Source organism: Cibotium barometz, chromosome 34 (assembly GCF_041138505.1).
Source record: "Cibotium barometz isolate CiBa-2024 chromosome 34, ASM4113850v1, whole genome shotgun sequence".
Lineage (NCBI taxonomy): Eukaryota > Viridiplantae > Streptophyta > Polypodiopsida > Cyatheales > Cibotiaceae > Cibotium > Cibotium barometz.
The window spans coordinates 51145350-51217438 of NC_141079.1; the positions used below are offsets into that span (position 1 = coordinate 51145350).

The 72089-nt window shown below is 43.3% G+C and overlaps 1 protein-coding gene across 1 annotated transcript; it reads left to right on the forward strand.

Annotated features, from left to right (window-relative positions):
- Window positions 1-18774: 18774 nt before the first annotated feature.
- LOC147619157 (putative mitochondrial import inner membrane translocase subunit TIM21) lies at window positions 18775-58204 on the forward strand. Its single transcript, XM_086774557.1, has 6 exons — window positions 18775-18902; window positions 19319-19546; window positions 33831-34015; window positions 34112-34160; window positions 34250-34369; window positions 57709-58204. The coding sequence occupies exons 1-6, from the start codon at window positions 18900-18902 to the stop codon at window positions 57865-57867; spliced, it is 744 nt and encodes a 247-aa protein (XP_086630683.1). The 5' UTR covers window positions 18775-18899; the 3' UTR covers window positions 57868-58204.
- Window positions 58205-72089: the final 13885 nt, after the last annotated feature.

The window sequence follows — 72089 nt, forward strand, 5'->3', positions numbered from 1 at the left end:
AGTGCCTCAGCAAGCCATCCCTTCTACGAGGCGACCAAAACTTTGAGGCGGCCATCTTTCTTTTCTTCACGCCTTCGCCACCTTCTAGATGTTGCACGCTGGCAACTACAAAGGCTTCCACTTGGCTCTTTATAAGGTGGCCACATGTATTATTTTTTTTAAATTTTTTCTCAAGCCTCAATAATGGCCACCATCCCTCCATTACCTTGCTTTCCGGGTGAACATGCCGCGTCCACGACCTTCCAATACAAGAGCTGCCCACAAGCTCGTAATCATTAGCATCATCACTTACCAAACAAGACAATTGCAGTCGGTGCCCTGCTTTTGGTAACCACCCACACACCACACTGTTGCCATAAAAACTCCCAAATCTTCCGCATCTGCTCCCAAAGAAAACACGTGCATATACAAGCTTACTACAAAACCACTCGCTCTGTACATTTGCCAGGGCATTCAGGGCAAAGTTTATTCGTAAACCACGCACACCATATGTACACAGACCCAAACCACCTTTCAGATTTTTACCTGCAACTAGAACGCTACCACCTGTTCACTCAGGGGCCTGTTCACATAACAAAATAAAATCTTCGAGGCAGATCAGCAAGATCAACCAACAGATTAAAAGGGTCATGGACTCATCCGTTGAGGACCAACAAGGTCAATGAACCACATCCACACCCGAATTCAGAAAACAACTCTTACTCCTTGTTCCAATATCTTCCCCGACGTACTTGTGGGTATCTTCGGCGACCCAGAGCCCGAGCACCGTATGGTCAGCACCCTCTAGGATCCTTCGCAGGTCACCTAGCACTTCACTCATAGGCCGCTTCCTTGGTCCCTCATCCACCACTGTACCGGAAGCTCACCATTTTAATCAAACCGAGGCTGGTCAAGACCTCGGCCGATCTTGCTACGCGAGACGTCCTCCATTGATTCTCCGTTTAGCAGTTGCAACTTTATCAGTTAGGTCTCCACGACCTTAATCACAAGACGGTCAATATGCTTCCCTAGCATTCTTGACATAAAACAGTCATTTACAAATAGGTCACAAATAGGTCACAAATACAGTTTCTATAATGAACTCCCGTCTTTCCACATTATCCCTCATCTCAGTCCACATTATTTATTCCACATTCCATTCATATGTGTACTCATTCTCATCCAATCACATCATTTTCCATCTCATCACATCAGATTCATTCACATCAGATATCATTTATTCACATCCCAATTCATATGTGTACTCATTCTCATCCATTCACTCATATCAACGCCACATCATTTCACATACACATTCGCATTCATTATTCCACATACACATCCACTTCCACATCCGCATTCATACATACACATCCATATCCACGTCCATACATCCACATCCACATTCATACATCCACATCCACATCCACATCCGCATTCATACATACACATCCATATCCACGTCCATACATCCACATCCGCATTCATACATACACATCCATATCCACGTCCATACATCCACATCCACATTCATACATCCACATCCACATCCATACATCCATTTTCACATCCACATCCACATCCACACATCCATTTCCACATCCACATCCACATCCATACATCCATTTTCACATCCACATTCATACATCCATATCCACATCCACATTCATACCTCCACATCCACATCTACATTCACATTCATACATCACATCCACATCTACATTCTTACATCCACACATCCATTTCCACATCCACATTCATACATCTACACCCACATCCACATCATCCATTCATCCATCTACATCAACCCACATCATTCACACATCAAACCACATCATCCATTCACATCTGATTCACATGCCATCATTCATTCACATCCCTTATCATTCATTCATACCATGATTCACATGACATCACATTCCTTCACATCCTATACCATTCATTCACATCCTAATTCACAAGACATCACATCCATTCATCCATTTTCATTTATCTGATTCATATCACTTCCATCCATCCATTTACATCTTCCTATCACATCTCATCACATCTATTTAAAGAATGTAAGAGAATTCTAATTTTTGGATATAAAGATTCTTTACGTATCTAATTAGGCATAAAGACAACTTTAGTAAGAATAACACTTTTATAAAAATCCTTTTTTGGCATCTATTTAGGCATAAATTCAATTTTAAGGAAAATAACACTTTCGAATTAAAAATAAACCTTTTATGCATTTTACTATGCATAAATTCCATTTTAATGAGAATAACACTTTCAAAATAAAAATAAACCTTTTATGCATTTTACTATGCATAAATTCCATTTTAATGAGAATAACACTTTCAAAATAAAAATAAATCTTTTATGCATCTATCTATGCATAAATTCAATTTCAATGAAAATAATACTTTCAAAATGAAAATAAATCTTTTATGCATCTTTCTATGCATAAAATCAAAATTGATGAAAATAACTCTTTTGAATTAAAAATAAAATTCCTTATGCATTTATTTATGCATAAAAGCAAAATTGATGAGAATAACACTTTTGGATTAAAATAAATTCTTTATGCATCTTTCCATGCATAAATCTAATTTAGTAGGAATTACACTTTTAGAATGAAAGAATTTCTCTTATGCATCTTCCCATGCATAAAAACTAAATCCAATGAAAAATAACTCTTTTAAAATAAAAACTTTCATTTATGCATCTATTTATGCATAAATTCAATTCTGATGAAAGTCACACTTTTACAATAAAATAATTTCTTTTATGCATCTAATGTATGCATAAAATTCATTTATGATGAAAATCACACTTTTAAATATAAAAAAATCTTTTATGCATATGTTTATGCATACAATCATTTATGATGAAAATCACTCTTTTAATATAAAAGAATTTCTTTTATGCATTCCTTTATGCATAAAATTATTTATGATGAATATAACACTTTTATAATCAAATTAACAATTTCAATATGCTTCCTTCTATGCATAGAATTTAATTATAAAGAAAGTAACACTTTTTTAATAAAATATTTTTAGTATGCATTTTTCTATACCTAGGATGAAAAATAACACTTTAAGAATATATATACGATGGGAATTACTCTTTTTGAATTAAAAAAAGTAAAACTTATTTTACACAATTTTAGAAAATTTTGCCATAACCTCCTTTGTATGGCTGACCATTTTTTAATTTTTACTCTCTAAAATTAATTAGAATTTCACCAAGAGTATTTAAATCATTCTATGAAACATTATAAAAAACTTGATTTTATCCATTAATCATTCATCTAGGATAAAGAATGGTTGGATTTACTAAAGAAGAGAGGGGAATGCCTTTTTTCAATGAGGCATAACATCATAATCATTTTAGAGAAGATAAAAATCATAAAAAACTATAAAATGAAATAGAAAAGAGAAGAATCTCCAACTTACAAAGGAATTTGAGAGCTTTCCTTTGGCTTGATGGTTTGAGGGATCTAATCTTGTTTGAATCAAGAGTGGCCACCAATCTTTAGAAGAGGGAAGGTCAAAAACTAATGAATTATGAGTAAATTCATAGTTTTTGGCTCTTGGGAGAAGCAGGGTAACAGTGCAAAAACACTATTAAGCTTCAACAAAGGGGGAGGCTTCTATTTATAGAAAAAAGTGAGCCTCTAACCAAGCAAATTGATTCTAGAATTTTTCGGATCAGTTTGGTCAATTTTTGACCATTTTTAGGTCAGTTTAGCTCACTTTTTGGATCTAGTTGAAACAGGAGAGAGGAGAGATAAAAATATCTCATTATTTGGGAGTTTAAAACTCTCCCACACATGTGAAATAGGTGCCTCCTTCATGAGGGGAATTCCCCCATACTGAGGTGTCAAAAATGCATTATTTCTTCTAAATATCTCTCTTTTTTAACTAATAACCTTGTCCTTAGTCAACTCTTCATCTTATATGTGAGTATTTACTCATTTTTGGAGGGATTTTCTTTATTTCTTCCATTTATCTCCTCCCTACATTTGGATGAATCTTATTGGTCCATAGGAACCTAAAATTTCAAAAAAATCTTGACCCCTAGGATAAGGCCTCTTGAACAGATTATACTTGATTTCTAATGCACCTTCTGAAAAATCTTTTTGAACTTCTGTTTCGGGGGAACTTATTTAAATACAAAGAGATATTTTTCCATCCAAAAATATTTAATATCTAAATAATCTCTCTCTAGGCCAAAACAGGTATAAACAAGATCTTTTTATATTTCTGAAGAGGGATTTGACTACAAGGGAAGATAGTGGACATCCTGAGAGGCTGGGGAGGAATCTTACATAGATGGGAATGTAACTGACTACTAGTTCAGAGTCTTACCTTTGGGAGTTTTTGACGGAATCCTTGGAATGGATTGGCTCCACAAAAATCCAGCTGATATTCACTGTCACAATGGAACCATTTCCTTCCATGACCTTCACGGGAACAAAGTTTAAGGAATTGGAATTTCTGGATCCCCAGATCTGCAATTAGTAAAAGCTTCTAGGTTACTGAAAGGGCTTAGAAAGAAGCAGCTCATTTATGTTGTCAAAATGAATCTAGTAGACACAAAGTTAAAGGCTAAAGAACCAGAATGGTTAAGTGAGTATGATGATTTATTCCCAACAGAGCTAACTGACAAAGTTAAAGGCTAAAGAACCAGAATGGTTAAGTGAGTATGATGATTTATTCCCAACAGATGCCTCCGATTCGGGATTAGATAGAATTAACCCTCAGAGCTCAGCCAGTAGCCCAGCGCACGTACAAAATACCAGTCCCTGAAGCCATTGAATTCAAGGAACAGCTTAGGCAGCTGTTGTTAGAACAAGGGTTTGTAAGACCCAGTGTTTCACCTTGGGGAGTGCCAGTTCTCTTTCAGAAAAAGAAGGATGGAACGTTAAGACTCTGTGTGGATTACAGAGGTCTCAATCAATTGAGAGTTAAGAATAAGTGTCCTATCCCCAGAATTGATGAGCTTCTGAACAGGCTAAATGGAGCCCAGATCTTCACAAAGATAGATCTCAAATCAGGGTATTACTAGATCAAGATTAATAGTCAAGATATCCCCGAAGACAGCCATCAATACTCGCTATGGGCACTATGAATTTACTGTCATACATGCCATTTGGATTGACAAATGCCCTAGCTACATTCAATCGCCTAATGCAGGACATTCTCAGAGAATACTTGGATGATTTTGTTCTTATTTTCTTTGATGATATTCTGATTTACTCAAAGAATGCAGCTGACCATGAAGCTCACGTCTCCCTAAAGTTCTTGAGATTCTAAGGAAGCACCAACTCTTTTGCAAAAAAGAGCAAATGCACTTTCTCATGTTGAATACTTGGGCTTTCTGGTATCCAAAGATGGAATTTCTCTAGATTCCGCAAAAGTCCAAGCAGTCATAGATTGGCCTAAACCAAAGACAGTGAAAGAAGTTAGGGGATTCTTGTGATTAACTGGTTGGTATAGAATTTGTTGAAATATACAAGTGAATAGGGTGTGTGCGGGAACAAGCCCTTGGTTAGAGGCTGTAAAAGAGAAGATATAAATGTGAAAGAACCTGTGAAAAGGTGAGAAGAATCTACTGGGAGAGAATAAAGGGTAGCATGAGAAGATTTAGGAAGTGTGGAGATATTCTGGGAAAAGTGAAGAGGTGGAGAGAATCAGGGAAAAGAGGTGGAGTGAATCATGGAGAAATCAGTGGGACTAGATGCTTGATGTAAACTCTATAAATTGAGGCATAGCCCTAGTGAGAATTTGCTGGTTTTTGAGTATCCATGCCTACATTAATCTATTTGTTAATTACCCCTAATTACATCTTAATTATTTGCTAATCACTTTATTAATGATGTTGATTCTAGTGTTTGATCCACCATAGCTCATCACAATGCTCAAATTTCAACATGGTATCAGAGCCATGCCTAGAATCCATCAGGTTTATGAGCCCATTATTTAATTAATCAAGATTAGTAGATAATTAAGAAATAATCTAATTTTTAGTTAGTTTTCAACTCATCTCTGTATCCCCAGCCAGTGGGAGGAGTCCATTCTCCTTGCACAGTCAAAATTAGCCCTAGTGCTTCTAACCATAGCTAGCCATCTCAAGGCTCTTCAAGCCCATCAACTCCACGCAGCAAACCGCCGAGACGGATGCAGCCGAATTTATGAATTTAGCAGGCACCGTTTTTCTGAAGGAGATTGGAGATTCCTTCTTGCTCAAATCAAATGTCTCTAATTCCTCCTAGCCCAAGGCGTTTTCAAGCATGCTCTACAAGCTGGTGAAGACAGAATTCAATTTCATCAAGTCTACAGTGAGATCCAAGCTCTTCATCAAATGACTTTGGTAAAACAGAGATTAAGCGTTCAATATTTGGTCAAATCTTGTGTTTCTTTGCTTAATTCTCTACTAGACTCATTGCTATTGATGCCTTTGAAAGCATTTGAGCTCATTTGAAGTCTAAGGCACCAGATCTGGACTCCCTGCATACTCTGTTTTCTGCACACAAAACAGAGCATTAATTTGCTAAATCAATGATTAATCAGTGCTAATCACTATCAGAATGTCCTGCATTAGGCGATTGAATGTAGCTGGGACATTTGTCAATCCAAACGGCATGACAGTAAATTTAAAGTGCCCATAGCGAGTATTGATGGGCTGTCTTCGGGATATCTTGATTATTAATCTTGATCTGGTAATACCCTGATTTGAGATGTATCTTTGTGAAGATCTGGGCTCCATTTAGCCTGTCCTAGAAGCTCATCAATTTTGGGGATAGGATACTTATTCACAGCTGATTGAGACCTCTGTAATCCACATAGAGTCTTAACGTTCCATCCTTTTTCTGAAAGAGAACTAGCGCTCCCCAAGGTGTAATACTAGGTCTTACAAGCCCTTGTTCTAACAGCTGCCTAAGCTGTTCCTTGAGTTCAATGGCTTCAAGGACTTGCATTTTGTACATGCGTTGGGCTACTTGGTTGAGCTCCGCGGGGGGGGGGGGGGGGGTCAATTCTATCTCATGATCTACTTCCCGAATCGGAGGCATCTCAGTTAGCTCTGCTGGGAATAAATCATCATACTCACTTAACCATTCTGGTTCTTTAGCCTTTGTGTCTACTGGATTCATTTTGACAACATAAATGAGCTGCTTCTTTCTAAGCCCTTTCAGTAACCTAGAAGCTTTTACTAATTGCAGATCTGGGGATCCGAAAATTCTAGTTCCTTGAACTTTGTTCCCATGAAGGTGACGGAAGGAAATGGTTCCATTGTGACAGTGAATGTCAGCTTGATTTTTGTGGAGCCAATCCATTCCAAGGATTCCGTTAAAAACTCCCAAAGGTAAGACTCTGAACTAGTAGTCAGTTACATTCCCATCTAGATTAAACTCAATACGATCTGTCTCATGGTGGTGAGTGAAAAGAATCTTCCCACTGGCCAATTCAACTTGCATAGGTTTCCCTGATTTCTGTTCTAAGACTAGCTTACACAAGCATCCTGGGGAAATAAATGAATGAGTACTGCCTGAATCAATCAAAAGCTTAAATGGCTTACCCTTATACTCAGTTGGAGCATGGATGACAGAGAATTGACGATTTGGCCCTTGGTTTTCAATCGCGGCATAAATCTAACCCCTTTCCTCTTCCACGACTTCTACTATCGTAATTGCTATGGCTGCTGCTACAAATTGGGGCAGAACTCTTTCTCTTTGGTTACCCCAGTTCTGGGAGGGAGTTCTGAGATTACTCTGAAAAGAGGCTGATGGTTGAGCTGGAGTCCTCATGGGATTGCCCTGATTTTGGCAAGATGGACCCTGATTTGACTGATACGAAGGGGTTGGTCTCTGCACTCTAGGTCTTGACTTCCTTATCCTCTTGACATGGCAGGAGTCAGTCTTTAAGCTAGTGACCAAAACCCTGACACCCAAAACACCTGTTCTCACTTCTAAGCTCATCCCTCTGAATCCTTGAAAGAGGTGGGGCTCCAGAGAAAGTGTTCTGAGGGAAGGGTCTTCCTTCACTTCTGAATTTCCCAACATCTTGATTCAGATTAGGGCCTTGCGGCCTCTTTGGGGGTGGAAAGTTTGAAGCACTTCCCGGGGTTTGGAACCTTTTAAAGTTTGAGGGTGCAGGCTTCGGCGGGATCTTAACAAAAAATTCTTTGGCAAAGTCCTTTGCCATTCTGACAGCTTCTGCCGCCGCCACCGCCATTGAGACTGGTTTGGCATTTTTCACTAAAGTGTCCAATGGCTCGTTCATCCCTCGAATGAATCTGGCCATCAGTTACTCTTCATCCAAAAGTGGAGAATATTTGAGGAGAAGGGAAAATATCTAATGGTATTCTTCAATCATCCAGCTATCCTGCTTCAGTTCCAAGAACTCATTCATTTTGGTTTCCAGGAAGCCCGAAGGACAGAATCTCTTCCTGAGGTAAGCTTTAGATCTGACCAGGTCTAGGTATTTCGGTCGAGACGGTTTGTCTCGCAATGGTTCCTCCATGCGACCATGGCCATTTCCACAATTTTCAATCTAGCGAGAGCCATTGTGCTCTTCTCGTTATAACCGGTTACATCAATCTGGCGAGAGCCATCGTGCTCTTCTCGTTATAACCGGTTACATCAATCTGGCGAGAGCCATCGTGCTCTTCTCGTTATAACCGGTTACATCAATCTGGCGAGAGCCATCGTGCTCTTCTCGTTATAACCGGTTACATCAAAATACTCTTCCATTGCCTCGATCCATTTTTCCACTACTTCTCCTAACTGTTCCCCTTCACCCTTGAAGGGACCAAGTTGGGATCGGTGCAGGCTTTACGAACGTCCGGATCTAACTCTTCATCATCGCGGGTAAGAGGATCCGACTGCCTCAATGGCGGCCTAATCAGAGACAAAAAAGGTCTATATCTTGAGGATTATGGCCAAATGGATGACAAAAAAGGTCTATATCTTGAGGATTATGGCCAAATGGATGACAAGACCAAAACAAGTGGCACAAGAACATTTATCCTTAAAGCCTATGGCCATGTCATTATACGGTCTCAAAGGTCTAACTGAGATATCCAAAAAGGATTTTAAAAAAAGTTTCCGAATTGTCTAAATATGATGGTCTTATAGACCAAAAAATGCACAAAGACTAACTTGCGGCTCAAGGCCTATGGTCACATGGTCATAACAATTTCTAAAAAACCCTAAACATGTCAATAAATTGAGTCCTATGGCATCCATGTGGCAACTACATGATGTCAATGGCCGATTATGTCTACTTCCACATGCCCACTAGGGTCACTTGAAGTTGATGTTGGCTCCAATATCAACAAAGAGGTCAAACCATGTCCAAATGGCCATTGGGTCCCAAATAGTTGAACAAACGTCAATTGCATTAGGACTTTGGCACATGGACATAGGGGTCCCTAAAACTATGTTCTTTACCTAATGCAACCATTGGCTTACTTTTGGCACAATCATACCCATATCCCTAACAATGTTGTAATGCCTATGGCCACATGGTCATAAGATCCCCAAAACTTGCATATTAAAATGCAATGAACAAGAACTACAAACCTCTCGACTCCATGTGAATCTCATGTATAATGATATGGTTTTGTCTTCAACTATTCTAGCTTATATCAATGAGCTATGTGGTGGGCCTAAAACCTAAATCATGTATGTTCATCCGAATGAGATATGTGATGGGCCGCCCTAGACCTTGCCTATAAATTCATCATCAAGATACCATATGGCCATGTGGCCATAGGGTATCCTCTCACCTACATAGCACCCTTTTTCCTCTTTACATTTCTAGAATCCCAATGTAAAGGCTTATGAACATTCATCCAATAGATACTCTTTTATTATCACCACAACTACATTGAGGTGCTTATAACCAAGAAACCATAAGGTTCCATCTAGTCCAGAGTAATCAAGTGAGCGGATAGCCTCTTCCCTACTAACCCTATGACCAATTAAGGTTATGGTTTTAAATTCGCAAGCTGCCTTGCTCAAAATCTTTCTTGACTTCACTTCAAATGATCATACTTTTGTCAATATACATTGAAAATGAAAAATATAAGGTGTTTTAATTAAAAAAATGACACCTTATGGCTCCTCGGTCATAGATCTCTTGTAATCATGCCCTATAGGCCTTGTACTACTAAAGTCTGAATAGACATCCTATGGCCCCTTGATCACAAGCCTTACCCTCCTTCTTTACTTAATAAGTCCATATGAATAGACACCTTGTGGCCCCTTAAAGCAGGCCTTAACCTCATTCTCTACTTGACAAGTTCATGTGAATAGCCACCCTATGGACCTTGGTAATATGCCAAGCTCTCATTATTTACTAGTCTATGTTAATAGACACCCTATGGCCTCCCGGCGGTCATAGGCCTTGCCCTCATGCTTTACTTGAAATTCCTTGTGAATAGGTACCCTATGGTCCCTCGGTCATAGGCCTTTTACTCATTCTTTACTTGACAAGTCCGGGCCATGTGAATAGCCACCCTATAGCCTATATGGCTTATTATCAAGGCTAAATACACACCTTGTGGCCCCTTGGTCAGACCCCTTAGTCGCAAGCCTTAACCTCATTCTCTAATTAACCAGTTTATAGACACCCTATGGCCTCCTGGTCATAGGCCTTACTCTCATGACAAGTCCTTGTGAATAGGCACCCTCAGTCATAGGCCTTATTCTCATTCTTTACTTGACAAGCCCACGTGAATAGACACCCTATGGCCTTTTGGTCACTTGTCTTACCCTCATTATTTACTTGACAAGTCCAAGTGAACATACACCCTATGTCCCCTTGTTCACAAGGCTTACCCTCATTCTTTACTTGACAAGCCCATGTGATCAAGTTTGAATACTCACCTTATGCCCCTTTGTAATCAAGTTCTGGAGGCCTTATAAATAAGTTTGAATAGACATCATATGGTCCCTCAGTCGTAGTCCTTACCATCATGCTTTACTCAACAAGTCCATTTAAATAGACACCCTATGGACCCTCCGTCATAGGCCTTCTTGTACTCATTATTTATTTGATAAGTCCATTTGAATAGACACCCTATGGCCCCTCGATCATAGGCCTCTTGTAGTCAAGTCCTATAGGCCTTATAATGAAGTCTAAATAGACACCCTATGGCCCCTTGTTCGCATGCCTTAACCTCAGTCTCTACTTGACAAGTCTATCCGAATAGCCACTCTATGGCCCTCGGTCATAGGCTTTGCACTCATAGGCACCTAGTAACCAATTCGTGTAGGTCTTATAAAATAGTTTGAATAGATGACTTATGGCTCCATTGATCATAGGCCTTTCCCTCATGCTTTACTTGACAAGTCGGTGTGATAGGCACCTTACAGTCCCTCGCGGTCATAGGCTTTATCCTCACAAGTCCATGTGGGGATGTTGGACATCTTGAGAGGCTGGGGAGGAATCTTACAATATCATGATAACAAGGCCTCTCTTTTTTAAGAGGAATCTTACAATATCATGATAGCAAGGCCTCTCTTTTTTAAGAGGGATGTAGATAATAGAGCAATGCCTTCTACAAGATGCTTATGACCGGGTGACATAGGGTCTCTTGGAACACCCATCTATCTAGTATGAGGGAAAAAGTCTGATGGGAATGCCTTTATTTTAGCAAGGGGGTGTAATCTTGAAAGGAAGTCCTTCCACAAGAGGCCCATGACCAAGATGCCTTAGGATCTCTTCAACTAACATGTGAGCAAGGCCACAAATGAAGATGATAGTGAGGGCGATGCAAAAGAGGCCTATGGTGGTTGAGGGGCCATAGGGTCAGCTGAAACATACATCTATATATAGGAAGAGGGAACTACCTTTATTTTTGCAAGAGGGGTGCAATATTCTTAGCAAGTCCTTCTAGAAGAGGGATGTAGAAGATAGCAAGACCATGTACAAGAGGCCTATGACTAGGGGGCCATAGGGTTAGTTGAAACACACATCTCTTAGTACCATAAAGTCAAGACCAATCTTTTGTAAGATAGTGTAGATGATAGCACAGTCTTTCACAAGATGCTTATGATCGAGGGGCCTTAGGGTCACCCTAGCATGAGGGAAAGGCCTTCCTTTTATAAGAGGGGTGTAGAAACGAAGGCCTTCCTTTTATAAGAGGGGTGTAGAAACGAAGGCCCTTCACAAGAGGGCCATGACCCTGGGGGCATGGGGTCCCTTTCAACACACATCTCCTCTACGCTTAATAGATTCGTGCCTATCACTAGGAGACTACTCTCTTTAGAATAAGGCAAGGCCGCATACTATATTTTAATAAAATATCCGCTAGACCTCCCTTGTGTTGTAAGAGGGGTGTAGACAATAGCAAAACCATGTACAAGAGACCTATGACCGGGTGGCCATAGGGTTAGTTGAAACACACATCTCTCACTACCATAAGGACGAGACCTATCTTTTGTAAGATGGTGTAGATGATAGCTAGGTCTTTCACAAGATGCTTAGGGCCGTCCCAGCATGAGGAGAAGTCCTTCCTTGTGTAAGAGGGGTGTAGAATTTATAATAAGGCCCTTCACAAGAGGGCCATGTTCAGAGTAAGGCAAGGCCACATACTATATTTCAATTAAAAAAATGCTAGACCTTCTTGTGGTACAAGAGGGATGTAGAAAATAGCAAGACCATGTACAATAGGCCTATGTGACCAGGGGACCATAGGGTGAGTAGGCACACACATCTCTCAGTACCATAAAGACACAACTTATCTTTTGTAAGATGGTGTAGATGATAGCAAGGTCTTTCAGAAGAAGATGCTTATGAACGACCGGGGGGCCTTAGGGTATTTCTAGCATGAGGGTAAGGTCTTCCTTTTAGAAGGGTGTAGAATTGATATTAATACCCTTCACAAGAGGCCCATGACCCAGAGGGCATAGGGTGTCTTTCAACATAGATCTCCTCTACTCTCATTGGATTTGTGCCTATCACTAGGAGAGTACTCTCTTTAGAATAAGGCAAGGACACATACTATATTTTAATAAAAGAGGTGCTAGACCTCTCTTTTGCTGCTAGAGGGGTGTAGATGATAGCAAGACTATGTACAAAAGGCTTATGACTGGGGGGCCATAGGGTTAGTCGAAACATACAACTCTATAGGAAGCTCGGGGGGGATCAGTCACAAATATGCAAGCATAGCAGGTGGGTTCAACAGAAGGGGTTTTTTAAATCCCCTTTTTACACATTTTTTTTACATACGGAAGGCACCATTTAAAGGGGGTATTTATAGATTGAATAGAAAAAGGGTGTGTTTTATTCATGAAAAATTTACAGACAAGGGGTTTTTAAATTAGGCCTTGAACGCACGTGATATAGAGAGTTTACATATAGTGAACCCCCACCAGAGCTAGGAAGAGGGAATTACAATTCTTTTTTGGAAGAGAGGTGTAATATTGATAGTATCTCCTTCCACAAGAGGCCTATGACCAATAGGCATAGGGTCTCTTCTTCCACTAACACACATGCAAAGCTTCACTTTGGCAAGAGGGTAGCAAGGCCTGCCCGTAAGAGGCCTATTAAACGAGCGAGCATAAGGTCCCTTAAAACACACCCTTCTAGAATGTGAAAAAGGCCTTTCTTTGTCAAGAGGGTGTGGGTTTGATAGTTAGGAGTATGGTCCAGCAATGCATACAATAATGGTGTCTTAATAATATCTGGTGCTAAGAGAGGTCATTTGTATCTTCTCAAGAATATCACCATATCCCTAAATACTAGAAATTTTAAAAGAGTCTATTTCGGAGAAGTCATTGTTTGAAGATAAATCTATGTGAAAATTTCAAAATCTCCTCAGTGATAAATACATTCCCAAAATGTAATTTTAATTACAACAAGATAATTAAAACAATATACAAAAATGATAATCACTTTATTCACTTAGAGATACAAATACATAGAAAAGTGACATCAAAGAGTAATCATAATCTTTCTAACATTCTTGTGGAGTGTACAATGCCACTGGAATTCATAGCTGGCAAAACAACTCTTCCCCATTTGGAATGTCACATAAGGTTTCAACAATTACATAACCATACTCCACTGAATCCACATTGTTGTCTTGTGTATTCCAAGATGGTAAATCAATGACAAGTGTAAAACATACATTTGGGCTTATTGTCATGCCTTGACAACTGTTTATATAATCCGCCACATTTCCATCTTGTACATCACCAAGAATATATACGAGGTCTTCCTCACAATCCACTTTTGGGTCCTCTAAGAATGAGTACTTTGAAGCCTGTGAATAAAGATTGCATAATTCTTTCTAAATATTAAAAGTATATTTATGTCCTCCATAGAAGAGAATAGTTACACCACTCGTCGCAAGAGGTGTGCATAAATAGCCCAAGATCTGCTCCTTGTATTATTGAGAGATGGAAGACCATAAATGCTACACTATTGATCTCAAACATCTCATCGATTGGAATTGGGAAGATGGGTGTTCCTAAGGGATCATGCTTTCTCACATATAGTGCAACATAAGAGTCAAATGGACTTCTTTTATTCCCTAAGTCTGCAATACAAAATATAAGTGTAATTAGCAAAAAAACTACCTCTATATATAATGCACAAGAAGCCACATGATCAAGGTTGTATAGAATTCTTATAGAGATGTCTATACATGCGTTTATCATGCTTGAAGGCCTTTAAATGAGAGTGCATAAGAATTTGCATAAGAGGATTTATCACTAGTAAATCCATCTCCATGCATGCTATCATAAATTCTGGCCATTTGGCTAGAATTTAGTTAGTCACCACTTAGGCATATGACTGAGGGGCCATAGGGGTATCCTTAAAAATTATATTCTTTGGGTTGTAATAACAAAAAAGGATTTAAGAATGAGGTCAATGTCTACGCGACCATAGAACACTCTCCCCCTTGTTGGGAAGATTCCACAAAGCTGGTGGATATGATGGTGACATATCTTTTAGCATTAAGCAATCGTAGTAGGGAGGAACTATAAGGGTCTCTCTCAAAAAATAATTCTTCTGGTCTAAATGGATACCCACATTTCAAAAAAGAATAAATCTCACTAGGATAAGACCCCTAGGCTCATGCAGAACATATTTGTCTATTCACAAAGCCTCTGTTTTGTAAAAGGCATTTTGACTTTGATTGCAAGGGCTTTCACATAGACATACCATCAAGAGTCCATACGTTTTCTTTCTATGAAAAACTCATATAGTCTCAATAGGTCAATGCATTTGTTAAAAGATTGGAACTCTCTTTTTTGCAACTATAACTGTGAGCCTATGATTAAGAGGCCACTGGGTTCCTTTCTATGCACATCCCCTATAGTTTCAATAGGCTAGTGCATTTCAAGGGTTAGAAATATTTTTGCAAATTATCACGACAAGCCTATACTGAGCGGCCCCATAGGGTGTCTATATGCAAGGATTGTATAAATATCAGAGCAATATTTTATTACTGGAGATATTAAAACTTGATCACAAGACCACATACTTCACAATAAAGAATCCAACACAAGGATTTTATGCAAGAGGTATTTTTATTGTGCTTGCAAGGTCTTTCACATAGGCATACCATCATGAGACCATTTTATGCATTTCATAAAAGAATAGAACTCTGTTTTGGAACTAACCCTAAGCCTATGACCAAGAGGCCATAGGGTTCCTTTCTATGCACATCTCTTATAGTTTCGATAGGCTAGTGCATTTCAAAGGTTAGAAATATTTTTGCGGATTATCATCTTAATCCTATGACCGAGTGGCCATAGGGTGTCTATATACAAGGATTGTATAAATGTTAGAGTAAGAAAGATTTCATTTTTGGAGCTCTTAAAAGTTGATCACAAGACCACATACTTCACATTAAAGAATCCAACACAATGATTTTATGAAGCCTTTAAAATAACACAAACATAAAAATATAATAAAACCAATTTCATCATTCTAAATTAAAAACCCAATGTCATAGATCAAGCTACATCAAAAGAAATTACCTCTCAAGCCTCTTTATGAATACGAGTCTCAATCTTGTATCCTAATTATGCTTGAGTCTTAATCTTAGTTAGCATAATCGTTTCATCACCATGTGTGTAATTAGGCTGCAGCCACCTTAGGTTAGGTCACACTAATTCACTTTAGGGTTTAGGATTAGGAAGCACACCATAGCCAAGCTTGAGGTGCCATGTCTGATTTCTAACATGGAAAAGAGGATTGTTTGAAGGATGAAGTGAAGAGGCCTCACATAAAGGACTTCTACTTTACATTTATCTTCCATGCCACCTCGCCAAGCTGCCTACCACTTGGGTTACCCAAAGCTTATCACCAATATGCCCTTCATCTCGATGTGGATTGGTCCTAAACCTTACTACTTAACCACATATGCCAACTTCCTAATGCATCTTGGATTGTGCACAACTCTTCACGCTTGCACCGACTTAGGTGACGTGAGGATGCGGTCACCATTAGGAAAGGGGGTATGTTAACCACTTCATAGGTTAACATAGTTTCACCCGCCCGACCTATCACAAGGTGCTTTTCCATCTTACCCGCTCAAATGGGCACTTATCTTTTGTAAGACACTGTTAGAACATATAAAGAGGTCTTATCATGAGCTTAATGCCAAATAGATAAAGTCTAAGGACTTTATGTACATACTTGCTTAAGACTAGTAATAATGGCTATACCATTTTTTACTTTGGTCAGCCTAGTTTAAAAACTAGTCACTTATATAGAAAGCAATTTTGACACTAAGAAATACACAATCATTCCCTTGCATTAGAATACGTGTGAGCTCTTGTCTTCTATACTCTTGATTACTTGTATGCTATTGGATTGAATCAGATTCATGCATGCTAGATGGATGATTGGTTGAATCGGTTTGGTTATAGGATTCCCTCTTGCATTAGCTTCTTCTTCTCCCCTTGTCTTTTGTAGAGAGTACCACTGTGAAGGATAATCTCTATTTTCTTCCATCTAGGCGAAGAGATATCTTCTCCATTGGTAAAGGAGGATTCCGGTGAGATAACAAAGTGAGAATGTGACACATAAGCTAGCCACATCCACATCGGGGACAAAGGAGCATTCTAGTGTGACAACGGAGTGAGGACATGATGGACAAGCTAGTGTATCCACATGGGGGAGTTGCATTGTGGCTCTAAGGCAAGGCCCAAAGACACGTGATTTAATAAGGCTAAAAAGTAAACCCTTGAGTATGAACACCAAGCTAACCTGATAATCATGCATTTGGATTTTTGCAACATAAAGGTAAAAATGCCACATAGTAACCGACAAAGGTATACGTAGACAACACATGCAACTAACAACCATCCAAAGTGTAGCAAATTATAAATGGGTTGTAAAAAATCCCATGAAAAACATTAGCCCTTGTAGCTTGAATCCCTTGTAATCACTTTTGTCCCCTACTATTTCCTATTACAAAATATAGGTCATCATCATCGTGTGAATTCTTTTCCTTGTCAAGCCCCTATAATCACTTATGCCCCCTATTATTTTCTATTGCAAGAAAATTCAAGGGTTTTAAATTATCTATGTGGCTAGATATTATACTTAAATTTGTAGAAGATACAATGATAGCATGTACAATCAAGGTGCCTCTCATTGCACAAAGAAGCACCCACAATTTCCTTCTTTAACCTTGTGCACATAACACTCTCAGATGCAATAAAGAAGCACCCACAATTTCCTTTCTTTAGCCTACACACATAACACTCTTAGATGCAATAAACATGTTCTCTCTGTTAGTATCTTTCCTCTCTGCCTCCCCCCCCCTCTCTCTCTCTCCCCCCAACCCCAAAAGAAGTAACACTTTCTCTCTCCCTAAAAACTGCAAATGGCAAAAACGTTTGTCCCAAAACAATTCCCAACCTGTCATAGAGCCAAAAAGTGTGTGTGTGTGTGTGTGATGAGACGGGGAGGTAGGACGTAGAGGGGACAAAGAGATAAATGCACCCCGCATTCACCTTCGCTATCTTCCATCATTTACACCTTAACCCCAAGCTAGCCCTTATTTCTACCTGCATATACTTACTACCAGTGAATCATAGTCTTCTTTCTATATAGAGAGAGATTTTAGTTTTTTAAAAGTGAAACGAGAAATATCGTAAAATAATGTGTGTGTGTGTGTGTGTGTGTGAGAGAGAGAGAGAGAGAGAGAGAGAGAGAGAGAGAGAGAGAGAGAGAGTTTGCAAAAGGTTTGGTGGGGATTTTGCACACGAGTTAAACCCTAGTCCCTTCTGTCTCACTTGTGCTTGGGTTCGGTTCCCTTTTGCACACGAGTTAAAGCCTTGTCCCTTCTATCTCACTTGCGGTTCAGTCCCCTTTTGCACATGAGTAAAAGCCTAGTCCCTTCCATCTCACTTCCGTTTGGGTCAATGCATCATGACAGCAAAAAAAAGCTAAAAAGAGTTTCGAGATAAGATGTCCTTAAAAGGAACGACAATCTTTGACCACTTAGATATCATGTACTCTTTTTTAAAACATTTCACATGTATTTGCCCTCGGCATATTCACTAGATATCATCCAAACTTTCGTACAACATTTCATATGCATTTGTTGCTGGCGATACCATACCCGTCTCAGGACCAAAAACTAAAAAATGATCCAAGAAGATCTGAGAAACAATATCATCGCTTTCAATCCACGATCAAAATGTGTTGGCAAGACCACTAGGATGGTGGTCGAGCCATGTACATATGCCCGCTCACAAATTGGTCCACCGTCCATAACATCCTTGTAAGTTGACCGCTCCCACGCTGCATAACCTAGTATGGGAAAAAGAAAGCAAAACTAATCAGTCGCTCGCTGGTGTGAATCGTGATCGCACTGTTAATCTGCACTCGCAAGTCCTACCTTCAAAGGGTTTCGAGAGAAATTGCGCCTGCACATGGTTGCAGCTCAACATGGTATGTATAGAACTCCGCCCGGCTCTCCCTCCTCCTCTCCTCATCAGCTCTTTCTTTTTACGTTGTGTAGTTCCTGTCTCGTGTCCTGTGTGTGTGTGTGTGGGGGGGGGGGGGGCTGGGTCGGTGGGTGGGGTTGTCCGCTAGGCCACTAGAAATTAGCAGAGCCATCTTTCTCATTGGCAGAGAGTCTTGTAGACCACCACACTTGACAAGCTATGGTGTGACACTATTGGGAATATCAGTCTTTCTTAACAGCAATGTGTATATGTATGTGCATTGTCTCACCTCCTTTGCACTTTGTATGATAGTGTGAAAAAGTTTGTCTAGGACAACAAAAGTAACTCAACTGTCTTAGAGCAGGTTCAGACTTGTTTTTTTAAAATAAAACAACTGAATTTTCCCTGGGCTGAAATCAGGGAAGAGGGATACGACGACTGTGCTACTATGTATTTCAAGCAAGCTACAGGTCATCAAGTCATCCTCATTCCAGTGTAGCTGCAAAAAACACAATAAAGTATGCACATGTGCATCCATTGAAGGGCCAGATGGCTAAGTATTGGTTGGTTCGGAGTGAGAGGGAATCACTTGACTCTCCAAAGTTCCTTTCAACACAACCTTCCACCAGCCGGCGAGCAAAACAAGAGGTTTGAAATGACCTCTTAGTGTCTTGTTTTTTTATATATTTTGAAAGTAATTGAAGCTTTTTTTTAGGGCAAGTTAAAGTGGTGATTATTTGTCTCTCTTTGTTGAAGTTTGATTGGGTGTGCCCTTTAATACCATGTGGGTGAGTGTACCCTGCTGCTTAAAGATGTGAGGGAAGTGTATCATGGTGGTTCACGTTCCAAAATGCAAACATTGAGATAGTCATGTCTCTCACAATGTACATATAATGGGCAATCATATTGGCCCTTATCAAGTATACAGTCTCGATTGCATGTGGGATTCATGATGTGAACTTTTCTCAATGGAGCCTGCACTTCGCTTTAATGATGACCTATTGGACCATGAGGAGCACCCTCAATCTGATGGGGTGCGTATTGAGGTTGAGGAGGTTGAAGGGGGAGTGGAGAAATCTTACTTGAGGAGCAAATGACCAAACTCCGGGCCAACTAACAGGCTGATATTCAGCAGTTGTGGGACCAGGTGATACTCGTGCAGAGGGCTTGGATCAGCCCCTACTCTAGGTATGGTTATTGTTGTGCCTTCTTTCACGCCAGATGCTTTTATGGGCGAGAATGAGAGAACACTGGAGGTTGTAGACTCCCAGCTCAACCAATGGAATGTGCACGTCGAGTTTCACCCTTTCCTAGATGCTTGGAAGATTGAGACTGTGAGGGGTCTCCCGAAAGGGAAAAAGCTCTTACTCGTCAGAGAGAACTCAGGGATAAACCCACTACTTGGGCAGATTTTGAGGCGCAGTTTCATGATGATCATTGGAATATACACGATGCTTTGCATGTGAGTCTCCTTCGTAAGTATGTAGGGCCAGAGCCCAGTGAACCGGTCATTGAGGATCCACCGGACGTGGATGAGCTTGAGGAGATTTTGTAGCCAGAACAGATTGTGTATCACAAGGAACGCAAGCTTGCTGCAGGCAAAGTTGTCAGGCGTCATCTTGTGAAGTTTAAGAAATCTCTTCCCATTGATGCTAAATGGGTAGATGAAGAGTTCTTTAGAGATTGCCCGCATTTGCTTTATACATATTTGGATGCTTTTCAGTTGCGAACAACTTTTTAGAAGCCGGAGGGGATGTCACCATTTGGCCAACCAATTGGTCCACCCGTGCTTTCTCATTATGTATGTACATTGGACTGGCGTCCATGGCAATTGCATATGTCGAGGATTGATGCCACTCATGTGATATTGTGGACTTGGCTTTCCGTTGGGACTTGTGCTTGTGTGTACATGCTCGGAAATGCGTGGGCCTTGGAGGATTGGTATTCGATTGGGTCTTGTACCTTGTGTACTTGCTTGGAGCATGTCTATTTTGGTATAGTCTCATGAACGGGCATTGTCCATACCAATGCTGCATTGCATAGCACCTTTATGTGCTTGCTTGCAATTAAAATTGAATGCTATTTTTCAATTTTAATTGCAAAGAAAATAGCATTTAATTTTAATCGACTCCACCCACTTGAGTGGGCCCCGGGTGTGTACGAAAAAAATAAATAAATTGAATGCTATTTTCATGCTTGCCTGACCAATGTGTAGTTTTGGGTAAGGAGACGTCCGCCCGTGAATCGTGTATGTGAAACTGTCTGTTGACATAGTTATGTGGCATGTGACAGGTGGTAAGTATTGGTCAAAAACCTAGCCTTAGGAATTAGCACTAATTTATAAGTGAGTGTGTATACACTTCATTAAGTTTTGGGTGACCAAAACTCACTTATAAGTTATGACCAGCCCTGTGTTCGCACACATTGATGTCCCGAGGTGGACAAAATCCAATGCCCACCGCCCAGACCTTATCCCCTTTGTACAAAGGGAGCAACCAGCCATGTTTCCGTTCTAGCTTGCACCACAAGGTACTTGTTCTCTCTACCTGACACCTAGAGTGGACAATTCACCAACTGTCTTCCCTCTCTCTCTAGAGGTAGGCGCCCCCTTCATGAGGCCTTTTTTGGCTATATTTTCTGCACTTTCTCCTTTCCAACTTCATGCTAGTGCATTTTCCAAGCTTCCAAGAGTGTTTCCAAGTGGTGTTCACTCTCCCATACACTCCTAATGATTGAAATTCAGCAAAACAGCTCTTAAATTTGCTGTTATTTCTGGTCTTTTTGCTAAAAACCCTAATTTCAACCTTCCTTTCTCAAGTTGAATGATAGGGGAAGCTTTCCCAGGGTTCCCTTCATCCTCTTGAAGACTTTTGTCGCGAAGGATCGCGACAGATTGAAGATTTCATCACTCCAAACGCTTCCATCGCAAAGACTTCCGTTGTCATCGACTCTACTTGCAATTGGTAAGCTTTGATGCTTAAATATTGAAGCAAGTAGTAGGAGGGAGGAGCATGACTTTATGTTTACATACCCTGTGTAGTGTTCTCTTGTCTTACGTACTCTCTTGCAGATTGTTGCTACCATGTGTTGGTGGAACAATAGAGAGCAGATGGTAGACAACATGGAGAGGGTAGTGTGAGTTGCAAGTCTACACCGACAACCACATTGTTTGCAATACTATGCATTGGTATGGAAATCTGGACATAAATGCCCATGACACTATGTACTTGGTTCTCCCAAGATCAATATACTTTATTTGAGGGAGGGGCCGGCCGTTCCGGCTCATTGTGCGTCTCTTGTCAATTTAGCAAATTACTTCTTGTATTGAGCATGTTGTCCAAGTTACACTTGGGTCCATCGCCTCGAGTTTTGAGGATGCGCGAGCTTCTTTTCATTGCCTTGCACAATCTCCCACAAACCCTTGTGGATGAACGAGATCCACATATTTAGCTTCCAATGGGCATAGTTGGTTCTGTCCAACTTGTCCTCCTTGTTCATAAGGGGGGGGGTCGGTGGGGGGGGGGGGGGGGGGGGCGGGGGCGGGGCATATCCACAGCAATAGCAAACCTCTGCAAGCAAGCCTTTGTGCCACCGATGATCTTAGCACTCCACCAATCTCCAAAACTTCTCGAACAAACTCCAACGCCACGGAAGGGACGGACGGATGAGCCCCCTCTGAGAATTGAGGTAGAGTGGGACTGGACTGCAGCAAACAAGCTCACAAATCTTGCCGGAAAATACCCACAAAGCAGGCAGAACCGCCAAAGAAGAGGTAGGTTGTTAATGCCACTAGTTGGGAGCGCTCCACACTTGAAGAAGATCTGAAGACCACCAATTGCTATCCAAGGCTGAAAAAAATGCAGCCCACACACTACTGGCAACATGAAAAACGCTGATGAAGAAGATGGCGAATGTGGCTGCGTTTTCATCTTGGGTGCTGCGTTTTTGGCATAGCAACTGTGCTTTGGTGGGTGGCAGCAGTTTTCTCTCCAAGATGAAAACGCAACAACAAACTACAGCCACTAGTTGATTGAAGAAAAAAAACGCAGGCTTCCTCTTCCAGCAAAAAATGCCAACTTAAGCAGATGAGGGAGGATGTTGGTAGCTAAGCAATTGATACCATGATAAAGTTACACAATGTGGAAGCAAAACAAAGGAGAGAGGCCAAGAGAGAGAGGCCAAGAGAGAGAGAGAGAGACATCAGACAATGAACATCTTATTATGTAGCATGAGGCTTTTACAACGGCAATACCAGCCAGCAAAGAGGCATTACAATGTGCAAGGATTGGATATTGTAACTGATGATGAGGCGGCCCTTTTTATAAGGATGCTAGGAGATGGCCGACTGTCCCTATGGAGCTGGCCAATTGCTCCACAACCCATATATCAAGGGAAAAAGAATATAAGCTCAATTAATAGGCATAGTTCCCAAACATTGAGATGCACAATATTCTAATAGGAGTTGCATAGCATTTTTACCATATTATTATCAACATTATCCATTTATGCAAGACATGTTGCAGTTGGCCAGCTTTCAGCCAGCTGACCTACACATGAGAGGCATATAAATAGCTCAGCCTTGCATCATTCATCTCATATCATAATCATTGCAGTCAAGCGTTTCCCTTCAGCACAAGGAGCATCAACGCATGAAGCATTCAGTCCTTCATTATCAAAATGCAGCATCAACAACATTCAGCCAGTAGAAGCACTTCTGTACCTTGCATTTTCAGCATACGTACAGTTGGCAGCATTCACTCACATCATCGTTTTGCTACAGCTCTATCGGTGAAGGTAAAACACATTCATTCATTCATTCATTTTCAGCATATACACACAGCCTAGAGCAGTCCCAATTAGCCCCTTCTCTCAGCCTCAGATTTGCAGCCTTCCTACATTCCATTGGAAGAGTGCATAGGCTTGAGATCGGTCATCATTGGTGCTTCTACAGCTGTGTACAGCTCAGCCCGACTCTTGGTCTTTCAAAGGTCTTGCATTTGGCTAATCTACAGTCCAAAGTCAGTCCCCATTCATTCTCTTCAAAGACAATAAAGCAAATACTCCTAGCAATAGCAGGGGGCCCTTGGGTAATTTGGGACCCAATAAGGTGTTTAGATGTATCTCTCTCTCTCTCTCATCTCTTAAAGTTTGAAGTGATAAAGTGGATTGCTAAAGACTCGTGAAACTCAGGATAAAGAAGGCGGTGTGAGACTTATGTGACAAGATCCTTCATTACGCATAATTCCATTGCGTGTTACATTGGTATTAGATTCAACTTGTTTACACACATTGCATCCTAGCGTGAGAGCATCCTTGGATGGTTAAACTTGGCTTCGGCACGACTACCGACTTCAGTACCATGTCTACAAAGGAGAGTACACATCGGCAAGAAGACGTCTCCTCCGAAGGAGACCTTGCTCTTCTGCCTACTATAGATTTCATAGCTCTACCTTGAGTACAGAATGAGCTTCTTATGGAGCGTCTCCAACTCTTGGAGGCAACAGCAGCAAAACCCACTTCTCCAGTTATCCCCCGAGTTTGTCACCCTCTTCTTTCAGATGGAACAACAAAGACGAGAGGATGAAGCCAGACGGCGGGAAGAAATAGTAGACAGACAGGACTACGAGGAAGGCCAACGCAGGATCGATAAAGACTAGCGTTAGGTTGAACTTGCCACTCGGGAGCACCAATGAGAGCTCGATCGAGAGCGCATGTTACTCGAACACCAAAGGGAAAAGGAGGCCATACATCTGAAGTATCAACACCTCTCTTTAGTTTCTTCATCCATAGGTGCCACCAGCCAGAATCCCCTGACATCGACTAGACTACCGTCATCCAAACTCGATCGAATTTTAGTAAGTATGATGGCAAGTGTGATCATTTAGCCCAACTTGGCGGATGAGTTCTATGGACTCAGATAGAACGAGTTACCTGTGCTCAAGTTTTCTGGAAAGATTATAACTTTTTTCAGGAAAAAGATCCTTCAATTAGTTAAAGAGAAAACAGCCACAAAGGGCTAAATACAAACTCGCTTATAAGGGCGAGAAACAAGTGATCATAAGGGGGAGAGATGCTTCTCCTCTGGCTGGCCGCTCTATGAGAAGAAGGCTATCTCATATAGGGGGAGGGGGGGGGGGGGAACCACACAGGTGGTCTGTAGTGCCAAATGGGGTCACCGCCTCTATCTGTGAGGAAACGGCTAGGCCTCCAAAGTCTCAAGAAGGCTTCCCGCCGCTTCCGCATGCGGTCAGAACCTCCCTGCAACTTCCCCCACTGACCGCGGAGGGTGTGAATGATGTCGAGCCATATGCTCCTGATGGTCTCAGCCGGCGGAGTGTGGGTACCCTCGATGGCTTCGCTACATCTAGCACGCCAGATGTGCCAGGTTGCTATGCTACTGCAAATCTCCCAGTGCTGGCATGAGCTTGGATGCCAAACACCTATGGGGCTGTGACTGGTACTACTGCAATACAATGGTGGGAGACGTGAAGGGCATGGCCTCCCCCATCCTCCTCGTAAGTACTGACCACTCTAGCCTCAGTGGCCCAAGCAACAATACCCCAAGTGATAATCCGGGTCGATACCCTGTCCATAGCAAAGATGCAGAGAATTCGTTGCCAAATCTGCTGAGCCTTCGGGCAATCCCAAAGGCAATGTCGCTGAGGCTCCTGGGGGTGGCCGCGCACCTCGGGCAAGCTGCTAACCGCCCTCCGATTGCTAGCCAAGTACCCACTCCCAGACTTCTGTGTGCCATCAACCAAAGGAAGAGAGTGATCTTCCTCGGCTGAAAGCTGTCCCAAAGCCTCTTCGAGAAATCTGAAAGGAAGCGCTCTGATAGGCCCTGAGACTATGAGGGTGCTGCTGTTGCCGGGTGTGCCATCTATCTCCGACATCTGGATCTTGCGACTGAGCCTCGTTGTATATGCAAAGAAAGGGGCATCCAGAGTCTCCACCCGATATGTGGGATCATGTCACGTCCACTCTCCAGGGTCCCACTGCAACCGCGTGAGTGGTCGGCACTCCCAAATCCATAACCGCCAAAATCTCTCCCTGGCTACCTTGGCCGGTGCTGGATCTATGTGCCATGCACATGTTTGAAAACCAATCACCCTCACCCTCTGTAAGGTGTAGCCTCTGAAATCCTCCATGGAAAGATTATAACTTAAGCACAATAGTTAGGGTTATCTGAGCAGGCCAAGATGGATCAATTCATTCGTGGATTAGATCCTAACATCCGGTTCACAATTTGTAACATTGAACCCAACACATATGATTGGGCTTTGACTCTTGCTCAAAATGAAGAAATGAGGATGAACGGAGGCAAGCCTAAACAACCGCAGTCTAGTACCAAACCCCAACCGGGGAAGGGTAATTCGTCTTCTAAAGACACTAAGACAGACAACAGTCCTAGCACTAGTTCAGGGTAAGGAACCCAAGCCTAAGAAAACCCCTGAGGAAAAGGCTAAAGTAGGCATCACTAAGGGTATCTTCCTCCAGAGGAGCAAAGGAAGTACCAGTTAGACAACATATGTTTTTTCTGTCTGTAACATGCGTTGCGGAAGCGTGTTCATGATTAACGCTAAGCAAAGAAGATAACGCTAATCCTATGTTTAGCAAAGACACAAAAGAGAAGGAGAGAGAGACCTAATCTACTATATATTGCCAAAACATGCTATATATACAATGATCTTGCTGATTCACAGCTTCATGATGCATACCAAAGATCCTTGCAACCCTCCACTTGCAATCGAACAAGAGAAGCTCCTGTTGATCCACCACTGTGTCCTTGCTGCCTTGCAGACTCTGACAAATGGATCCTCTTGATCTTTGAATGATGATTCTAATGAATGCCTAATGATCCTATTTATAGGAAAAAGGAATGAATTCGTAATCAAGTCGGTTTTGCCTATTTTCCCCACAAAACATTGTCCAAACAGTCATATTTTGTGTCCAAACTATGCCCAAAAGGTGTCCCAACCATTGGGCTATGTCTTGGGCACTTCCGGGAGCTTGTAGGGCTGCAAAATCTGCTCTAAATCTACCCCTGAATCTACCCATATATTTGCTAATGAGAATATACATGTCTATGAGCATTGGGATGAACGGATGCACATGACATCCCCTTTTGCTAAGCTTGGAGCACTGGGGTAATCCATACACCTTTGCTCCGATTCCGTTTTGGTCCAATTGAAGATTGCACTTCATGTCCATCGGCTCAATCCCCAAGTTCTCTAACTTGGTCTTCAAGTTCTCTGGCTTGGTCTTTAGATCTTCTGAAAACTCCTTTGAAATTGTCGAGATGACCTCATCCTTCTCCACATAGGATTTGGAGAGATCCACCTCCTTGGGAACTATTGGGTTGACCTCATCCTCCTCCAAATAGGATTTGGAAAGATCCACTTGCGCGAGCTCTGGTTCTGGTTTTGGTTTGGCTTCTGGCTCTAGCTTTGGCTTTGGTTCTGGTTCTGGCATGTGCATCCCGGGTAATGGCACCTCCTCGGAAACACTTCTTTCTGTGATCACGTCTCCCGAGAACTCGTCTTAGAAGCTCTCTTTTCGTTGGGTAAACGCTCTCGGTCATGGGCTGCTTTACAACCCTAGGTGATTCCTTCTTGGCCTTTGTTGATGCTGCCATGAATTTTGCCCATGTCTCCTTGAGTTGTGTCCATCTTTGCTCGTATAGAAGTGGGTCTTGACGCATCTCTTCTTGAAGCTTTTCTATGAGTTGTTGCCTAAACCTGGCCCCAACGATGATTTGTTCATACTGAGCATAGCGTTCTTGTTCCCTTTTGTATCGTTCATCTTCCCGTCTTCGACGACTCTGCAAAGTCGTGAGAAAGTCATCGTCCATTGCCTCTGAACTCATGATATTATTTTGCTGTTTTTCCTGTTGTAATCAGCCCAAAAACCCTAACTTTAGAGTTCTACATGCTTTCTAAACTCCCTAGGATCATGCTAGGCTGAAAACTAGACTTTCTAGCACTATACTATGCTGAAAATGAGCAAAAAGTTGATGCAAAAATGCAGATTTAACGCAAAAACGCAAACCCTAATCTTGCTCGTAAACCCTAAAACGCAAACCCTAATTTCAGAAACCCTAATTCAGCATGCACCAAATATAAACTAAGAACTGTCCTAGGATGACCTAAGCTCTGATACCAATGTAACATGCGTTGCGGAAGCGTGTTCATGATTAACGCTAAGCAAAGAAGATAACGCTAATCCTATGTTTAGCAAAGACACAAAAGAGAAGGAGAGAGAGACCTAATCTACTATATATTGCCAAAACATGCTATATATACAATGATCTTGCTGATTCACAGCTTCATGATGCATACCAAAGATCCTTGCAACCCTCCACTTGCAATCGAACAAGAGAAGCTCCTGTTGATCCACCACTGTGTCCTTGCTGCCTTGCAGACTCTGACAAATGGATCCTCTTGATCTTTGAATGATGATTCTAATGAATGCCTAATGATCCTATTTATAGGAAAAAGGAATGAATTCGTAATCAAGTCGGTTTTGCCTATTTTCCCCACAAAACATTGTCCAAACAGTCATATTTTGTGTCCAAACTATGCCCAAAAGGTGTCCCAACCATTGGGCTATGTCTTGGGCACTTCCGGGAGCTTGTAGGGCTGCAAAATCTGCTCTAAATCTACCCCTGAATCTACCCATATATTTGCTAATGAGAATATACATGTCTATGAGCATTGGGATGAACGGATGCACATGACACTGTCATACCATTGGGCATGGTAAGAAGGGTCGTCAAAGATGGCAAGCAGAGCAAGCCTGTAAAGAGCCTTTTGCCACAGTTGCCGTAGTATCTCTCGCTCCTCCAAACCCGCTTGCTACCACCAATGCGGTTTAGGTCTTACCTTCTATGCATCCCATGCCATCCGTGGTGCTTGATGCTAAGCAGGAGGGTGAGACTACAACCACACAGAAAAGCCAGATCCAAGCTTATGGCTCTGCCAAGGGCCGCTAGTTCATAGTCCTTTTTGACATAGGCAGTTCTGAGGATGCCATCTCTCCCCAGTTTGCTACCAAGTTCCAACATGAGCTGTACGTTAGTGCCCTATCATTTGGAGGTGGACGGGTTTACACCCGTTCTCCGCACCCACATGTCTCAAAAGGCACAACAGTTTTCTTTTCAAGTTCAAAAGGCCTCATTCTAGTGAGATTTCATTGTCTTGCCTCTTTTGGGGTGTGACATGATTTTAGGAATCCAATGGTTTCGTCAGTATGAACCCATTCCCAATTGGGGGCAGGACACTTTTATTATCTCTAAAGGTTTTCCTGAGCTTGTCATGATTCATGGGGATAGGAACATTCTTGGCATTCCTATGATTTCTCATCTGCAGGTCCGATGAGCTATCCGCAAGGGAGCGAAAGGAGCATTGATTTATGCTCGTGCTCAAATAGCTTCTATCTCATCGATAATAGCTATCTCATCATCTTCTTTAGTCCCTCAGTTGGCAGATCTCTTTTCTCATTCATACATTTTGTGTAAGGATGATCTCCCACCTAGTATCCCATCCTCTCGTCTTAAGGATCATCATATCGATTTGGTCCCTGGGACAGCACCTTCTAGCAAGTTTCCTTATCGTCTTTCCAAGACTTTCAAGGGCAAGCTAGAACAGCAGTCAGTACTCAAACATTTGAAACCTATTCCTTATTGATGCGTTTTCACAGTCAACACAGACCACCAAGCACGTAAGTGGCTCTCGGCGATGCCAAGTGCCTAGTGGAGTGATTGGCACACTAGATGGATTCAGCTCTTCCACCAATTTGGAGGACTGAACAAGTACATCCCTGGTAAGCCTTACCCAGGCCGATGCTCTTAGTAGACAAACCCGCATCCTGACCATTCAGGAGTCTACTATTCTTAAAATCTTTGGAAAAGACATGGAAAGCATAAAAGATCAGTTTGTTGATGCCGCAGAGTTTGGTACTCAATACAGTTTGGTCCTCAATTATGAGCCTGGTCATTATTTAGTTCACAGACAGGCAAATATGTCTAGACGAGATGTCCACTTCAAGGAAGGGGATTGGGTGTATTTGCGCATCATGAAACAGAGATTGAAACAAGTGGGCAAACGCTATCCCAAGCTTTCTTTCTGTAGTTTTGGACCCTTTCCTATAGTTAAAAAGATAAGTGATGTCTCCATGAAATTGAAGTTGCCTAACTGTTGGACGATACATGATGTTTTCCATGTTTCTTGGCTAAAACCATATGTTGGACCAGAAGTGTTTGATGTTTTAGATGAATAGTAGCCAGACGTGGTAGACGAATCAAAAGTCATTGAGCCTGAGCAGATCCTTCTTCATCCTTGGAAGCATGGTTCCGGTCGAAGACAACGTCAGTTCTATACAAAGTTCCGAGATCGAGGTACTCACAAAGCAGTTTGGCTAGACAAAGAGTTCTTTCAAGAGTGCCCCCAGTTGTTGGCGGACTACTTGGAAGCCATGAACCTGCCGCCAAGCTAAGCAGGAGGGAATGTCACGTGCACCCTACGTAGGTCATTCCTCAGCCTTAGAGAGTCAGTCAGTCAGTCAAAGTCCCTTAACCCACTTGGAGAGAATCATTCATGTATATAGAGTTAGTAGAAGTCTTAGGGTTTGCATCAGAGCATGTTTGCATTTTGCATATCATTCATCCCATATGCATATAGACCATCTAGATCAAAGCAGAAGACTCAGAATATCATCCAGTATTTTTTCCATATTTTATAGCATTTATTTGGCATTTTTACCATATTATTATCAACATTATCCATTTATGCAAGACATGTTGCAGTCAGCCAGCTTTCAGCCAGCGGACTTGCACATGAGAGGCATATGAATAGCTCAGCCTTACATCATTCATCTCATATCATAATCATTGGAGTCAAGCGTTTCCCTTCAGCACAAGGAGCATCAACGCATGAAGCATTCAGTCCTCCATCATCAAAACGCAGCATCAACAGCATTCAGCTAGTAGAAGCACTTCTGTACCTTGCGTTTTCAGCATACATACAGTTGTCAGCATTCACTCACATCATCGTTTTGCTGCAGACCTATCGGTGAAGGTAAAACACATTCATTCATTCATTTTCAGCATATACACAGCCTAGAACAATCCCAATCAGCCCCTTCTCTCAGCCTTAGATTTGCAGCCTTCCTACTTTCCATTGGAAGAGTGTATAGGCTTGAGATCGGTCATCATTGGTGCTTCTACAACCCGACTCTTGGTCTTTCAAAGGTCTTGCGTTTGGCCTAAGTCAATCCCCATTCAGTCCAAAGTCAGTCCCCATTCATTCTCTTCAAAGATAATAAAGCAAATACTCCTAGCAATAGGAGGGGGCTCTTCAATGGGTAATTTGGGACCCAATAAGGTGTACAGATGTCTCTCTCTCTCTCTCTCTCTCTTAAAGTTTGAAGTGATAAAGGGAATTGCTAAAGACTCGCGAAACTCAGGATAAAGAAGGTGGTGTGAGACTTGTGTGTCAGGATCCTTCATTACGCATAATTCCACTGCATGTTACATTGTTGCTCCATGATGAGGAATAATCTTTTATACTTTGAAAGTTCTTTTGGCTTTTTATCTTCTTTGATTGCTTCCTTGGCTTTTGCAGCTTCCTCTTTGGCTTTTTTTTTCTTTTTCTTTGGCTTTTTCTGCTGCTGCTTCTTTGTTGATCTCTCCTTTCATATCTTCTTTGTAGCTTTCTGAAGAAGTCTCTCTTAACATTGTGGAGGCTAGGGTTGTTTTTCTTGACTGTAGTTTTACCATCCACGGGATGCTCTCACTTTTGGGTAGCTAAGTTGGGTCACAACCTGCAACTCTGATATCAATGTAGCATGCAATAGGTTGACCATTGTAACACGCAACAAAGCCTTCTTTAAACTAGTGAGTTTATGCAATCCATTTGACTTAAGAGAGAAGAGTTGAGAGAGAAGATGAGAGTTGACACCACATTATGCAAGTAAGAGTATTTGCTTGCATTACTTTGGAGAACTTTGTACAATGATGTGAATGATGACTGTGGACTGCCAAACGCAAGGACGAGGAAGATTGAACGCAGGTTGAACCAATAGCACTGTTGAAGACTATGAAGTGACTTATGCAAAATCCTGAACTGCTGAGGATATGCACATATGTTGGTTGAAGATGACATGATCTTCTATGCTGCCTTGGATTGAAGCACGGAGTGCTTGAGGCTGATTTGTATGCCCCAAGAACCGGAGGGAACTTAATCACACATGTTGACTTGAATCCTTGATTGAACTTTTGCAGTATAAGATGATTTATACAATGATTTAGGTGCTTCTTATATAGTGATCTATGCTGGCCGACTGAATATATATGGTGTTTATGCTGGCCGACTGGTATGTGTGAGGGATCTATGATGCTATGCATCAAGACAAGGCAAAGCCCATGTAATGGGCTGCCTTATCGGCTGACCCATGCCCATGTGCATACCTAGATGCTCTTTACATGCTTCTATATGCTTCTAGGCTTGACCTAGATGTGCCCTAGCCTAAGGTGACCTACGTGTGACTCTTCTATATGCTTCTAGGCTTGACCTAGATGTGCCCTAGCCTAAGGTGACCTACGTGTGACTCTTCTCCAAGTGGGTTAAGGGACAAACCCTGACACCTAAGGTTGGAAGAAGACCTATGTAGCTTGTGCTTGACATGTCTTGGATTGGCGCTCACAATGGGGCCACGGTATACAACAAATACCTAAAAAGGGTATTAATGATGTATAATATTACATTGAATGCTGAGCGAGTGTCACAGAGCACCATAGTGTAGGGTGCATGTGACACAGAGCTTGCTAAGTTTCTTGTTTTAGTCGTTCCTTTATCAGTTGAACTTTAGTGTTTGTGTTTGTAATGTTGGATATATTCCAATTTTTTTTTCCCCGACTAGCCTTAGGCACAAGATCCTCCTTTAGTTATGATTTTTTCACTGCCCGCCCCGTCGGAGATGTTGTTGAGGAAACACCTTGGGGGTCTTGAACCCAGGATCTCTTGGTCCTAGGGAAACACCTTCACCTCTTGGGCTATCACCTCATGGATATATACCAATCTTATGAAGGTATATATAGTATTTACCCAAGGCTTAGTGGGATTACAGGTTTAATAATTAAGATTTGAAATATTTGGGTTTTTTTTTTGGTGATCTATGCAATTTTCACGTTGATTGTGCAGCACTCCTTTTGACATATACTTGAAACATACTCCAAATGTTCATTGTACTCAAAAGCGCGTGATATTTTTGCGGGAGTGGGACCATGGCATCTTCTTTTCCTCTAGTCCCACGGGTCTTTCATGGCATCATGATGCTCCTCAGTGGTTGAAATCACCTTACATATTTGGGGTGATTCTATTCTTTTCCAGCTTATAGCTGTGATTGTTGTATGACTTTTTCATACTTAATAGAAGTTTCTTTTTGAAAAAAAAAATGTTCATTTGAAATGTTTATGAAACCCTTCTCAACAGTGCACTGTTATGGCTTCCGTTTTGCTTGCATCATCCACAGGCAGCAAAAACATGCAGAATTAATCCTCTGATGATCATACGAATTCACTGACTTGTGTGGGAATTGTAAACCTTCAAAGTTGTTTTGACATTTTTATAAGCAGCTCAGTGAATCCAAGGTTATAGGAATGGGATTCTTGTATTCAATCCTCTCATCAATGGCTGCTAGTTGCAAACATGTGTCTCATTTAAGACCGAGAAGAGCTATTCTCATGTGTCCAGTTGAGTCATATGCGGTTTATTGTTATGCATGTGTTTGCATAAACGAGTGCATGTGATTATTTTCTATTTATTTTGCTCAGATGCACTAGCCATGTATTTTGTTAATGATCCCTAAGGTGAAAAACTAGTTAAAATGTGTTGCATCTTTATTCTTTTTTCTAAATATGGATTCTCCACTGCAGACTACAAGAAGGGATCTTGCTGCACAGGATGAAGATCCTTTCGACTCTATCACAGACAAAATCCCTCAAAAACCTGTTACTTTTGTAGAAGGTGCCTCGTACAGTTTAATCATTTGCTTTGGTTTTGCTGTCGCTGGTTTCGCTGCATATGGAGTATTCAAGGAGCTTATTTTCGAACCCAAGGAGTGAGTCATTCCTGTGTGTTTTCTTAAATTTTTTTATTGGATTTGCACGCATACCATAGCTTACAAGCTCCACTAATGGGCCATGTCTTTTTCCAGGTATAAGGTTTTCAACAAGGCATTAAACAGAGTTCAGAGTGATAGTCAGGTTCTCTAGCCAGTTTTAGCAGGCTATAGCAAGCTACTGTAGGTGTGTGGCTTGCAACCGACCCCTAACATGGGCATGAATGCATGCAGGTGACAGTGAGGATCGGCACACCCATTACTGGCTATGGACAGGATACTCGTAATCGTGCAGCCAGACAACATATTCCTCATCGTACTTGGGCGGACGAAGATGGAGTTCAACGAGTAGAGGTGAGGTCCATGCATGCATCTAGTGTTTTTTTCCAGCTACACTAAGTGGGGATAGGACTTACAGCTCTTAAGAGGGACTAACAAAGGGAAGTGTGTCCTTGAGGGTCTCTTGGAGATTTAGATCACAAGATGGACAGCACTTGTGGGACTAAGAAAGGAAAGGGTGTCCTGCAGATTTCATGGAGGTGTTAGATCATCATGAGTGTTTCCTTATGACCCTGCAAGGTGTGTTTAAATGCAGAGGGTGCTGATGGTCTCTCTAAGTGGGGTTGTAGGGATACAAAGAGTGCCAATTAGCATGAAGGACGTGTTGGAAACTTGGAGTTTAACGAGTAGAGGTGAGGTCCATGCATGCATCTAGTGTTTTTTTCCAGCTACACTAAGTGGGGATAGGACTTACAGCTCTTAAGAGGGACTAACAAAGGGAAGTGTGTCCTTGAGGGTATCTTGGAGATTTAGATCACAAGATGGACAGCACTTGTGGGACTAAGAAAGGAAAGGGTGTCCTGCAGATTTCATGGAGGTGTTATAGATCATCATGAGTGTTTCCTTATGACCCTGCAAGGTGTGTTTAAATGCAGAGGGTGCTGATGGTCTCTCTAAGTGGGGTTGTAGGGATACAGAGAGTGCCAATTAGCATGAAGGACGTGTTGGAAACATGGATTCTCCCACTTCCTGGTAGTTCACCCATCCGAGTTGTGTTCCTGTGCAAGTGCACTTAACTGAGGTGTTCCACGAATTGGTCTAGCCATCCAGCTGGTTCTCTCTAGAAGTCTAAATTGCATCTCCAACAGGATAGACCAAAGACATTTGGTTAAAGCACAAAGCCTTAATGCTCTCAATTCTGCAGAGAATAGATGAAATGAGGCTTTCAACGTTGTCGCCAAGCCAGTGGCCACATATGATCTAGACTTAATGCTCTCAAATTACCAATTCTGCATAGGTGAGATGGGATCAGGCTTTCAACGTTGTCGCCAACAAGCCAGCGGACCCCATATGATCTAAATAAAGGCACGAGAATGCAAGGAATGCAACTTGAACCTGGGGTCTCTCGAACCGGTGTTTTAACCACCATGGCAACACTCCACAAAGAGAAAGAAAGAAAGAAAGAAAGATTTTATTAACGTCTTCCAAAAGACCGAACTCGGCCTATGAGACAAATCGGAGTACCTGTATGGGGTATCCTCTGTCATCCCAACAAAATGAAAAAGTACTGAACAAAAAAAAACTGAATCTCAACCTCCTCTTGGCATAGTCTGCATATCCTCTTTGCTATGGGGATCCGTGCTGCCCTACCTGCCTCAATCTCAAGCTGGTGTGATGACACTCTGAGCTGGCCAATCACCACTTGGGCACTGTGAGGCATGTACACATCCATGTATCCAGGTCTCTGTATGAATCCATCCGCTGAGATATGCATAAACTGATCTCTGAAGTATAGCATCTTCGGCGGTAGAGGCTGACTGGGTGTAATCCAAGTCTCTTGAGTGTATCGCTGCCATAAATCTTGCCGAAGGACTCTGTTCCTCTCACTCTGAGAGAGCTGGATGTGTGGTGCATGTATATCATATTGGAAAGGTGGCAAGTGATCTATGTCAAGACCATGCTGAGTGAGCCACTGTATCATCTGTGAATACCATGATCTCCTATCTCCACTCTATGCGAGCTGCCTAGACGCCTCAAAAGCTCTATGTGAGAGTCGATGTGATGGCATATCTCTGATCCTCTGTATGAAGCAGATCGTCGTCTGGAAGAGGGCCTCTACTAGCATAGGAGGTACAGCAAACTCCGTCCGGACAATGTCATGTGGGTTTGCTGCGGATCATCCGAGAGAGAGAGAGAGAGAGAGAGAGAGAGAGAGAGAGAGAGATTATTGTCTTCAAAAGACCCAATGGGTCTATGAGACCAAAAGTCCTACAAGGGTTCTATGCGATATTGAGCCATGGAAAAGACCAAAAGAAAGTAAAAGATGTTAGCCTTAGGGTTAGCAAACCAGCAGCTATGGAGGGTCATGGACATCCATAGTGTATGTGCAGAAGAGAGAGAGTGTGAAATGTAACAAACTGAAAGCAGATAATTTCATCGTACAATGTCACAAGGTACATTGCTTTTATAGGTTGAATGCCTTATCTTTCTCAACACTTTACTCATGGGGCAGTGACACTTGGCTAAACTAATGACATCATTGCTTACACACACAAGCACTCTAGTGGCTATAAGTCCTTGTTCACACACACTTACATACTTTCACCTCTAAGAGGTGTTCACACACACAAACACTAATAGGGAGTGTTCACACACAAGAAACTGCAAATACTACCCAACAATCTCCCCTTCGGAGTTAGGGTGGTTTGTAATCTTTGACCCAGTGTGACTGAGTGCGCGCCGTCTCGCATTGAACCTGAACTTCCGCACCAGGTAAGGCAGGAGCCCCCGCAAATGCTCAAGGCCGAGGAAGATCCGTTTGCCAACATGATATTAACAAATGAAGATTTTTTCCCTTGTGTGCCTTCTCATCCTCCAGTGCCTATTCCACAAACGGCCAAGCCCAAATCCCACGTTCACATCGAATAACTCGATGTGAACAATGACACACACTATGACAGCGACTCATAAGGTCCGCACACCAAATTTGCTGAGGTCTTTTATCCTGCTACGGCCACGAAATCTCGACCTCCACCCTTGTCAAATAAGGACCAAATCGAACTTCCATATACTATTGCTGGTCCACCCTATGATCAAGGCCCGGCCCCTCGAGAAGCTCCTACTCATCAACGTGACCTGGCCGGCCTCTCTGCCTTCCTTTCCTCCCAAATCCAAATGCCCATTGGAACCTTGTTAAAAGATAGTCCAATTTTTTTTTTTTTCCGAGAAAAGATCCTTTCATTAGTTATATAAAAAAGGCCCGTAGGGCTACAAAAAATCTCTCCTGCTCATAAGAGGAAAAGAGCAGGGAATACAGCATGGCAGCCCGGGAGACTCTCCCTAGGTGCTGCAAAATACAAGCATCAGCACAGTGGACTGAGAGGCTAAATCATACAATAGGGGGGGGAAGAGCCAAACAGGTGGCCTGTAGTGCCAACGGGGGGATCCCGTGTGTAAGGTGTAGAAGGGGCCACAACGCCAAGTGGTGTGAAAGGCCTGGTGCCGCAAGATCGCCTCATCCGAGTCTCCCCGGCGGATGCGGTCGTACTGTCCTCGCAGGGTGTGGATCAACTCCTGCCAAATCCCCCGTACAGTCTCTGCTGGTGGCTCCAATCTCCCCTCAAAGGCCGTGAAGCACCGGGCCCTCAAGGTGAACCAGATGGTGAGGCTGCTGAGGAGCTCCCATCGTAAATCCCTCTCCTGTGTCCAGCTGGCGGACGAGAAATCCGGTGACGGAACCAGGCGAGGCTGGCCCCTAATAAATCTGATGGCCTGACTGCCCTGCTCCATCTCATAGCCCATCGCAGGCCTTGACGAGGTCGACCAAGCAGCGGCACCCCACGTAAACATACCCTCTGGAGAGAGGGGAGCCAGAATACGCAGCATCCGCAGCCAAATCTGCTGCGCCTGAGGGCAATCCCAAAGGCAACGTCTCTATGTCTCCATAGGGTGGCCGCATCGGACGCAGGCCGCCGGAAGACCGCTGTAAACAAGCCAAGTGCCAACTGCTGAGCCCCTATGGGCGACCAGCCCACTGAAAAGTCGAGATCCTGCGGGCCTGTCGACTAGCCCAGAGCCGAGCCCAAAAATCCTCCAGGAACTCCTGTGAGAGTCCCTGCAGCCGCCAATGCCCCGTTGCCGCTGGAGAGACCGTCCTCCTCGCCGTCAAAATATGCCGCCCCAGCCGAACAGTATACTGGAAAAAGGTAATCTCTGTCAAGGGATGCATAAGGATCATGCCACTCGTACTCCCCGGGGTCCCACTGTAGCCGGGCCAAAGGGCGCGCTGCATATGCCCATATGTGCCAATCCGGGAGCACATCTGCAGGGTCGGGGTCAATATGCCACTTCCGAGAAGCGGCGGCCACTACCCGAATCCTCTGAAAGGTGCACTCTGCAACCAAAGGCGACTCCATCTCCACTCTCTGGAGTCTGCCCTCATCCTGAATCTCATAGTAGAGGCAACCGCCATCCTCAGTGCAAGCTCTGACTGCAATTAGGATCTCCAACTGTGTAAAGGCTCCCATCCACCGTGGGGCCACTGGCTCAAGAGGCGTGAACCACTCCTCTTTGAGTGCCTCCTGAATATCATCCCTCATAATCAATCCCCCTCTGAAGTGACTCAGCCTCTCCACCTGGATCTCCTCTGGGAGACTGCAGAAGGTCTGCCAGTCTCCAAAACTACGAGCTGGGCCTGCCGCTAAAGGTCCCCAGGCTAGATGAGGCCGAGAACCCAGCGGGGGGGGTTGCGGCAGCAACGCGAAAGGGAGGGGGGCGGGGCGCTGCTGAAGAGAGGTGGGCGCGAACAGGCGAAGAGGGGGGGGGGCGAAGAGGCGAAAAAGGGGGGGGGGGGGGGGGGCGAACAGGCGAAGAGGCTAGGAGGGGGGGGGGCGAGATGGCGAGGAGGGGGGAGGCGCAGCAGCGAGGAAGGGGGGGCGCAAGAGGGCGAGTACGCGAGAAGAGGGGGGGGGGCACAATGGCGAGAAGAGGGGGGGGGGGGGGGGGCGCAATGGCGAGAAGAGGGGGGGGGCGCAGAATCGATGACAGGCGGGGGGAGGAAGGAAAGGGACGCGAGGGAGGGAAGGTGAGGGGCGAGCAGCGCGAGCGCAGGTGGAAAGAAAACTACAGGCTTCTATGGAGGAGGGCGCTACCTTAGATTCCTCGGATGAATCTGAGCTCCATCATCCAGACTTACTCCACCACCACAACCCAAAACCTAAAAGCGCACCCACAATTCGCGTAAATGCGCTGGGCCACTACTTTGAGGGTAATGACACCAACGCAGCCTTGCCCATTTCCTATAATGGACATGTAGTCAAAGGCATCCTAGATGGAGGTGCTGATGTAAGCATCCTCACACAAACATGCTGGGAAAACTGGGGCCAACTACGCCTTGATCCCACCACATTCGTGATCAAGCTTGCGGATGGGAAATCTATAAAATCCTTGGGCGTAGTGCATAACCTCAAGGTAAAAGTCTGTGACATTCCACCTCACATTTGTAGTCATGGACTTTCATAATGCCGCATATGACAACATCTTGGGTGGACCCTTCATGCGACAAATACAAGTGATCCATGATTGGGGCACGCATCATCTCTACCTCCGCAAAGGGTCTCAAACGCTCAAGGTTAATTTATATACCGAGCACTCACATCCCATGGCCAAAGCTCCCTTTGCCGAAGACTCTGTGACCACCACCAAGAGCAATGATCTCTTGGTTTGCGATGTTTGTCATCAAGCCCTTGATGACACGCGGGTGCCATGCACGGTCGCTTCTGTCAATAGTGACGAAGTCCATCACAATTGGCTTAAAATCCTTGCTACACTTGACACCCTTCGAGATTGTAACCTTGGCACACAATTCGTACTCCCAAACGGCAAGCCATTGCCTCGCTTAACACCCTCGATGTAAGTGTAGCTCCCCAACTTGAAACAACCACCCTTAGGGTCTGAATAGATTTTCCCTTTGGTAGAAATATGCAACGGAAATATACCTTGTTGTCACCCACAGCTAGCCATAATCTTTTGCTAGGAGAAACATGGGTCTCTCTGGGCAAACCATCTCTTAAAACTGCCCATGCCAAAGTTGAACTGCTGGGTGGACAACGCATACAAAGCCTTAGGTCCTTTACACAAACTGTACATATTGTCTCTAACCCATTGGCTTGTAAGTTCTATGTGGTTCCCACATGTGAGATAAAAGAAGCAGTCATCCTCAGAGGAAGCTGGGTCTAGAATGCTACAAGTACAATCAACTCCGTTGACAACACAGCCACCCTCAAGCTTCCCTAGGGCAAGGTATAACAATGATCCTTTGGAGCGGAGAGTGCCTCGAATGTGATCCTATGTCCCCACCAATTGCTTCCACAAAGGGTATTCTCACACCCCCCACAATAACTGGTAAAGTCTTCCACTGCCACTGAATTGCCACCAGAACGCAACCCACCTCTTAAGAATATGGATTGGACTCTCGACCGAGAATGGTCTACAACGGTGGTAAGCTTACATATATCCTCTGGTCCACACCAATCTCATATTCTTGAGGCGTAGAAAGCTTTTGGAAAACCCACACTAACAAAAGAAAACAATTATATTCAAATTTCACATGAAATGTGTTTATAACGAGTGTTGGGTATTTCATTCCTAAATTTTTATAGGGAATAACCAGTCGGAGTACATATTTCATGTCATTGATGCAGGGGCACTCCAAGGTTGAATTATCATTGGAAAAGAGTGGATTGATGTCACTCCTTGCCAAATCAATTGGCATGAAGAAACGACCACCAGTGGCCGGTCAATCAGCCACTGTTGACACCATCCACCAATGACAATCAAGCCTCGTTGTTGACATTGCCTCTCAACTCTACAACCTTGACCACCACAGGTCTCTTAGAACCTCAAGGCTTCCATGATGGGAACTCCATCATTTGGCTCCCACGGCTTCACTCTCAACAGTTCGCCCAAACCACACCAACCAAGCCAGTATCTGTCCAATCGACGAAGATAGTTTGGCGACCTACGGACTTGCCCCCACCCAACCCACGGGCACTCAAAAGCTCAACTCGCCTAGCCCTTTCCCCAATGAAGCCTCGTCCATGAAGCTCCACCCCGCCCCTCGACTTCGTCACCAAACCAAGGGGCAGTGCTTCAAACGGCTGAACTTAAAGATAAACTCAAAGGTAAGCTCACACATCTCGCCAAATGGGCCACTCAGTGCTGACCATTAAACTAAAAAAAAGAAGAAAGAAGAATCCCTAGGCGATTAAGATTTACGTGATTAGGACCACGGGCATACCTTTTGCTCTCGCTTATGCACGACACCTGCAAATCTCACTGGGCTCTGTCCTATGCGCACACCGGGCACAGCTTCATAATCAATAGCCATCCAGGTACATCTCTGGATGAGGGGACCATGGTGGGCACAAGCCTAGTCAATGGTACAACCCATCGCCTGGATCTTCTACATCACCTCTGCTTCACCCCCATAACTGTTTTTCGTGCCTAATCAATTCTACCCTTAACTTCTTCTTCGGCTCCACATGTTTGAATCCTCGCCATCAACTACCACTCCTATCACCACAGGATCCCAGAGCTCCAATGACAGAAGAAGATGAAGCACACAAAGAAACAGAGAGAATACCGCAACCTGATGACTGAACATCCACGGAAGCCAAGATACCCATAACGGTGTCTTGACAAAGATGTTAGAGCTTCATGTACATCGCCATCGACATACAACATCTCAGATCGCAAGCAGTCTCCATGCGTGGTGTTACCTCCTTGTCCCTCCAAAATTCTCCCCTTGCCACTTGCTTACTAACACCATTGTTTTACTAACCCCTCCTTAATAATATCACCTTTCACTTGGATACTAGTCATTAAGTATTCCGTGCTAATCTACTCATTCAAGTACTCTGACTCATATAATGAGGATGTCCCGCTGCAAAGGCGACACATAAGAAAAACACAAAAAACAAAATAACGAGTACTACTAGACATATACAAAAAAGCAAACTCATAAGAGCCCATACAACTAGCTAGATACTTAATTGCTAGTACTCCACTAACTTCTTTCCATCTTCCTAATTCTCCCATCCTCTCTCATTTCCGGAGAGACTAGAGCACCAACCAAGTGCGACACTTCCTAGCGTGCCTCCACAACCTCTCACCGATCACGAGGACACAATCGACTTTAGGAAGGGGAGTATGTTAACCACATATTGATTAACACATTCTTACGACAACTATGTCCGCACACTTATGTAATGGGCGCTGACACTATATATTGTAAATCCCGTCATTTGATGAGGGAAACGCCCTAAAGACGCTCCCAAGTATTGAACTTCGAAGGATAGACGAGAGGATCTTGGTCAGTTGGCCAAACCATAGAGAAAAGCCTTGTAACTATGTTTGGGCGCTCCGGGTCACTTACTCTCGGGCGGCCTAGTGGAAAAAGGCTTGGAACTATAAAAGCCAATTTCTCTTGTTGTTTGTAACTCATCCTCCCATTTGTGCAATAGAAGTGGACTGTTCTCTCTCTTTCTTTCTCTTGCAACTCTAATCTAGCATCTGTGGTGTGCTTAGGGTTAGGGTTTGGAAGTGATTAGTGTTAATCACTTCTTCCCTCTTGCTTCCTCTCTCTCTCTCTCTCTCTCTCTCTCTCTCTCTCTCTCTCTTCTGTTAATATAACAGAAGAGAGAGAGAGAGAGAGAGAGAGAGAGAGAGAGAGAGAGAGGAAGCAAGAGGGAAGAAGACGTTAATATAACATTTCATTTCATTTCATTTCTCTCTCTCTTCTGTTCGCTTCGCTACTGTTCGCCGCCCGCCGCTGCCCGTAACTGCTCGCCGCCCTTGTTCGCTTCGCTATTGCTTGTCGCCTGCTGCCCGCAATTGCTCGCCGCCCTGTTCGCTTCGCTATTGTCGACGCCTTCTGTTTGCCGTTGTTCGCGTCCTTGCTCGCCGCCGCCTTCTCTCCCACTATGCTTGCCCATCTGCCTGTCTGCTAGCCCCTCCGCTTCCCTTTTCCCACCCACCCTTCCTCAGGCCCCCAAGGCAGCAACATAACTCTCTCTCTCTCTCTCTCTCTCTCTCTCTCTCCTCCCTGCCTGCGGAAAGGGTTGTAGAGTAATCTCGAGGAATGGCCCCGAGTCTCCAAGAGAAGCTCGAGGCCCTCGAGACGGCAATGAAGGCACTAATCAAGGAGAACAAGAAGACATTCAATTCCAACCTCAATGAGGTGGAGAACAAACTACACCGGCACATCATGGCCCTCGAAGCACGGGTCACGGACCTTGAACAAGAGAACACATCACTCAAGGAGGAGGTGAGTGCATTGAAAGTGGAACTGGTAGCCATCAAGAACACCAAGAAGGAAGAAGGGGAGATCAATGACAACACTCTCACGGCCATCAAAGAAGAGATCTCCAAGGAGATCACAAAGGACATGGAGGGAAAACTCGAAGCCAAGCAGTCAGGATGGGTTGAGGTCGTGAAGAAGAACATCCGTAAAGAAGTGAGGGAGGAGACTCAAAGGGAAGAACACCAAATCATTCACACCACCATTGAGGAGGAGAAGATGAGGCATGCCCGCCGCCTCAACATTCGAGTCACAGGTATAGCCGAGACACCCGACTCCACTCCCGAGAAAGATGGACAGCTTCTTTGCATGAAGCTCGGCTACAGGGAAGAGGACCCTCTCCCCTTCACCAAAGCATGGAGAGTCGGGAAAGACTCAACACGCAAGCGAGCCCTCATCCTACAGTTTGCAGGAGAGACGGAGAGGGTCACCTTCATGAGGAAGGGGGTGATTCTACGAGGATTACAGGGAGATCACATCTATTTGGATGACGACCTTACAAGGATGCAGATAGAACACAGGAAAACATGCATGCCGAGAGTCCTACAGGCCCGGAAAGAGGGCAAGAGAGCATTCTATCGCGATTACGCCAGGCGGCTTATGGGACATCGGCTATGGAGGATCCAGATTCACAGATACACATAGCAGTTTGGAACTGCAATGGAGCACTTTGGACACATCCTGGGAGAATGGAGGAGGTCATGGAGGGACGGGACATCATACTACTTACAGAGACGCACCAGAGCCCAGAGAGGGGGCTACCCAAAGTAGAGGGCTATCACTGGGAGTTTACATACAGGGGGACCACACGGCAGAGCACATCGAGAGGATCTGGAGGTATAGCGGTACTCTTCAAGCGAGAGCTACAGGAGCGCCTACACGTGGTAGCACGTGAGGCTAGATACATGTGGATTAGACTGCAGCTCTCAGCAGACAGGGTGTTATACATTGCTCTATGCTACTTCTCTCCTAGAGGATCCAGGTATGCCATGACAGCAGAGGATGAGAGTAGAGGCGAGGAGGAGGACACAGGGCCATTGGGAGAGTCACCATTTGCAGCCCTTTTAAATGAGATCATACACTACAACTGTCATGACCCTGTGAAAGTGGAACAGCATGAGTGTCAGCATGGTGGTTGGTGAGCAAGATAAATATTTCATGATTCATATTTGGGTGCCCGGACAAATGGTAATATGTGTGGACATCCTCAAGTGTGAAGGGGCACCAAGGACTTAAATATTTATAATGTTTTAACCTTGGGGTGGCCCCTAGGCATAAGTGGCCCTTAGAAAGTTTGATAAACTTTAGAAAGGGGCCACTAGGATATTATTGGAGGGGGCTACTCCATTTTTGGAGGTACACGCCTCCCCCTTCACTCTCTCTCTTGCTTTTTGGAGAAAGGGGACAAGTTGACTGGCTGCGTGGAAGGGAGGACATGCTGGTCGGTTGGCTGCGTGGATGAGAGGACGTGCTGGTTGGCTGCGTGGAGGAGAGGACGTACAGGCTGCTACACGTCATCTGGCGCAGGGCTGCTGTACGATAGTAGGTACGGGCTGTTGCACGTCTACTGGCGCAGGTGGTTGCAGGGTGACCAGGTACAAGCTGCTTCTGTACAGGTGCTGCAGGCGGGTACTGTACGGACAGAACAGTACAATTGTTGCAGGACATCCGACGCAGACTGGTACAGGCTGGTACGGCTGCTGGGGACTTTCTGACGCAAGCGGTTGCAGGTCCACTCACGCATACAGGTACAGGCGGAAACTGAACTAATAGTCCTGTCCAGCAGATACAGGCGGCAACTGTACGGACAGTCCTATCGAGTAGGTACAGGCGGGTACATCTGTCCATCTTTGCAGGCAGCGTATCAGTCAGGCGACTGCAGGTACAGTTCTGTACAGACAGGTACAGTCCAGTTCAGTCCAACAGTTCAGGCGGTGCATCAGTCAGGTGACTGCAGGGAGTGAAAGTACAGACAGGTACACATGTGCTGCAAGTACAGACCCATACAGACAAGTGCACACGTGTGATGCAGAGTTGCTGATACAGGCGGCTGCAAGTACAAACTGGTACAGTCAATCCCTCCGGTGCAGAACTACGCATAAAAGTTGGTAAGCTCTAAACATATCATTCTTTCTTTCTTTCCACTGGCTTATGTCTGCTGCAGAGTTGTTTCATCTGGCCCTTTGTGAGAGGAAGGGTATAGCAGTTTGAAGGGTGGAAACAGAGACCGGACAGTGGATTGGTATTTAGGCTGAGTTTGAAGCCATGAACATGGAACAGCCAGATGTGTGCTCAAGGCTGCCCTGTTGAATTGTCTTGGTAGATTAGAGGGAAACACAGTGTGTTGCTTTTGTGGGACACAGATCTGTATGTGAATCCTCTATGCTAAGAGGTCTTGAGGGCTGCCAGATTGGACATGCAGGTTTACTTTCCTTGACTGGCTTTGTTGTACTCAGTTATACATTTCATTGAATTTGAATAAAGAAATACTGAAAGGGGCGCCAAGCTTTGGGGCCAACAGGTGTCGATTTCCTTTTAGTTCTGGAGCATTCTAGCTCTTGCTAATTTGTTATTTGTTTGGACTACAATTGGAAGGGTGACTGCTAGTCTACCGCACTTTGGTTTCTACCAGAGGCTGGTTTCAAGGTTCCGTTGGCCGGGACACATCATCAACTTTCTTAAGGGGGGTGAGCTCGTGGTTGTCTCGAGGAAAGTCATTGCTGAAAAAAAATTCAGCAACATGTCAGACACAGAAGATGAATATTTTTATGATGAAGAGGAAGAGCAAGAGGCCTCTCTTGAGAGAAAAGAATCTGAGGATATTCTTGCAGGAGAACAGGCTGTAGTAGATGCACAATATGAGGATGTAACACAGCCAGAAGACATGCCTAGTAAAGAGGAAGATGATGCTCAGTTTAAAAATCGTTTGGCAGGTGTAATGGATGTGTTTATGCAGCTCACTCAAAGTGAGAAGTTTGCTGAATTTATGAGATCCTGTTCTGAGCCTGAAAAGAAGAAGAAGAAAGTGCGTTCTAAGAACCCACCTCAGGGCAATAGTGGTGCCTTCCCACAGGATCCATCTTTTGGACAGTTTCCGAACATGCAACATACTTTTGGTGCCAACTCACAGAGTTCCTTTTTCGGACAGCCACCTATTCCACAACAGTCTATGCATCCAGGCTATTTTGGTGGTGGCTCTGTGTTCCAATCCATGACTGGGGGTTATCCTCAAGGAGGCATGGGTTTTCCAGGGAATTTCGGAGCTAGTTTTCAGCCTGGTATGCAAGGGAATATGTGTTGGGGTAAAGGCGTTATGCCCACCCTTATAGTGTGTACAAGCCCATAAGTTATAGTACATAGTACACTTAGTACTTTTAATGTACTAAGTGCACTATGTGTACTAGTGCAATATACATGTGTGATAGGGGAGTCACACACTCACTTGATGAGTTGACTTATCCCCACAACTCTCTCTCTCTCCCTTGCTTCTCTGTGTATGTCTCCCATGAATGAACTCTAACCCTAACTGTTTCTCCCCATCAACTGGTATCAGAGCAGGTTATTTTTTCTAGGGTTTTGTCGCTGCAGAGAACAGGCGTGTGCTGCTGTACGGATCTGCGTACTGCATCAGAATTTGTCTCTGGTTGCCTTTGTGCAGTGTTGGTTACTGGTCGCCTTTGTGCAGTGTTGGTTACTGGTCGACTGTGTGACCAGTCGCAGGCAGGTGGGTTGAGAGAGCAGCAGCAGCTGTGCCATAGCCCAAGCCAGAGGTACCATTGCGGGTACCATAGCTGCCCTCAGTTCTCCCAGGCGAAGGTGGAGAAGATAGCGTAGAGCTATCAGGCGAAGACGGCTACAGGCGTTTGATCCTTATTAACAAGGTGAAGTCGACGGCGAAGGCTACAAGGCGAGTGAACTGAAGAAGCGCAAGAGCACGCACGGGTGTAGTTGGCGCTAGGCGAATACGTGGCAACAAGTAGCGCTGGATCCGACGGAGCCCGTCGACGTGTATGCGGTGCTAGGCGAAGCTAGGCGAATTCGTCAGGCGGGTGTGAAGCTAAGGCTATCACGTCATCTGAAGTTCAGCGCTAGGCGGCAGCAAAAATTATAGGCGTGTCAGCGCTGCCAGGCGCCTACAGCAGCGCTCGCAACAGGGGGGGCCCTTTCGCTCGCTTGGGAACTGGTGGCTGACGCAGTCGTACCTTCGAGTCATTGCTGTGGTGGCTGAAGCAGTCGACGCCTTCGAACAGCCCACGCAGCCCAACAAGGGCTACCCAACCAGCTGCCCAAGACAATCCACGTAGCCAGCCCACGTGGCTGCCCAGGCTGCCCACAGCCAGCACACGGGGCTGCCCAGCTGCTCCAGAAGCTGCCCAGCACCGAAGTCGCCGCCACCACCGCCTCCATCTCAGCCTGCAAGTCAAGAAACTCAGAAAAATCAGAAATTTCAGAGGTATTTGCCTTCAATATTTTGGGAATTTCTTATCAATTCAAGCAATTGAGCAGGTACAGGTGTCCAAATTGCTCAATTTTGAGCAAAATTGGCAAAATTGGGTGACATTGGTCACAATTAGGATCAATTTGCAGGAAATTGGTCACAATCAGGATCAATTTGCAGGAAATTGGATGTCGAAATTTGGGGCTTTTGATGTAATTGTGCAATTAAGCACTCGTACATGCTGTATGATGTGAAAAATCGCACATTTGGGCAAAATTGCAGCAAATTGCAGCAAGTTGCAGTGCAAATCAAGGGGCTTTTGTGTCGTTTTGGTTGATTTGCATGCAGGCGATCGCATTTGATGCTGTGGATAAGGTGCTGATGCCTTACAAGCACTCAATGTGCCTGTAAATCAAGGGGCTTTCATGTATTTGATGTATATGTGGCCAGGGGGAAGCATCGTGAACACTCTGGATGCCTTCATGTGTCTCAATGTACCATGTATGATCAGCAATTGATCTTAAATCAAGGGGCTTTTCAAGTTTGTATGCTTGTTGAGCTTGGCAAAGCAGCAGGCGAGACTTTTATGCCTTGAATCCTCAAAAATCAGCTTGCAGTCAAGGGGCTTTTGCCCAATTTCTGTTCGGGACTGTTGTATGCAGTGTACAGGACTGTAAAAGTCTGATTTTCACTCATTTGGACAGCCAGGAGAGCATTTATTGCTATTGTACCTGCTGGTACAGATTTGGCACAGCTTTGTGCATGTTTTGGCATGGCTGTACACTGTTTTGAGTGACCAAAAGGTTCAAATTCAGCTGTTGTACTTGCCGTACAGGTTTGGTACATCATTGGTGAGCACTTGGTACGGTACTGCTGTACAGTACTTTGGAAGGGCAACAGAGCACATTTAAGGTGCTGTCCAAAATCTGTAGCAACCAGATTTTGGTGTTTTCATCACATAAAGTGGAAGAAAAGTTGCATTCTTGCTTCCGCAGTGGGAGATAAAGCTTGGGAGAATAACCGTGAGCACTTTGTGTGCTTTTGGTGCAGTGTTTGCACATTTTGCAGGGAGTCAGGCATTGACAGGTTGCATTTTGCTATGGCAACCACCACAGGTGAGAGCTCTTCATTGCTTCACATCAAGAAGCTTGAAGGCTCGCATAATTATGATATTTGGCAAACCCAGTGCTACAATGTGTTGCTCCAGAAAAAGCAGCACAAGCCTATCAAAGAAAGGGGTGTGATGCCCGCTTCTCTTACTGCTGAAGAGTGGGAAGATATGGATGAGCTGGCAAGATCTACTATCATGTTGTCTGTGTCAGACTCTTTACTTTTCAGCATTCGTGAAGAGAAGACAGCTTGGGGAATGTGGCAGAGATTGTAGGACTTGTATGCCCAACAAAGTGCCTCAAGCAAAGTGTATTGGTTGAAGAAACTCATAGGTCTTCAGATGAAGGAAGGGGCGTCTATGACAGCCCATCTAAATGAGTTTAATGGTATTGTCAGCCAGGTCATTAATCAAAAGTTGGCAATGGACGATGAGTTCAAAGCCACTTTTCTGTTATGCACTTTGCCAGAGAGTTGGGACACATTCAGGACAGCCACTAGCAATTCGCATGCTATGCTGTCATATGTAGATGTTGAGGGTGCTCTTCTTCAAGAAGAGATGAACAGGAACAACAACTCTGTGGGAAAGTCCAATGCAATGAATGCACGTGGGAGATCCCAGCAAAGGGGTAAAAGCCAAGAAAGGGGAAGGAGCAAGTCTCGCTCCAAAAAGGATTTGGAATGCCATTATTGTGGCAAGAAGGGACACATCAAAAAACAATGCTACAAATGGAAAAATGATCAAAAAGAAAAGGGAAAAGGCAAAGACAAAGAGAAAGATGAAGCCAAAGATGTAAAGCCAAAGGGCAAAAGTGGAGTCAAGATCGAAGAAATCAATGTGTCACATGTAGGTGGCAGTGAGGATGAGGTTCTCTTTACGTCTTCACTTGATGCCCATTCACTTCTTACAGGTGGTCATGGTATGCACTCATGGATCATTGATTCAGGTGCCTCCTTTGATGTCACAGGTTGCAGAGACTTGTTTGTCAGGTACACTGCTGGCAATGAAGGAGTGGTTTATTTGGGTGATAACCATGCATGCAAGATTCTTGGCAGAGGTGATGTAAGGCTTGTATTTTCAGATGGCTCACAGCTTATGCTCCATGATGTCAGGCATGTGCCTGAGATCAAGAAGAATCTGCTTTCTACTGGACAGCTTGATGATGCTGATTATGTTACCACATTTGGTAGTGGAAAGTGGAAGATTAGTAAGGGCTCACTGGTTGTTGCCAGAGGCTCTAAGGTGGACACTCTTTATTTCATGCATGCATGTGTTTGTCACCATGCTAATGTAAATGTAACCGAGCTGCCGGAAATTTCTATGTGGCATAGCCGGTTGGGACACAGAGTGTCAAGGGAATGGAGCAATTGTCTCGTTTGGGTTACTTGCCTTCTCTAAAGTTTTCAAGTTTTCAGTTTTGTGAGCATTGTATATATGGTAGGCAACTACAGTGCCCCCACAAGAAAGCTCTTGGACAGAAAGATGCTCAGTTAGAGCTTGTGCATACAGATGTATGTGAGATGCCTCAGCTTTCTTTGGGAGGGGCAAAATATTTTGTCTCTTTCATTGATGATGCCACACGCAAGGTGTGGGTCTATCCTCTTCGTTTGAAGAGTGATACATTCTCAGTGTTTCAAAAGTTTGTTGCTCTTGTTGAGAATCAAACTGGCAAAACACTGAAAGCTTTGCGTTCCAACAATGGTGGAGAGTACATGTCCAAACAGTTTCAGGACTTTTGTGATGCTAAAGGCATCAAGAGGGAGCTCTCTACTCCTTATGATCCTCCACAAAACGGGACAGCAGAGAGGATGAACAGGACCATACAGGAGAAGGTCCGTTCTATGTTGTCACATGCTGCATTACCTCATGGTTTTTGGGCTGAAGCTGTTATGACAGCCGTTCACCTTATAAACAGGTCACCTAACACGAGGCTTGGTGGGAAAGTGCTAGAAGAAGTATGGACAGGGAAGCCTCCGTCATACAAGCACTTGAGAGTGTTTGGTTGCGTTGCGTACGTGCACATACGCAGGGAAATGCGCACCAAACTTGATCCTAAGTCTCACAAATGCATATTCCTAGGATATGGTGACAAAGGTGAAATGGGGTATAGACTTTGGGATCCCATGAATAGAAAGATCATACGCAGCAATGATGTCATTTTTGATGAAACATGCATGTATAAGGAGCCTGCAAGGCAACAGGAGCCTGGCAGAGTCATCTTTGATGATGATGGACATCATGGACAACAACAAAGGGCTGTAAATCAGCCATTACAGCAGGAAAACCAGCCCTTAAATGGTGCTGAAAATGGTCCAAATGGACAGCCAGAGATGGCAGAAGATATCCCTATGGATATACCACAGTTAGAGGATATACCGGGCATGATTTTTCAGCCTTATGGCATGGAACAGGAGCCACCAATGGGTGATATGCAGGCTGGACAGCAACCTGCAAATGATGGTCATTGGGTACGGAGGTCCACAAGACCCTCCAGAGCCCCTGACAGGTTTGTTCCAGGGGTTGACTATTTGATGCTTACTGACTGTGGGGAGCCCTCATGTTATAAAGAGGCTTTACAGAGGGCAGACAAGGCTCTTTTGGAGCGTGCCATGAAGTCAGAGATGGATTCTCTGCATAAAAATGGAACATGGAAGTTGGTGCATTTGCCTGCAGGCAAGAAAGTTTTGCCATGCAAGTGGGTATACAGGCTCAAAGTTGCACCAGATGCAAAGCCAAGATACAAAGCCAGGTTAGTGGCTAAGGGCTTCAAGCAGGAATATGGTGTGGACTTTGAGGAGATCTTCTCTCCAGTGGTCAAAATGACCACACTTAGAGCTGTGTTGGTTTTGGTTGCGCATGATGATCTGGACTTGATTCAGATGGATGTGAAGACTGCTTTTCTTCACGGTGATCTCCATGAGGAGATATATATGCAGCAGCCAGAGGGTTATGCAGTGAGTAGAAAGGAGAAGCTTGTATGCAAGCTGAAAAAGAGTCTTTATGGGCTCAAACAGGCACCAAGGGAATGGTATCACAAATTTGATACATTCATGAAATCTCAGAAATTCAGGAGAAGTGACATAGATCACTGCTTGTACACCAAAAAAGCTTTGGATGGCAGTCTATTGATCCTCATCTTGTATGTTGATGATATGTTGATTGCCGGGAAATCTCGTCAAGAGATGGATGCCTTAAAAAAGAGGCTGCATGAAACCTTTGATATGAAGGATTTGGGTGATGCAAATCACATCTTGGGTATGCGGATACTTCGGGACAGAAATTAGCATGTGTTGTATTTGTCTCAGGAGGAATACATTGGCAAAGTCTTGCAGAGGTTCAATATGGACGGGGGGAAGAAGACTAGTACTCCTTTGCCTCCATATGTGAAACTCAGTGCTATGGACAGCCCACAGTCAGATAGAGACAGGGCTGATATGGCCAAGATTCCGTATGCTTCAGCTTGTGGCAGTCTCATGTATGCCATGGTTGCTACTAGGCCGGACATTGCATTTGCAGTGGGAGTGGTTTCTCGATACATGGCCAACCCTGGCAAGAAGCATTGGGAAGCAGTGAAAGGTGTCATGAGATACCTGAAGGGCACACAGGATATGTGCATTTGCTTTGGCAAACAGGATGCATTAGTGCATGGTTACACGGATTCGGATTATGCCGGTCATCCAGATAACCGGAAGTCTACTACCGGTTATGTGTTTACATTCACAGGAGGTGCTGTGTCATGGATATCCAGGATGCAGAAGTGCACTGCCTTATCTACTACAGAGGCCGAGTATATTGCAGCCACAGAGGCTTGCAAGGAGGCATTATGGCTATCTCGGTTAGTGGTTGATTTGGGCTATACAGGGGATATTCCATTGTTGCATTGTGACAGTCAGAGTGCCATCCAGTTGGCAAAGAACCCTGTCTTTCATGCAAAGACGAAACATGTGGATGTGAAGTATCACTTCATCAGAGAGGTGATAGAGAACAAGCAATTTCAGCTTGTTAAGATTCACACGGATGACAACCCGGCTGATCTGTTGACAAAGAGTTTGCCTCCGGAGCGGTTTGCTCATTGCAGACACTTGATGGGCATTGGATGAGGCCATTTTCAGCCTTGATATGGCCTTGTATATTATCATGTACATGCTGATTTTTTTTCTTTTCCTTCATTTAAGGGCACTTTGCCTTTAAGTGGGAGGTTGTTGGGGTAAAGGCGTTATGCCCACCCTTATAGTGTGTACAAGCCCATAAGTTATAGTACATAGTACACTTAGTACTTTTAATGTACTAAGTGCACTATGTGTACTAGTGCAATATACATGTGTGATAGGGGAGTCACACACTCACTTGATGAGTTGACTTATCCCCACAACTCTCTCTCTCTCTCTCCCTTGCTTCTCTGTGTATGTCTCCCATGAATGAACTCTAACCCTAACTGTTTTTCCCCATCAATATGTATGGTGGAATGCAGTCCGGAATGCAAGGAAACATGTTTGGGGGCATGCAGCCTGGAATGCAAGGAAACATGTATGGGGGCATGCAGCGCGGTATGCATAGTGGTATGTTTGGAAACATGGCTGGAATGCATGGAATGCCAGGTGTGGGAACTGGCAATATTGACCCTATGATGGGCATGAATGCCGGGGGTAGCAATCTTGTGAAGCCACTTCCTTATGATAATCTAACGCCTATGGGTAAGGCGAAGGATTATAAGGAAGGGGGAGCTGCAGTGAAATTTGACACGTTCAGTGGGGCCAAAGATAAGCTAAAGACACTTACCTTTTTACAGCAGTTTGATGCTGCTTTTTCTGGTGGGAATTACACGGAATCCTCTAAGGTGAGAAAAGCTGCGACTTTTCTCAAGGGCAATGCATTGCAGTGGTGGTCCACTCTTCTTTTGCAGGGCATAGCACCATCTACTTGGGTACAGTTTAAGCAGGTGTTCTCTTCCGTATGGCTCACATCTACTTTTGAGGTGGATGTAATGATAGCATGGCACAAGTTGGATGCATCAAAGTGTGAAAATTTGGAGGATTATAATAAGAAGTTTTGGGAAGCTTTGCTCCCAGTTACTTCCTATCGTGCAGTGCCTTTGTCTGAGTAGGTGGAGAAGTATTGTTGTGGGCTGCCCAAGGAAGTGCGTGACTATTGCATAAAGACTCGAGTACCAAACATGTTGCAGATGATAGAGAATGCTATGACGGCAAATGCGTTACTCACTGGGGTCTCATTTGGATTTAAAGGAAGTAAAAGCTTCAGCAAGAGATCTGAAAAGTCAGGGCATGCTTCGCGTGATGCAAAAGGGTCTACAGAGAAGCGGTATAAGAAGTTACCAATGCCCAAGAGAACTCCTGAGGAGAGACAGGCTTTGATGGATGCTCGTAAATGTTTTTACTGTAAAGAAGAGGGACATATGTCTTTTAACTGTCCCAAGCGTAAGTCCCAAAAAGACTCTGACACTAAAGGGGAGTCCAAGTCTAAGAAACCAAAACCTTCTGCAGGGTTAGTTCCTGATCTTGTTGGGGAACAGCCAGGTGGTGAAGAGACCGAGTTGTGCAGGGCATGGGGCAAAGTGAGAGATCAAAATGTCTTGATTTTCTTTGACACAGGTGCTAGAGCCAACTTTATTTCACCGGATTTGGCTGGCGGAATTTTGGAGCTAGTTTTCAGCCTGGTATGCAAGGGAATATGTATGGTGGAATGCAGTCCGGAATGCAAGGAAACATGTTTGGGGGCATGCAGCCTGGAATGCAAGGAAACATGTATGGGGGCATGCAGCCCGGTATGCATAGTGGTATGTTTGGAAACATGGCTGGAATGTATGGAATGACAGGTGTGGGAACTGGCAATATTGACCCTATGATGGGCATGAATGCCGGGGGTAGCAATCTTGTGAAGCCACTTCCTTACGATAATCTCACGCCTATGGGTAAGGCGAAGGATTATAAGGAAGGGGGAGCTGCAGTGAAATTTGACACGTTCAGTGGGGCCAAAGATAAGCTGACACACTAGGACCCTTTGTTGCTCACCTCTTTAATAGGGCACTAGTGGAGGGCCTACCAGCTGAGTGGACTATGCACACCATCGTGCCTCTCCACAAAGCGGGAGACATGCTAGACCCCGCAACTACAGGACTATCATGATTGGTCATACATTGGCCAAACTTTATGGCGCAGTGCTCGAGGCAGAGTTGAGCTCATATGCAGAGGAGGGGCTGCGAGCACCAGGGCAGGTTGGATTCCGACGAGCTTTCTCCACTATTGACCATATATTCACTCTGAGATGTTTGATTGACCAGGCTAGGGTGCGGGAGAAGAGATTATACTACTGCTTTGTGGATTCCCGCAAAGCATTTGACACGGTGCCACGAGAGAGACTCTTCCGGCGCCTACAGTCATTGGGGATCCCATCAGAGATGGTTTGGGGCATCTATGCTTTATATGAGCAGGTCTTCGGGCGCATACGATGCCCCGGGGGGCTATCTGATGTTATTGCTAGCACCATAGGTGTGAAGCAAGGATGCCCACTCTCTCCTACACTATTTGGGCTATACATCGATGAGGTGGCTGACTTCGTTGGTCACGGTGGTGGGGACGGGGTAGACATCTCAGGTACCACAGTCCACATTATGCTATATGCAGATGATATTATTCTGGTCTCTGAGTCACGGATGGGACTACAGCACCATCTCCATGCACTCGATGACTTCTGCGCATAGAGGAGGCTTACAGTGAACCTTGGGAAAACCAAGGTCATGATTTTCCACACCTCAGGCCGGTTTGACGACAGGCCATCTTCACACTAGCAAGAGGACAGCTAGAGGTGGTAGACTCATATGTGTACCTAGGGATTACATTTACGACTCCACCAGGAAGATTTACTATGGCACAGAAAGCCAGGGATAGACTCACACCAGGGTATGCAGCTCTGGCCATGCTAGAGAGACAGTGTCACCAGGCACACTTCCAAGAGCCCCGCACGAAGGGGTGGTTGTTTGACGCACTGGTCACCCCTGCTTTGATGTATGCTGCAGCAGTATGGGCACCTGGGCTCGCCACCTCCACATGGTCCCAGATAAAGAGGCCTCAGATTCTCATGCTCTCACAGATGATCCGCAGCAAACCCTCCGTCCCACATGACATTGTCCGGATGGAGTTTGCTGCACCTCCTATGCTAGTAGAGGCCCTCTTCCAGACGATCTGCTTCATACAGAGGATCAGAGATATGCCATCAGATCGACTCTCACATAGAGCTTTTGAGGCGTCCAGGCAGCTTGCAGAGAGTGGAGATAGGAGATCATGGTATTCACAGATACAGTGGCTCACTCAGCATGGTCTTGACATAGATCACTTGCCACCTTTCTAGTATGATATAGATGCACCACACATCCAGCTCTCTCACAGTGAGAGGAACAGAGTCCTTCGGCAGGATTTATGGCAGCAATACACTCAAGAGACTTGGATTACACCCAGTCAGCCTCTACCGCCGAAGATGCTATACTACAGAGATCAGTTTATGCGTATCTCAGCGGATGGATTCATACAGAGACCTGGATACGTGGATGTGTACATGCCTCACAGTGCCCGAGTGGTGATTGGCCAGCTCAGAGTGTCATCACACCAGCTTGAGATTGAGGCAGGTAGGGCAGCACGGATCCCCAGAGTAGAGAGGATATGCAGACTATGCTAGGAGGAGTTTGAGAGTGAGGAACATTATGTATGCAGATGGAGAGCATATAGTGTCATTAGAGAGAGATACACCACCATCTTCAGTGGACATCCCTCACTCCGCCAGATCATGGAGTCTGCAGACCAGTGCAGATTTGGCCAGTTCTTGCTAGAGACACAGCGCCACAGAGAGACACTGCTACGGATTCATACCACAGGGAGAGGTGGGCGACAGCTCCAGCTCACTGATTTCTTCTAGAGATCTATCCCAGTGCCTATCTTGACACAAGAGGGGGTTACACTTCAGCGTGCTGCAGACCTCCGAGCCAAACGGAGACCGAGAGCACCAGGCTACTCTACGGGCTCGACATCAGCACCATATCCAGGAGTGGCTAGCTCACGTACACTCACACCCAGAGATCATGCTCCGAGGTATTTTTGCCTTGCCATCGCCTATGTATCACATATTACTCCCCCATTATGGTACTGGTTGGAGCTAGACAGATCTGCATTGCATTGTTGTATACCCTGCGCATATAGGTTGCATACTGAGCCTCTAGTAGTAGTGCTCCATCCATCACACCCCCCCACTAGCTCAGTACTTTCATAGTTTATTTCATGTTCATTTTGTCCTGTTTTAGAATGCGGCGTGAATGTGGGTTTGGTTAGGTGCCCGATGAGTTAACCACTGCCAGCATTTCAGAGATATAAATTGGAGTAGGCAGTGTAGTGTACCTGAGTCTTCCAGATGATGCCTCCATGCAGCATGAGACCAATAATTGTGAAGGCGATGTAGATGTGTGTGAGGCAAGCCGCAAGCACATGCCTCCTGAAAAAGGAAGCTTCTACATGTTTGGTTTAGGATATCCAAGAATGGTTCAAGAGGTGGGATGCATCAGAATTGGAGAAGGTAGTGGCTGAGTTTACCTGACCAGTCCATGAATACGTGGAACTCTTAGAAAGGTGGAAAAGAGCTGAGAAGAAGTTTGGAGTACAACTACAGTAGGGCCTAAATAGCTTTACACAGCAGGTCACACTTTTTGCTTAGTTCAGCACGCCATTTGCATGCATGTATATGTCCGTATGTATGTATTCCTAAAGCTCCATCTTTTATTTGTACAGGTCCAATTCTATGTTCGGGGCCCACATGGAGTTGGCAGAGTGCATTCTGAAATGTTCAAAGATAAAGTGGACAAGCAATGGAAGTTCACATATCTAATTGTTGATATACTCTCTCCATTACCTACTCGGCTGATGCTGGAGTCTTATGTACCTGCTTGATGAGAGGTCTTTGTTTGTCAGAAGCAAAGTTGAGACACCATGTTCACCTGATTTTCAACGTAAACCTTTTTGCAAGTGTAACTGTGTGATTTTGCGGCAACACCCACCTGCCTACCTCCGGCGGTAAAATATGTACAATACCAGAACTTGCTATTTTTTTCCGAAAGAAAGGCCAATGTACCCTTTCTGTAAGGCCAGTTCTTTCTTTTTGTTTTACCATCCCACACATGCTGAATACACATATGCCCCCATCTTTTTTTTGGGGGCTGAGTGATATATTTACATAGTACTTGCTGCAATGTACCCTTTCTGTAAGGCCAGTTCTTTCTTTTTGTTTTACCATCCCACAAATGCTGAATACACATATGCCCCCATCTTTTTTTGGGGGCTGAGTGATATATTTACATAGTAGTTGTTGAGGTTCGAACTCAACCTGCAAGGGCCTACTGACTAGTACCGCCCCAATCTTCTATCTATGAATGTAATTTGCTTATTGATTTTCTCTTGTATGAGACTATGCTGTTGTAGTTGTTGAGGTTCGAACTCATCCTGCAAGGGCCTACTGACTAGTACCGCCCCAATCTTCTATCTATGAATGGAAATTTGCTTATTGATTTGCTCTTGTATGAGACTTAGAAGAGTGCTCCCATGTTAAGCGAGGAGTTTTGGGAAGAAATGAGCCAACGAAACATAGACGTGGGTAGAAGAACAATGGAACACTTGGAAATAGGAGTTGCCAACAGTCCTTCGAGCTTTGGATTCTCCAATTGACTCTATAAAGAGTGCCTTATTTTTGGGTGCAGCTTCAGTGAAAGAGCGAGAGTAGTATCAGAAACCTCAAGGTGCTCGCTTGCACATGAAGCGATTAAACCTTATCAGATGCCACAATGTTTCAAACATTTGGGTTCGATCTTGAGTTTGGTTTATCGACCATGACCATCATGCAACCCAACAACCACAATTAAGGCAATTGGGGCATGTCTCTTTTGTTGTACCACTAGAGACAAGTGTTCCATAGGACACCCACCAACAAGTGCACACAACGCAAGTAGGAGTCGTGTGCTCCACATGAAAAGAGTCTTTACTATAGAACCAAGTTCGAGTGCTTCGCCATTTGGACGAGGAACATGAAACCAAGCATCTCCATATGATATACAATCCCCGCGAGAAATTAGTTGCCTTATCACTAATCGATTGATTTATGATTGGTATCAATAGCAAGAGGGTGCATGACCATCTCTATGGTACAAATCTTTGAGGAGTGTTGCTAGCGAGGCAATCTAGACCTAGTAGACAATAGTAGACAATCTCCAAGATAAGGATGTGGAAGTCGTCTACCCAAACCAAGAGATAGGGGACGTATCATCTAAAAACTCAGGCCAAGAGTGCCTAACCAACACCGGCTATATTCCTAGTCAAGGACATGAACATGGACTATAGACGGTGCCTAACTAGTACTGGCTATAGTCCTAGTCAATGACATAAGCATGGGTGATTTGGAAGAGAATTTGCTAAACCGTTTAGGCTAGCAATATTGCAGCGCTAGTCCCAAGGGAAACCTCAAGGCTAGCCCTACCTAGCACCTCAAGCAGGACGCCCACATCTCTTCCCACGAAGAGACATGATTTGGTGCACAATTTGTTGCCAAAATCATACAAGCACAGAGTGTCCAATGGTGAGGCCTAGATATCAAGAATTTTGTGCTCATTGCCAATGCCATGGGAACCTTGATACAACCCATTGTTGGTACTAGGGAAACCCAACACCATAACCTATGCTCCTGGTGCCAAAGAAACCATTAGCCTTACCGCCCATACTAAATGCTTCTCAACCTACGCATAATCCAGTGCCCATTTATCATAACCCTATACTGAGAGGTATGTACAAACTGCCACCAATGCCATACCCACCTCTAGTATTAGCACCCCAACCTATTCCTCCTAGAACCGCACCACTATAACAATACTTGGTGAAATTTGTTAGCAGACTCAGCGAGTTCGAAACATGAGAGCTATGAGTCATACAAGAAATATGATTCATATGGATACTTGGGGCAACCTCCAACCTATTTCTATTGGAACCGCACCACTACAACAGTACTTGGTGACATTGTCAGCAAACTCATAGAATTTGGAACATGAGAGGAGTCACGAGCAATATGATTCATATGTATACCTTATTGTAAAAATGATTGTCTATTACTTATTGTAAAAAATGACTAATATACAAATGACTAATTTTCACACTAGGTCAATCAAACTTAAAACTGGTCCAACCTCTATTACTAGTCTTAAGTAGCTATGTACACTAAGTCCTCAGACATTAAGCGCATAGTAAGGGTGCTTTATATGCTCCAGCACGGTATTGCAAAAGTTAAGTGTTCGTTCGCATGGGTAAGATGGCAAAGCACCTTGAAGTAGGTCTAGTGAGTAAAACCATGTTAACCTACGGAGTGTAACCTATGTAGTGGTTAACATACTCCCGTTCTTAATAGTGACTGTGTCCTCACACCACAAAGCTAGGCTGACGAGAAATGGATGGTGTGGATGTTCTAGGATATGTCATAGAGTTGATAGCCCCACGAAGCTAGGCTGATGAGAAATGGATGGTGTGGATGGTCTAAGATACATCATAGAGTTGATAGCTGAGGTTAAATGGTATAGCTCGGAACCGATCCATAGCCACATGCCAGACAAAGTGATGGGTGGTATAGTTTAGGATTGATCCAATGCCATATACAGGGCAAAGTGATGGGAAGCTTTGGGTAGCCTTGAGTAATGGTAGACAGCTTGTCGAGGTAACATGGAAAGTGATAGGTGATGTAGAGGTTCTTTATGGCGGGTCTCTATTAGCTATGGAAGTGGTATGGACCCTTCAACATGGTAGAAGTGATCCACACCCTATTATTTGTGGAATGAGTGCTACGACCATCGTGTAATGATTGGCATAGATAGATGGTGGTCTCGGATGTCTTGGCGCAATAGGGTATTAAGCCCGGATCTCCAATCTTGATGCTTAGAGATTGGACTGTTGCGTGATAAGACGGCGAGGTTTTGTTGGTGTTGAGTTGAAAAGAAGAGGTTGCATGCATTGAAGTCTGTTGGAGGTACTTGCAAGGTCGAGGGTTCTCTAGGCAATGGGTCGTACCATCGGCTACGCTTGCGTCCGCCATGGTTCCCCCATCTAGAGATATACCTAGATGGTTGCCATTGGCGAGGTTAGTTGCATGTGCGTGTGTTTGTGTGTGGTCCGTGAGATAGGGAAAGTGAGAAAATTATGATTCCCGTAGTGAAAGATGGAAGTGACATGTATGGGAAATGGGCGGAAGGTATATTTGTATAGGTGCACTTCTCCAACTTAGTTGCTTTCTTCAACATTCATTTGAGATCCTTTTTCTTGGGGAGCCAAGATTATTGCATTGTGGCAGTGGACGTTGTACATGGCTATTGAGTTGAGGTGGAAGCCAATACTCTCCATTCTTGCTTAAGCTTTGGAGTTGGCCATCGGAGGCATGGCTTTGGGTCTCCACACCCACTTGGATGTAATGTTTGAGGGTGCATTTACGGGGATCTAGGCACACGTTTCTTTGATCTTAGCATCTAGATGTAGGGGTTTTCTTCGTAGAATCCTTGTGCTTCTAGCAAATTTATCAGGATCCAACAAAACGTAGACTTTTGGGGTGGTATTGGGTAGGCCTTTGTCACCTAGATCTTTTTTGCTTCCGGGGTTGTAAGGACAACGAGGTTTTTGGGACCCAAACGGATGGGTTTCCTTTATAGAATCCCATGTCTTATAGTAGTTTGACGGGGATACAGTAGGGCTTAGGGTTTGGATAGAACATTGTTGCATAGGGCTTATGCTTGGTAGATCTCCACTTATGATTGGGCTTTGAGCCAAGTGGGTGGCTACTAGGCCTTTTCTTGGGTGTCAAATTTGCCTTGGCTAGCCAAGGTAATGCTGGGTACCCTCGCTACTATTGGGTACCCATTTCTTCTTGGTGACCTCCTTGAAGGGTTGCTGAGGTTGAGGTTTTGGGGGTGGTCTTCATCTTTGCCTTGCCAGTGAGGTTTGGGATTTCCATAATGGTTTGAGGAGAGGACCGATGTGATGAGGCAAGTGTGTTGTGTAGTGTTAGAATTTATTGGAGTTGGTAGCTCGTAAGTGGAGGACGAGGCTTGGGAAGTTGATAGGTTCGGGGTCCCCTTATCCACCAAGGGTACGGGTATGGTAACCATTCCAAAGGGGAGCTCGAGCATTGTGGTTCTTCTTCGCTAGCTGATGAGGCAATTCACATAAAACTTGCACGACGTAGGTTTAGATCCAATAAGAAAGTACTCTTCAAAATAGCTGACAATCATAGATTGGGAATTCTTTACCGTGGTAATGGTTGCTGTAGATGGTGGCCTAATGAGGTCCACGTCTCCCAAGACCACACGTTAGGACTTGCCCCGGTGGGTCAGTAGGCCATATAGCTAGGTGGTCTTTTTGGGGGCATTTTAACTCAAGGTAAATTGGTTCTATCTCACTGGTTCTATTTCGAATGTGTTGAGCATGAACATGGATATGATTTTAGCACCATCCTATTGTGCAAAACTTGTCCTAGGCTTCTTTGAAAGAGTGTCCATGGTTGCCAAAATGTGAATCCAGTCCTTAGAGTGAGCAAGCTTTGAGAGGGGCTTATATTCTTGGTCCTCATCTTCACCATCCAACATCTTGTTACAAGATCCACTTTAGATGTGCTAAGGCTTCGTCCAAGGTGGCTGGCTCCTTCACTATTCCCATTATCTCAACCATCAAGGCCACATTGTGACTATGAGATCAGATGCTCTTCTCTGCTCCTCTATTCTCCTTGATCTACATGCTCTATACAAACACTGAAGATTCTAGCATCTTAGGTACTAGGTTATGCTCATTAAAGAGCTACCATGCCCACTTTGGAAGTGGCTTTCTGTGTGGTGCAGCAGAAAGCTAGTATGATCTGTGAGAGCTTTCATCCTTTGAAAACTCCTCCTCCTTAAGAGAAAGTCTGGCTATTGGCTCATGGTGGATTATTTCTTTGGCTGATGATAGAGTGGATGGACCTATCTACTCCACTGAGTGTGTGTGCTCAACAAACACCACATCTCTACTGGTGATTATCTTCTTCACCTCTAGATCATAGAGTCGATAAGCCTTTGACTTGATTGTATCCAAGAAATAAACTTTTTACTTTTGGCATCTAGCTTCTTCCTAGATGCATTTGGTACATATGCATATGACATTCACAACGAAATGTTTTGAAATGAGACACTGATGAATGTTTCTTACCAGAGTAACCTCTTGCAATGTGATACCCTTGAGCACCTTTGTGTGGCTCTAATTGAGGTTGTAAGTTGTTGTGCTCACTGCTTCAGCCCAAAAAGTGTTTTGTAATCCTTTCCCTTTTAGCATACATCGAACCATTTCTATGGCAGTCCAATTATGGCATTCTACAACATCGTTTTATGGAGGTGTGTGAGTAGTGGTGGTGAGTTGGTGCTTCATGCTATTCTCCTTACAATAGCTATCATATCCTATTGAATCTTGTCCATGATTTGTACAAAACATTTTCACCTTCTTTCTTGTCTCATTCTCATCATCATAAGATTATGCCATTGTTTAAACTTCACCTTCTTTCTTGTCTCATTCTCATCACAAGCTTATGCCACTGTTTAAACTTACTAAAAGCTTCAGCTTTATCCCGAGCCTTATCCCAAAGTAAATAAACCCACATCTTCCTATTGTAATTGTCGACTAACAACATAAAGTAAGATGATCCCCTTAATGCAGTAGTAAACATCTTACCATAGAGATCAACATGTACGAGCTCTTTGCCCTATGCTGCTCTCCTGTGGAAATGCTTTTACACTATCGTTTGCCCATTTATGCATGCCTTACATGGTTCTTGCAATTCTGAACATGCAAGCAAATTAGCTACCATTAAAAAACAAAATCTACTTCAACACTACAAATCTGATAAGACCAGATTGCTCATGTTGAGCCTACTCGTGCTCTTATTGATAGATAAGGGCACTCGGCTTGTACAAATTATTGCACCTTGCTAGATTAACTTGCCAACGAAATCTAAAAATTTTGCTTTAATTTTCTTAAAGCATACTTCAAGCCCACGATTTGTCATCAACCAAGAGAAGGTTCCTCTTGATTTGAGCTACATAGAGAGTATGTCTAATAGCTTATTCTCTTCACCTGTAGAGCTACCGTAAAAGAGATGGTTCCACACCCTTCAACTAGACATTTAGCATTATTCCTAACAACAACACCGGCTTCTAGAAACTCTACTGGCCCTTTTTACTAGTCATGTGTCGGGATGCTCCACTATGCAAAATCTATGAATCATCAATTAATGGAGCTTGAGAAAATGAGCATACCTCTTTAATGGCACACAAAGTTCAAGCTCGGTTTGATATTGCTAATTGACTCCTTTCCATTACATGAAGACTTCAGGGTGTGCCATCCTTCTCGTCATAGAGCAAGCTACTTCTTTCTATAGTTTTTGATAGCGTGGATCTTTTTATTATAGTAATACCAGCTCTCTTGAAACTTCTTCTTCTTTGGCTCCTTCTTCTTATTATCATCAAATGATTCCACACTTGTTCCTTTAGCATTGGTTGAAAATGTACTATCACCACCATCGGTGGGTCTTTAACCGCATCTCCTCCCCTCAAGCAACATAGCACTAATTCTTCAAATGATAGAGATGGTGTTTAGTGCTGCAACTAAGCCATCATACTTTTGCAAAAGAATTCGAATGCACCTTTGGGCTAGTTCCTTATTGGTCCTTGTAATCACCCACACAACAGCCATTTGATCCCACAGATTTTTGATCCGTGTTACAAATGCTTCTTTAGATTCTCTTTCAATAAACTTCTCATTAGCAAGCTGATTATCTAGGTTGTGAATCCTGATCTGATTCTGGGTCTTATACTCTCATTATGGTCCAAGCCTTTGATGTCTTAATTGTGTGTTAAATCAGAGTAAGAACAGAATCACTTATGCTGGTGATGATTGCACAAAGTGTGTCAACATTGCATCTCTTCCAAGCCCAAAGAAGTGTAGTATTGGTGGAAGTGTGTTCGTAGAGTTGTTGGGATCGGGGGTTCAATTGGTTCTACATTTGTTCCCAAAATAGTTTGTAGAAGCTCATAAGATTCTAGAATGGCATTGATTTTGAATTTCCAGATAGTGTAGTTTATCCCATCAAGCTTACCTTCTATGAAGGCTGGTGAATGAATGCACAACAACACAACCAAGGTAGAAGCTATCACTCTCCTAGTATTCTATACAAAGAAAGACTAGACTTTATGCACTATGTCTACAAAAGCACCCAAGCTCTGATACCATATAAGAATATAGCATAATGGAAAGATAGAGATAGCAAAACAAAGTGCAATAGTCAATGCAATAGAGAGAATTAATTTTTTTTAGATAGGTACAATGTGATGGTCCACCCGTGTGCTCTCAAGTAGAGCTTAGATGGTGAACTAGATAGACTCTCAATAGAGAATGTTCTAAGTGTAGAGGGTGTGGATACTCACAAGCATTAGATACCTTAGCCTAACAACTATGTCTATACATAGTGCTGGTGGTGTGATAGGCACATATACACAATGCGGGTAGCTACACGGCAGTCACCCTAATAATGAATGCATTCTATCGCCTTGAACCTTAGATAACATTCCAACTCTTGACCATCTCCGTCACAATAACAACCCCAACGACATCTAAGCCAGAGTTTCCATTAAATACATGTGCACCAATGGCTTCTCCTCATAATGGGGGCCTTTACAAATGTGCATCAAACATTGATGTGAGATACATACTAATAAGAGGCAAACATTAATTGTATACTAATATCACTTACATTCTTTTTTGTTTGAGAACTCCTTAGAGAGAGTGCATTTAGCTCATAAGACCTCCTAAGAGCTCACAAGAGTATGTTAGATCACTTTTACAACCTCAAACAATCATATGAGATCACCTGGGACCAAGTGCACAAGGAAGGAGAAGCATGGAAGTCACTAGCAAGGTAGAGTATCTCTTTCTGTCCTTTGTGTGTGTGTTTGTATGTAACCAGTGTATGTATGTATATACGTGGAATTTTACCAAAGAATCTTATAAGTTTTCAAAGATTATGTTTACTCCTATGTAGTGGAAATGCCTTAGATAATGGACAAAGACAAATTTAGGTTACACACTCATGGGCTCAGTCTTATAGTGAAAATACCTTGCACTAATAGATAAAAATAAACTTAGATTGCACACACATTGCCCTACATACATTAAGATTCATAAATTTACATGTATATGCGGGTAAATGTAAATTTATGAAACATAATATATGTGCTTATAGATGCTCATATAAAATATCTAAGATCACCATATCTCATTGCATGTAGAAGGGTCGAGTGTTCGAAGCTATTATCTTGGGGTTGTGATTGGATTTGAATGTGAAAGGAGAGAAAATATGTGTGCGTGTGTTAAGGTGGCTAACGGCCCTCTAGTTACATAAAAAGGGGATGGCACACCTCCTCTTTTAATATCTTTTGTGTGGGTGATTCGAGGCCTTATGAACTCATTGCCCTACATACATTAAATAATTTGAGTGCAACATCTCATTTAAGGACATTTAGTGATATTAAGCTCTAGTAGCCTTGTTTGACCTTAAATGCTTAGTTTTATGAATGGAAGAGATATACCAATAGATCTTCACATTGCTAATGAGCTCTAAAGAGACTATGTAGGAATTTTTAAACTCATATGAGATCTTATAAGCTCTTTGATATTTTATGAGCTTGAACAATTTATGTAGGCCATTATGAGTCCTTAAATTGTTCTTAACTCTTATGTGGTCATAAATAACCTTGTTAGGCCCTTTATCATGCAAAAGCACATAAAAATATTCTTTTGGACTCCATAGAAACTTGTAAGTTCATATTATAGAACTTCTCGTATGATAATACAATAAGCTCATAAGACCTCCTAAGCCCTTTAGTTTTATAAAAAGGGGACATGACTCGTATTTGAATTTGAGGACTTATCACCTACATTCTCTTTTGTTTGAGAACCACTTGGAGATAGTGCGTTTAGCTCATAAGACCTCAGAGATCACAAGAGTATGTTAGATTACTTACAACCTCAAACAATCACACGAGATCACCTAGGACCAAGTTGACAAAAGGAAGGAGTAGCATGGAAGTCACCAAGCAAGTTAGAGGATCTCTCTCTCTCTCTCTCTCTCCTTTGTATGTGTTATGTATATAACCAGTGTATGTATATTTGTGGCATTCTACCACCAAGATCTTGATAAGTTTTCAAAGATAATGTCCTATGTAGTCAAAATGACTTGGATTGATGGACAAAGACAAATTTAGGTTACAGACTCGTGGTCTCAGTCATATAGTGGAAATGCCTTGGACTAATGGGGGAAACACACATCATGGACTTAGTCTTATAGTGGAAATGCCTTAGATCAATGGACCAAACACAAACTTAGATTGCACACTCATTAAAGCTCCATAAATGTTCACAAGCTAACAAGATTCATCATCCATTTGGATTTCAATCCCAAAAAAGCTTACTATGGGGTGGTTACAACAAGGTTCATGGACACACTCATTGAAGCCTCGTAAACATTCACAAGATAATAAAGTTCATCATTCTTTTGGATTATTTCAATCACAAAAAGTCTTTCTAATGGGTGGTTACAACAATTACTCTAGGTTCAAGGTCCTTTGTGAACTAAAGTTGTCACATCACTATATCCATGTTGGCCTCCACATACTCTCAAACTTCTTCCACATAACACTCTGTAAGGTTCCCCCCTTCCAAAAATAGGGGAAACACTTAAGATAGTCCACTAAGTCTTATCTTAGAGAAAATTTCCTACTCATCGACACCTTGACTATACAGAGATTCAAGGATACGATTCATAGGTAAGACCTAGTTCTATCCCGCAGGGGGAGCGTGGTCTTCTAAAAATCAAATCACCCATAGGGTAATTGATCATAATTTTGGCAACTACTAGTCTTGATTCCTAGAGACAACGCTTTTTTCCTCATCCATGCAAGGCACAGCCCGCTGGCCTAGTCTTCTAGAATAGAATTGCTCGAGAACCTATTTATCTAACGTAGGGCTTTCACTTGGAAAGCTACCCGACTAATCGGGTCCACCCGTCCGTAGGATGGTGCCGTCGGGGCATTCCATCCTCCCACTTTCCACCCTACTCACGCGTCAATTTGTTTTCGAATTAATCCTACCACACTGTTTAACATAAATAAACATGTTCCTTAATTAAGGCCCTTTTCACAAGGTTTATTAAAACAGTCTTTTTCCACAGTACAATAATACCAAGACAAGATTTAAAAGAAAAGTTTATACATGAATCAATTTCATACAAGCCAAACCGGCTCTCTTATTCTTTTCCTTTATACCGCCGATGATCTAGAATTCGGCCTTCCAACCTCTACATGCTGGGCAAAACCCTACGGGACCATACACCTCCTCGTCGGCCCGCTGGCGAGGACTCAAGCCGGCCTGTCGCCCTCTCAGGTTCCATCGCTCGATCCTCCCGCCCCCCTCAAAGGGATGTCTGCGCACTAGGGTGGGCTAATTCAATGCACTAGCCTGGGCCCTCAGAACTAGGCAGCATCACAATCACTCGCCTCAATCGGCAAACCTCATTCTCCTAATGGTATGAGGGATACCATGGGCCAACTCCGGGCCTTACTAATGTCTCCGCCGTCCGGCTATACAAGCACAAGAACGGGGCAGCGTCAAGGCAGAGAGAGTTGTACCTGTACCTTAATTTAACCAAGATAGCAATCCATTTACTCAACTAAACCATAGGACTAGAATCCATGTTACCTTCTTAAGAAAACAATCCTTTTCACAAAGATTTTAGCATTTCAACTTGAGATTGCGATAAGACATTCTTTATTAAGGCATATGCTATTGTTTTTAAAAGAATACAAACTTTAAATAGTAAATCAATCAAATAGATCACTATTAACAATTAATAGAGAAGCCGGGGCCATACCTCAACCCCTAAGAATGATATATAATTGAAAAACAAAATATGTATATACCTTATAGAAATTTATCGTTTATCGTTGCCTTTGCTCGTTAACAAGAGCTTTAGAACATAGAGTCTTCTAATACCTTCTCTTACGATTGAAATCATCCAATCATCCCCAAGCTTTATCTCCTCTTACTCATACTGTGACTCTTCTTTCTTTCTAAGATCTATGGCAAAATAGCCTTCTCTTACAGGGCTACGGCATACTATTCTTTCTCTAAAAGAAAAGCTATGGAGTTTTAGTCTCTTCCTCCGAAAGACCATAGCAATCTAAGCTTCTTTTCTAAGATATTAGATAAGAATGAAGGGATATATACATCTCAAACTCTAGGATTACCTTGAGGCTACTTGCTGCCTTCTCATAGTTTTCTCTGTGTCGAGACCCTGACAGAAACAAAAAATTGTTTCAGCCATAACTCTCTGATAAAAACTTAGAATATGGTCATATAACCAGTCAAAAGAACGGGAAGGCATCTGGTCTACAAGCTAGCCTGGGTAGAATAGGCAAAAACGTCTGTATATAGCCACAAACATGCCATCTTTAGAAACGCGTTATTTTTTCACATTTTTAGTATGCATGGACTCTAAGTGTGTAAAAGTACTCTAAATATGACCTCTTATCACCTAAATTCGAAATTCTATTTTTGGGAATACTTATCTCCTAATAGAACTATTCTTATGTTCTTATTTCTTTTAGGATTTTTGGAACTAATATTTTTTTTCTAACACTTTCCTAATGTTTCTAGCCTTATTGTATCACGCTTCTCTAAATACACTCTCTTTCCTTATTGAAATCTATATTAAAAGAGACACATACATACATGGCTTGGGAGGGACCTTACACACTCTTAATCCTTATCTTTGTTACCAAATAGCTTTTATGATCCAAATTTCAAGCTTCTACTCACTTTCTCACTATCCAAAAATAGTGAGAGTTCTCCTTATCATTCATGATTCCCTTTAATGTTTGGATCATTGAGAAACTATTGTGGGACCCCTTGTTCCCTACTAAGTCTTGTTACATCACTTTCATCTTTCATTTGAGAGTTGTTTCCAAACTTAGTTTGTTGACTCATTAGAGTCACCTTAGGATTAGCATGACTTTGTACATGACAAGGGTTACCATTCAAGTTACTTGGGATTCCATATATATTTGAGTGGGAGGGGGGTCAGCCAAGGTACTTTGAAAAGGACCCTTTAAAAAGTACTTTGAAAAGGGTCCTTCTTATTGGTGTTCTTCTTAGAAACCTTATGCCAACCACCCTCCACCCCATGGAATTTCTTACTTTTAATCTTTGAAAAGAATCATAGGATCTTTACTGCCATAAGTTACTACCATTACCTCCCTTGTATTTAGCCTTGGCCAAGTGAGAGGACTCTTATACCAATCCTTAGAGGGGAATCGAAATATCTTTATTGCCATAGGTGTTCCCCCTTATCTTTAGCCTTGGCCAAGGTCAAGGACTCTTCAACCAAACTATTAGGAGTTGGTGACTCTTTTTCTTTCCCCTTTTAGAGTTTTCCCAAGCACCAGTTATTGATGATTCACCCAAATCCTTTCCCTTCTCTTCCCCATTAGGTTCCATGGTACCCTTAGGGTCCTACCACTCTCCTTGTTTTCTTTATAACCCTTATTATTCTCTTTTAAAACTAGACACTCTTGAAATAATTATTCCCAACAAGGAAACAAGAACCATCAAAAGATAGTCTTGAAATAATGATTCTTCCCAATAAGAAAACAAGAACCATCAAAAGATCCAAGCAGCCTAAGCTTGATCCCAAATGTTTCATAGACTCCTACTTGAATTTCCAATTTGTCCAAAATTGGGACAATATTGCCCAAGTAAGGATTGGAAGGAATAAAAATGGAACAAACCAAAGCCTTAGCTAGATCACTAAGAGAAGGCCAAATCCATAGAGAAAGAGTCACGAAAAAGAAAATGAACCTCTTCCCAAGTAAGGATTGGAAGGAATAAAAATGGAGCAAACCAAAGCCTTAGCTAGATCACTAAGAGAAGGCCAAATCCATAGAGAAAGGTTTACAAATTCCATCCATATGGCATTCATCTTGGAGATCAGAGAAAGAGTGCGTCCATGAGCCATCCAGCAAGAAAAACGTTTTTAAGAAAAAGAATGGAGCTTTGGCCAGTAGAATAAAACTATCAAAGCCTATGATAGCAAAACATTAAAGAAGAAACCTTTACCTAGATGAAATATGTTGTGAATGCCTTTTTTTGGTAGAATATTCTATTTGAGCTAGGCATGTAGTTCTTGCCTTAAGGGAATTCTACTCTAGTGAAAAATAAGATGATCACAAAAAGATTTACCTAGCAGTCTATAAATCATTAGGTAGGGCTCCTTTCTTATCCCCACCTTTCACTAGCAATCTCTGTAACTTCTCTTTTGTCCATCCAATGTTAGGCTTCGAAGGTGCATCCTCTCCTAGAGAATCCATATGAGAAGGACTTTGAAATTTTCTCCTAACTTCCACATTTGATAGGTTTGCTTGCAGTTTTTCCCATGTCAACGTTGACAGAGAACTTACACAACAATTTTTCCAAAGCATATCTTTCCTATTTGATCCCCAAGGCATTGAGCCATGTCAAAGTCTACCTTGTAGAGTGTTGATTTAAGTTTTTTATATGCTATGGAAAAAAGATGTTTTTTAACATGTGTGACTCACATGTACACTAGCAGGTAATTAATGAAAAAAATAAAATCAAAATTAAAATGTATAGCTCAAATTCCATGTCTATCATTATATATGTGTGTATATATAATATGCACATATATATACTATAAAAATTAAAATCATAATGAATAATTATAGCTTAAATTCCACATCCATCAAAAGGCATTATATTATATACGTATATGTATTCATTGATCAAATTTTTTAGAAATATATATTTAAAAAATATTTTCCTATATTAACTTCAACATTGTCTTCCTTATTTACAATATTGTCTTCCACATTTACTATACAATGATTTTATTCCTATACCAAAAATAGAATTCTTACTTTTTCCATTCTACAATATCCTAAGCTCATTTTCCCCAAAGTAAAGATTTGACTACATGAAGAATGTCTTTTCTCACTTCCTATATA

Bases quoted from the DNA above. Each gene is read 5' to 3' on its own strand.
- LOC147619157 (XM_086774557.1), top strand. The intron at 19,547-33,830 runs GTTTGAAATGAC...TCTCCACTGCAG, and splicing joins GCCGGCGAGCAAAACAAGAG to ACTACAAGAAGGGATCTTGC. The intron at 34,370-57,708 runs GTGAGGTCCATG...TTATTTGTACAG, and splicing joins ATGGAGTTCAACGAGTAGAG to GTCCAATTCTATGTTCGGGG.